This window comes from Phragmites australis, chromosome 16 (genome assembly GCF_958298935.1).
Source record: "Phragmites australis chromosome 16, lpPhrAust1.1, whole genome shotgun sequence".
Lineage (NCBI taxonomy): Eukaryota > Viridiplantae > Streptophyta > Magnoliopsida > Poales > Poaceae > Phragmites > Phragmites australis.
In genome coordinates this window covers 5276239-5343267 of record NC_084936.1, presented here as the reverse complement: position 1 = coordinate 5343267, position 67029 = coordinate 5276239, and the positions used below count along the sequence as shown (strand labels likewise).

The window sequence follows — 67029 nt, the reverse complement described above, 5'->3', positions numbered from 1 at the left end:
ATCAAGAGGGAGCATCTTCTGTATATTATGCATATTTGAGCTTTTATTGTGTTTTTGGCGCGTCTATGCTTTTCTTCAAGCTTTTGCAATCTTCTTATGCTAAGTGACATGTTTTTGCTCTTTTTCGAGTTTTTTTCACCTGGATAAGCTTCTTGTGCCTTCTTCAAACTAATTTATTTGTGCTTTGAGGGTTGTCAATGCAGTCATAAGGAGAAGATTGAGAAACTAAGTTGAAATATACTTTGATTTTATTTATGATGAGTGATTAATAAATTTGTTGTTTTGGTTTAATAATTTCTGGGTTTGCATAATAGTGTCTATGTATTGCAATTGTGATCTTGTCTAACTAAAGTTGGAGAGAAAATTGTATTTGAAGTTTTAGCTCTGATTTCAGGAAAATTGTACAAACCAGAAGTTCGGGTCCTCACCAGCAGGTCCGGTGCTGGGGTTTTGTGCTCGTCGGACCATTTTTTGCAGAGAAGAATTTTTTTTGAAAGGTTATATGCTGTATTGAACATTGGAAGTTTCGGTGTTGATACTGGAAGTTCCGGTGAGTACTCCAAAAGTTCCGGTGATGACGCCAGATCATTTCTTGCTGAGAAGAATTTTTTGAAGGGTTATGTGCTGTACTAAACATCAGAAGTTACGGTGAGTACTCTGGAAGTTACACTGGATGTTCCGGTGAAGAGCACAAACATCATAGGACGTTACACACACCGGATGTTTCGGTGTGTAGACCGGAACATCCGGTATTTATGATTTCTGCAGGTTGTATTGGCAACTAAAAATTCTTGAGTTAGATTAATTGGAGATGGTTTGGAGATATATGTTTGCTTGTCTTATGGTGTGCAGGTGATGGATATAACTTGACGATCGACGGCGGGATCGAGGCTAAGCGGGATGCTTGATACTGGACAATTAAGGAGGCCGAGCGAAGTCAAATGTGATACTAGCAGTACATGTGGAGGTCGAGCAAAGCATAGGAGATGGATGAAGTCGACGTGTTGACGATGTCAAGTGAAAGGGATGCCGGTGCAAGTAACAAGATGGCCCGGGAGATTAGGAGTGGGAGAGACTTGCCAACTGTTAATATCGTAATACAGGATCCACGTGGCATCATCGTGAAGCTTGCATCGAGGCGAAGCTAAATCGTGAAGGCGTCATGACCGTTCGATGGACGGAGCAAAAAATGAACTAAAATGCCCAGATGGTAAGTAGGAGGCTATTGTAAACAAGACGTATTTTTGGAACAAGAAAATTTGGCATCCAAGAAAGCTCCCAAGACATATAAATAGAGATGTAAGACTGTTGGAAGAGTGTGAGCTAGCTATTTGAGCCTTAAGATATAGTTTTTAGAGGAGCGGAAATGATAGTTTAGTCTAATAGATGAGAGTTTTTTGTGAGAAAATTATCTTGTAATCTACTGAAAAAATAGTTGTCCTCTGGATGAAATGAGTGTGAGCTAGCTATTTGAGCCTTAAGAGATAGTTTTAGAGGAGCGAAAATAATAGCTTAGTCTTTATTATAGGTGAGAGTTTTTTGTGAGAAAATTATCTTGTAATCTACTGAAAAAATAGTTGTCCTCTGGATGAAATGAGTGTGAGCTAGCTATTTGAGCCTTAAGAGATAGTTTTTAGAGGAGCGAAAATAATAGCTTAGTCTTTGTAATAGGTGAGAGTTTTTTTTAGAAAATTATCATGTAATCTATCGAAAAAATAGTTGTCCTCTGGATAAAATGAAGAGACTGTTTCCTTTCATGCTTGTATTCATCTTTTTTTTTAAGTCTTTTTCTATTGGTTACTTGTTTTGGTATGAGTTTTTTTCCTTTTAAATGCAATTTTTATTTTGGTTTTTTAGCTGATTTTTCAGCACTTAAGAAGTCAATCTTCTTATTGTTAGAGGTATAAAATTTATATACAAATGCATTTTAGAGAGGTCCTTTATACCGTGCTTTTTCTTTTTGGTTTGAAGGTTTCCTTCCTTAAAGTTGTAATTTTTTATGATAATGACTCGTGGGATGAGATCCAATAGAAACTAGTGTTCATATATATTCACAAGAGCTATATGTTTTTCTGTAGATTTCTTTAACAACTTGATTCCTTTCAGTTTTGCTTTCACTATTGATTTTTAATATGCGTTTGGTGATAAAAGAAAAAATCATCTGTTTAAATTTTTTTTGGTAAAACATATATTCATCTCTCTGGTTTGACATTTACGATCCTACAAATACCAGTAGAGGCAAAGCTCGCCAGTGACGAGCTCGTCAGGTGGGGATCCCTTCTCGCCGAAGCGGCCTTGCGGGAGAGGGCTACGGCGACGTCGCAAAAGGGTGCTGCGGCGGATGGCGGCGAACAGCGTAGGAGCGGGGCCAGGGGAGGGGAGAAGAGAAGAGAAGAGAAGGCGACGCTCAGCTCAGTGCGGCGGGCACACACAAGCAGAGGGCGGGGCGCGGCGCGGCGCGGCAGGGAATAAAAAGGAGCCACCAGTCCCAATCTGCTTCTCTCTCCTTGCTTCCTCAGCTGACCCTTCTCTCACTCTCTCCCGCCAATCTCATCTACTCAGCTGATTCCTTCCTTCTCTCTCTTGCTCTCCTACCGAAACTGAATGATTTCCAGGAGGCTCCTTTCGATATAGCTATCGCGTCTTGGCCCACCGCGGTCTGCACTGGAGCAACCTCATGCCGCCAACAAGCCATCTCTAGCGTTGGCGGAACATCTCGTTGGAAAAGGAGCACACCTCCGGCAAACCGGTCGGATTCGACTACGGTGACGTGCCCAACTCCGGTCATGCTCGACAGCTCTAGTCCACTCCATCCCCATCTCCATCTCGTGCAGGTACAAGGACAATGCTGGCTGACCATCAGCAGAACAAGACGACGTGCCTGCTTCATCACGAGTTCACAGGATCGCAATGTGACCTGAGACTTAACCATGTGTCCGTACCTGAGGTCCAGCTGATGTAATCATAAGGCATGTCAGAACTCAGAACCTGTCCTACTGCAGTAATTTTAATTTTATCCACTTCCTTCTGCATTCAAGTTTAAATGTGCACTTTAGCAGTTTAGTTCGCTGTTCTGAACGTTCTCTTCTCTTCTCTCTTTATTTTAGCGACATTCTAATGCTCTTTAAGTTCAGTATTCTGGAGCCGATTGTTAAGTTGTCAATTTTTTACCTCTGATTGTTCTATGATAGTGATGTGTGTACCTACTCTTTAGAACCACCTGTTTTATTTTATAACATCAAATTTTATAAGCGAGGAGGGCTCGCAAAACAGAAAACAAAATTATGCTTTACCTGAGAAGTCAACTTCTTTACTCTTAAAACACTTAAGATATTTTTTTTAATAGTAAGTAACATATCTGTGGATAGTAAGACGTATATAATAATTTTATTAATATTAAAGCTTCGCATTCTGATTCATGATAAGGAACTCTATTCTACATGAAAGTTCGATTTCATACATAGGAACGGGGAAAGATTTCTATTCTCTTACGTTGAGTGTTTGATATGTGAGAACGCGCGTCACACCAGGACTTAGCCATCAGCTCGTTATTCTTTTTTCTACCAAAAAGAAGTAGAATATGTTTGAGAAAACAATAAAAAAATATGCCAGCAGCTCTCCTGTTGGATCAATCTGAATATGCAAACATGGTATACCGAAATCTGAAGATGTCAATACGGTCCATAATTTATACTCTAGCAGTTGCACACGTGATTTACATATATAGAATCAATTTAATATATAGTAATCCGAAAAAGTAAAAAGATATAAGATAATAAAAGAGGGATTTGCATACATAATGATTGAATCTAGGTGGCTATGTGACGTGGAGAGGAATGATGTTGAGGAGATTGTTGTCATCAATCGGCGGAGGTGGCCGACGTTGATAAGGTGGGTGTGAGCCGATGAGCGTAGGTAGGCTAATCTTTTGCCCTTGTTAAGTCAAAGATGATGGTTCAAATTAGTCTTGCAGTTTATGAAAATATCTCTATTGTAATGAACACCAATAGAGAAATTTTCATCAAGAATAAAAGATAATAGAACCAAAATTGACGCTAAGCATCCTGACTGTGAAAGCGGGCATATGAACAACCACATCCTCTCAACTCTTGATAGAAGTGAACAAACACATATCCTATGTAGATCTGGGACGCACAACAACAACACTCAATACACAGAATCAAATCCTAACAAAACCGCGATGCAATTCAAACTCACATCAATTCAGGGAAGGGGATTCGTTACCCAGATCTCAAACCTCCCTCGCAAATTCAACTCCTAAAAAACCGTTCAGAAGGGGATCTGATGGCAACGAGGCGAGCAAGGGGGATGAAGTTCATCGCTTTAGTGAGGGGATGAGCGGTTTGTAAAAGGGGTAGTGAGAAGCGGAGAGCGAATGATCAAATTTAAATAGTACCTGGATCTTAACTATAGACAATTTATCATAGTAATTCATTTGTATCTATCATATAGACACATGCAAATATTACAATAAATCTTCTATGACAATATTACAGACGAATTTTTCTAAAATACGTTTACATCTGTATGATAAAAATTGATGGATTTGTAAAAATCGCATGCGAGTTCTGCCACACCTAGACATACATGTCTGCTTAGCAACCGTCTATGACTATTTTGTCAGTAACGGGTCCTAAAAAATTGTATCTACCATACTGTCTGCTTTTACTATTTTTATGGTAGTGTTCTATCCAACCCCATGTTGTTTCTATTTTGTTTTGGCTCTCTCTAGTTTATCCCTAACTTGTTGTAGCGAAAATGATCATATTAATTCATGATTGTGATTTTGGTGATTAATGATAATATAGTCATTGGACTAACATGTTTGTCAAGAATATATGTTAGTAGGTCTCATAGATGCAATACATCAAGAAGTCTTCGTAGCCAGGACAAAGTTTGATTAAATTGGAGAAGTCTCAGGAGAATTGACCTTACCGGATAGTCCGATGCAGTAGAGTTTGCACTTACCAGAGTATTATGTGCAGAGGCTGATAGCCTCACCTGATAGTTTAGTGCTCTGTGTGATGAACTCTTAAGCGGTAGAGTAGACACTCTAGATAAACCTAGAGCGTATTTAGATAGAAATTGAGATAAATTTATCTTGTGAAATTTTTAAAGCCAAATAATTTCTAAGTGTCATAATTCACCTCCCTCTTATGACGTCATCGTTCCTCACACTCCTCCTTGGCATACCCCCTCTTTCTTATATAGTCGGATCGAGAAAGTGTACCACACTTGGAGTCTTGAACGTAACTATCTCAGATTGTGTTATCTGGATGATTCTTTTCTAATTATGGTATAATTTTTGTGTGGAACATGAACTTCCTGTAATATCCATACCTGCCTGATTTACCTCATGACGGTTGTTACATATATCGTACAAGGAAATATATATATATATATATATATATGATGGTATTTTATCCTTAAAATATATTATATTTCTAGTAAATCTTAAATTATTAAATATCAAATCATCATCCACGACTGATTGGACTTTTAAAAGGTGGTACACTATATTTCTGAGCGTTCATTTTGAAATTATTACGCACCGAAAATACTGTAGTAGGAATATGGTTGATGAAATAACAATTTCACGCTATTCCCCAACATGGTAACAATCCTGACCAAATATAGAGTCGGGAAAGCTCTATTTTAACTCCCTTAAATCGACTTTGCTAAATGATCCAGAAAAACCACTACTTACAACCTAGAAAAACCTTAAATCGCCCTTCCTTGATTGTTTCCTCCGTAGACATCTAGCAGTCGTGCCACCACGTCCTTTGCTGCCCTTGGCCGCCGTCAATCCGTCATCGACCTAGACACGATAGGGGAGAGTGTTGTTAGGAATTAAACCAATATGGGTTGGATGAACTTCTTAAGCGGTAGAGTAGACACTCTAGATAAACCTAGAGCGTATTTAGATAAAAATTGAGATAAATTTATCTTGTGAAATTTTTAAAGCCAAATAATTTCTAAGTGTCATAATTCACCTCCCTCTTATGATGTCATCGTTCCTCACACTCCTCCTTGGCATACCCCCTCTTTCTTATATAGTCGGATCGAGAAAGTGTACCACACTTGGAGTCTTGAACGTAACTATCTCAGATTGTGTTATCTGGATGATTCTTTTTTAATTATGGTATAATTTTTGTGTGGAACATGAACTTCCTGTAATATCCATACCTGCCTGATTTACCTCATGACGGTTGTTACATATATCGTACAAGGAAATATATATATATATATATATATATGATGGTATTTTATCCTTAAAATATATTATATTTCTAGTAAATCTTAAATTATTAAATATCAAATCATCATCCACGACTGATTGGACTTTTAAAAGGTGGTACACTATATTTCTGAGCGTTCATTTTGAAATTATTACGCACCGAAAATACTGTAGTAGGAATATGGTTGATGAAATAACAATTTCACGCTATTCCCCAACATGGTAACAATCCTGACCAAATATAGAGTCGGGAAAGCTCTATTTTAACTCCCTTAAATCGACTTTGCTAAATGATCCAGAAAAACCACTACTTACAACCTAGAAAAACCTTAAATCGCCCTTCCTTGATTGTTTCCTCCGTAGACATCTAGCAGTCGTGCCACCACGTCCTTTGCTGCCCTTGGCCGCCGTCAATCCGTCATCGACCTAGACACGATAGGGGAGAGTGTTGTTAGGAATTAAACCAATATGGGTTGGATGAACTTCACTAATCATATGAACACTATCATAATTAATATGGAAATTAGATATTAGAATATGAATTTGGCAAAGCTATCCCCTTATAGTCGATGTAGATGCTTGATCACCGCCTGGGAGACCTCCGATGGCGTAGATCGGCCTTCAAATTAGCAAAGCACCCTCCAGATTGGATTTGGAGAAGGGTTTGAGGGGGCAGTTGCTTAGACTGTCCCCAACAATATTCCCTTCATTTCGTTCCCTTCTCGATTCCTTTCCCCATTTTCATTTCCTTTATTTCCTCTCATCTCCAACAGCTTCCCTTCGAAGGGAATCGTGAAGGAAAAGGAGAGAGAATCCCGGACTGGAGGGAATGACCCTAGGAATCCCTTCGCGACGGGAACCGTGAAGGGAATCTGTCGGAGCGCTGAAGGGAACGAAAATCCCGTCATGAAGGGATTTTGGCCCCTGAAGGGAAACCGTTGGACACAGTCTTACTACGAGTTGAGCTGCCCTCTTTATTTATAGCGCTAACTAACTATGGACCTAACCGTCTAGTGTTTAGACCCTCAATCAAATGTGTCCCGGTAGTTAACCATTAATTACAGTTTAATTATGCAATTAGTTATGATAGATGCACCTAAAGTTTGCGTTAACTTTAACTAAAGATCACATTATGATCTAACAAGCGTGGGCACATCAAGCCCTTGCCATCCAGTCGGCCCTCACCGCCCTTAATAATCACTAAAGCAAGTTTTGTGATGTGTTTGAGCACTATCCAGCTCTATGACTAATCTGCGCCCACCTTATCAGCTCATGTACCTGCAATGTAATTTATCTTTATTAATTATATTAAAATTTCTGTGATATTAATTACTATCGATTAAAAAAAATCCGAGGATTGCTTTAGAAGGTTCTTATCACATGCTGCTAAGCGCTGAGCAAAGCTTGAAAGGACGAACTTCTTTTAAAATAATATTATTTTATTAGAAAATTGTAAAAAAATATATTTAAATTCGATATTTGCACAAATAGTTACATATTATCACGTGGAGTGCCGACTAGAAATCTATCGGCACTTCGCGTGCCGACGTGCTATGTAGCAGTGAGCCTTAGGGTCTATCGGTACTCCACGTGCTACAGGTCATAGGTCCCGTAGACAATATTTAAAGAAAAATTTATATATTCTTTGTATGATCTCGTATGGACATGATTTTTATATTAACATTGTACCTATCGATGATATCTATAATGTTGTTTTGAACATTTTTCCATTTAAATTTGTTTATATACTTTAAAAGTGGCTAGAAATTACAGATCTAGTTTATCAGATCTGAAATTTATAACCATTTTTTGTGCATTTAATAGATTCAAATAGAAAAGTGTTCAACTACAAAGTTACACATATAATCGATAGGTATAATTTTCATATAAAAACTATCACCATCTAAGGTCATATGAAAAATTTATGAATTTTTTTTTAAACATCATCTGTAGAGCACATGACATATGGACATACAGAGTGCCGATAGGCCTGGGGCCTATTACCACGGAGCATTCCGACATGTACCTATTTATACAAATATCAAATTTGGAGTATTATTTTTATAATTTTCCAATAAAATAATATTATTTAAAAAAAATTCTGAAAGGTCAGCAAAGTGACAGTGCTTCTGAGAAAAGAAAGAATCATTCCTTGATAAAAACACAGACCCTTTTACGTACCTGGTGCTTTGTGCTGCGTCTACCTACTTTGGGCTTTGTCCTGCTAAAGCTAAGGTTTACCATTGCTTTCAGCTTGTTGAGCTTGAATCCAAAAGCAATTTATCTATACATAAACATAGGCGCACTAATCATTTAGCAATGTCATTTCTTGTTTTATTTAAACATTTCATGTTTTTCACACTGGACTACTGGAGTAATAATGCAGGTCTGTAGATGGAGTTCTAGTGTTCTACACTCTCTCTTCTACTTGTATGATCTGGACTGTCCATCTAACCAGTTGGCAGCATGCAACCTTTTGTTGATCAACATGTTTGCCGCCAAAGTGAGCCGGGCTAAGCTCGGTGCTGCACATGCAGGGCCACCCACAGTGGTATCAGAGTGGCCGGGCCTTAACGGGCTCAGGCTGGATTCGCCCGAATTTTCTTTATTATTATATTCTAATATTTGTAAAAACACACGATTAGTTAAAAATATCACATTTTCAATAGATGACAACTTTAAAAAAATAAAGATGTCACCCATTCAACGGTCATAGGTTATTATGTTTTTCAAACTCCATGTCATAGCCAAAAACCCAATATTCATGCAAAAATGCCGAGCCGGGCCAAATTTGCTCAGGTCTACTGTCTTTTTTAAAAAAAGTATTTTTGAGAAAAAGAGGCACATTAAAAAATGCAAAAAAGAACAGGCATCTAAACACTTAAAAACGAGCTTTTGTGGCAGCGCCTACGCTGGAATCTGACAAATGGCACGATCTCAGCTCACAAACTAAGCTCCTGGTGCTAATACTAAACTAATCATCCGTTTATCATTCGACCCCAGGTCCAAAACAAAGTAAGTACATATAATCTCCCATGCAATTTCATAATGCAAAGCCTGCTTAAACGACTAAACTAATCCTGGATTACGTTAATTAATCCCAGTCCTGCACCCAAGTTGCGCGCCCTCATATATTCTTCTATTATTATTTTACGATGTGATGGCGCGAATAATCCACAGTGCCTTTGAACCCGGAAAAGAGAAGAAAAGAGGGGATAAAAGAGGCATCCCCTTTGGCCTTTGTCCTGCCTTTTTTTTCTCGAAATCACAAGAGATACCATATTCGATCAAGTCAGAGCTAGTTAGTAGCAAAGATATTTTGGAGAACATTTCCAGTTTAAGTCATAGTAAGTAATATGCATTTGTAGATACCATCTTTAGTTATGAACTTAAACACATTTTGTGAAGCCATGACCATGAGCCCCCCCCCCCCCCCCCGTTTGGTAAAAAGTTTGTGGCGCATCTGTTCCACTAATGTGATGCCTTGCCATTGGTCTAGGAACATCAAAACCTTTGTAGATACCGTTTCTTGAGGTGGCATGGTTAGTGGCCAGCCTGTGGAGTATGCCATGCTATCCCATGGAATATTTTGGCCTTCAAGTTCCAGAGCTCCAAATATATTAGGGTCGATCAGCTCTCCTAGTATCCATTTTCAGTTCAGGTTGTAGAAATTTTAGAAACAAGGGTACTAGCTCGACTTTATACAGAAAGCCAAAGTTTTACAGGAAAGAGAGAAAATTTTACAGCACAACAGATAAAGCAGACCACCACCGGAGAGACTATACCCCAACCAGGCTACCACTCCGGACAAGAGAGCCTAATGCCATGCAATCAAACCAACAAACCATCAGCACCAAGCTGTGAACAAAACACACCTAGCAAACAAAGCTCCCTATTAACAGACCAAGGGAATAACAAAAGGCATCATTACAAAGTCAAAAAGCCAGGCGCACTCCGATTTCTTCAGAGCATCAGACTCCTTGCATGCACTCCCATTTCACGTTGTAGAAATAGAGGATGCATGCACACACTTTGCTTAACTGAGAATGATTCATGTTACATTGGCATAAGCGATTTATGAGCATTTCAACTAGACTTGCAAAATGGGTATAAATCCTTCAAATGACTGAAGACATAAAACTCTATACTTCACTAATTATCTCGACAAAAAAAGCTACATCCCTCCCTAAAACTGAAATCCGTTGTTAGTAATCTTGAGTTCCTCGCTTGAAAAGCGGGGATTCCTTTCTGAATCCTCCCGAAATTGATTTTTTCGTGTGAAATTCCTGTCAAATCCCCACCAAAATGTATGTGTTTCGAACAAGGCCTTAGCTCCCGAGTATCACGCATAGTATTTGACTTCACCATAAGCAATCGAGTCTTTTTTATTTTCTAACCCCTTATAAACTAATATTTTCAATATAGGTCTCTACCAACTTTTTTTTTAACTAATCATTTTTACTACACCAATATAAATAGCATGATAAGACAATACTACCACACCACATAGTAAAAAAAAGTTAGATTCACGCTGCTTGCAATGAAGTGACAAAAGGTTAGATTTTATAAATTTAGTTAGTAAAAGGTTGTTTTTTAAAATATTAATTTATAACGGTTAAAAATAAAAAAATCTCGCGAGCGGAGCAATAATTTTGCAATGCCTGCTATTTATAATAATCTTGTGAGTTAATTTCACAAACCTACCACTTTTTTTATCTAATAGTCACAAAACCACCACTTTTTATGACTATTTCACAAAACTACCACTATGTTTGGGTTTCTTCTCACAAAACTATCACTTTTGTGATTCCGTTAGTCTGCCGCTCAAAATTTACTATTCACCAATAGTACTATTTATAGACATGGTGGTCTTCTGTTTCTTCGAAAATCAATAGTCTTCTATCTTTCAAAAAATCCTATAATTTTTTTACGTGTTCCATAATCTATGTGCAAACCATTTTAATTGGATTCATATAAAAATCCTATGTAGAATTTAAATTAAAATTCTCCAAAAATTGCTACCTTTATAACCTCTAACAATTGTTAGGGCCTTAAATAAAATCCCAAAAATCTGAGAAAATTCACTAATATTCTTATTATGTTATGTACTAATTTTTAAAATTATTTTCAGACCTAAATTATATGGTGAAAAAATGAGTTTCTTTGTAATGCTCTATTTCCATCCATTTTATTACGATGCATATAAATGGAGCATTCCAAAGGAACTGTTTTTTACCATTTAACTTAGGGCTGTAAATAATTTTAAAAATTATTACATAATATAATAAAAATATTAGTGATTGTTTCCAGATTTTTGGGATTTTATTTAAGACCCTAACAATTGTTAGAAGTTATAAAGGTAATATTTTTTTGAAGAATTTTAATTTAAATTCTACACATGATTTTTGTGTGTATACAATTAAAATGAGTTACACATAGATTATTGAACACGTATAAAAGTTATAGGATTTTTTTAAAGATAGAAGACTATTGATTTTTAGAGAAATAGAAGACCGCCGTAGCCATAAACAGTACTGTTGGTGAACAGTAAAATTTCGAGCAGATGTAGTTTTGTGAAATAAAAAAAGTAGTTTTATGATTATTAGACAAAAAATAGTGTATTTGTAAAATTAACTCTAATCTTATGTTTGCTTTGTGTCAGCATAATACCGTCCTCCCACTCTCATCTCTCCTGCTCCCTCCTTTCCAACTTTATAAAAGGAGACGATCTCTTGCACCACTCATCCATCCCCCAGCTCCCACAAGGCCATAGACCTCTCTCTCTCTCTCCCTACAGCTACTGTACTGGACATGAAGAGCAGGAAGGGCTATGGGCAGCAGGGCCATCTGCTGAGCCCGGTGGGCAATCCACCATCGGACAACGAGTCCGGAGCCGCCGCGGCAGCAGCGGCTTCCGGGTGCGGGAGCAGCGCGGGGTATGGCTGCGGCGGTGGCGGCGACTCGCCGGCCAAGGAGCAAGACCGGTTCCTGCCCATCGCGAACGTGTCGCGCATCATGAAGCGGTCGCTGCCGGCCAACGCCAAGATCTCCAAGGAGGCCAAGGAGACGGTGCAGGAGTGCGTCTCCGAGTTCATCAGCTTCGTCACGGGCGAGGCCTCCGACAAGTGCCAGCGCGAGAAGCGCAAGACCGTCAACGGCGACGACCTGCTCTGGGCCATGACCACGCTGGGTTTCGAGGCCTACGTCGGCCCGCTCAAGTCCTACCTCAACCGGTTCCGCGAGGCCGAGGGCGAGAAGGCCGCCGTCCTCGGTGCTGGCGGGCGCCATGGCGATGGCGCCGCGGACGACGTCGTCGCGCACGGTGGCGGTCCGCTCCCTGCAGGCGCCCTCGCGCCGCCTGGGGCCGGTGACCGCGTTGGCAGCGCGGTCCACGACGGCGGCGACGCCGGTGGCCACGACGCGCACGTCGGGCTCATGATGGGGGTCAGCGTCGGGTTCAGCGCGGGGGGCGGGACGTCGTACTACACGGCAGCGGCGGGAGGCGGGAAGGCGTACGGCGGGGAGGGGTCGAAGGTGGTGGAGTTCGATGCCATCGGCGGCGAGGAGGAGAACGGCCACGGCGGCGTGCAGAGGGGGTTCGGCGGCCACCTCCACGGCGCCGTGCAATGGTGAAAGGACTTAACTAGGTGTAGGGCGGAGGCATGTGCATGGTGCTGCTGCACCTGTGCACTGATTCCTAATTAATTTGCGTGTTCTTGCTGTTGTTAATCAGCAGTAATACTTTGACACGTCTCCTAAATTTCAGTCACGGGGATTGATGTCTTAGTCGATGAAGAACGGTTGCCGCCGGCGTGGTTAGGGGAAGGATTCTATTTCTGATGGGATGCAGGCTTAGAGGGAGGTCGTGAGGGTAAGCTGGTCCAGTGGAAGATGCAGGTGCATGGGCGGAGCGGCGGAAACCCCGTCGATCGTGGTTGGCAGAGGACTGCTAGTGGGTGGTGTTACGGTGAGAGAGAGTAGAGATGGTCTAACTAAGTCATGTTAGTACAGTGATAGATCAGAAGCGTCATCGGAGATGGGTGAAGGCAGAGGAAAGTGGGGAAGCGAGTCGGCATCAAAAGAGAGCACGAGAGCAAGAGTAGGAGATTGAAGATGGTTGTGAGTCGTTGAATATGTCATAGCCGTGAATTGAATTTTTTTTTTGAAAAACAATATTCTCACCCATAATTTGAGTCTGCTTTTGCATCAAATGTTTCATGAGTTAAATTTGAATTTGAACTAGAAAGATTTCTCTTGGCCTGGGATAAACTTAACGGCAAATCGCATTGAATTGTGACATGTCAACTGCATACTCTGCTGCCCGGGATTAATTTGTCAATAGTAAGAGCACAGTGAAAAAAGTAGAACTAATCCACACGATGCTGCACTAGTTAGTGTAAGTCAAACTATGACATTCAAGAAATTAATCCGATGCGGCACCCTTTACTGGATTATGAACGATATAATTGCCAATTGCCACCTCCAAATTACACTTGAGCTACAGAATCTTAGAGACTCGTACTACACATTTCCTAAGGGATAATGCTCGATTTTTTTTAAGGAACCAACAGAAGAACAGTCTGTTATATTGATCAGACAAAAGAGTACGACGGGCTAAACAAAAAGTTTTAGTGGAGGAACCAAAAAATTTTAGGGGAGGGTTCCAGGACAACAAAAGCCTACTCTCATAAAATAAGACATCGAAGGTGGCCCAGGTTAAGCTAATAAATAGCTTTAGTAGCAGCTGCTATAGCGCCTGCTATTACAGTCACAGATATCTGCCACTACCGTGTTAAGGTAGCATATTAAATATAGCGGTTTGTAACTTAGCGACACTAATAATAGTTAGTGGACGTTATTGCGAGCTGTAATAGCAATTAGCAGCCTACTATTGCATGCTACAATAGCAATTATCCTTGCTCATATGGTTAGCTCTAGCCTCGGGATGCCGTTGATTTATTTTGTCTTTACATCTTTAAATTTAGGATTTAGCATTTCTATTATTCAGACTGACGAGGGAAACTTGATGCTTGTTTCTTCTTTTTAAGTTATATACTTAAATATTTGCAACTTCATATGGATTTATCATTTATTTGTTATCTAGTTACTAATTGTTATTTTATCATATTATTAAATCAAATATCATGATCTATGCTCAAAACAGTAAGTATTTTTAAAATTCTGCTATTGAAACTTAGCATATGTAATATCGTCTACTATTCGCAATCCGTTACCTGACACCAATTCGCTAACATACCGTTATCTGCTATTTATTAGCTTGATCCACGTGGAGACCTCATCCTTAATTGCTTGTGATAATTACTCGAAACTAACATGATAACTCGAGATCGATGTTCATCCTCTTAGGAACATGGAAAGTTAATTTGCAGCCTCTTCATCGTTACGATGTACGCAGCCTGGTGTGATCGATGTTCATCGAAGAACAATGTTTATGGATCCAATTATCAAATTGGGCAGGCGTTGATCTGCACAGGAAGGAATCAAGTGAGGTAGCTCAGGAAGTGCGACTTGTACGCGTCCATGTGCGCCGGATGCAGCGACATGGACGCCTGGACGCCGCCGGCGCCGGAGCCGTCGCCGCCCTTCTTTCCGGCGACGAGCACCATCTGCCCCGTCGTTGTTCATGGAGACCAGCTCCGTCCTGCCGAGCGGGCCCCACCCGAAGTCGGCCGCGTCGTACGCCGGGAACCTCGTGGACCCGGCCACGTTCACCAAACGGTCCATGTCCACCCGCCGAGACACTGTGCCCATCCAGTCCCACCCGGCCAGCGGTTCCTCCGCCGCGCGCCGGACCTTCTCCGCCACCCCCTGCGCAGCGCGCGCGAGCCCGCCCTCTCCCGCGAGGAGGTCCCGCGCGGTCGCCGTGGCCAGGCACCCGGTGGTGCATGTCCCGAAGTAGCGGTCCCCCGGCGGCGGGTCCAGGCGGGCGCGGCAGTCGGCGAAGAAGAAGAGGTAGACCTCGTCGTCCGGGGAGATGATGTCCTGGTGCTTGGCGCGGACGAAGGACACCCACGCGAGCGCCGGGACAGCGACAAAGCCGGACGGCGGGGCAGTGAGGTCGGAGATGCGCTGCTTCAGGCGGTGCACCTCAGCACCTGCTGCGCGGAGACGGTGAACGTCCGGCGGGAGAGGTTCGAGCGGATGAGGAACCCCGCCACGGTGGTCTGCATGCGGGGGTGGCGCCAAAAATCTTACTCCATCCCAAAATATAGGATATTAGTATTTAGAAAAATCAAATTTTATGAATTTTAATCAATAATTAGTCAAATTATACACATATTTTAATATACAAAAGGTATATCAACATATCCGTATTTTATATATCTTTTAATATGATATTAATTTTTAGTAATTAATAATATATTATAAAATAAATTAATGGTTAAATATATTTTATTTTATTTTAAATTTTAATACACCCTATATTTTAGTATAAAAGAAGTGTTACAACTTGTAGAACCAAAAGGGAAAAGAGAGCGAGCGAGAGAGCATTGCGCAACTTGGTCCTTGGTGTCCGGATTAATGGCCATCTCCAAGCTCTGATATGAGCTGGGCCCTTTTTGTCTAAAAGAAAAAACTGGCCCCATTTGAACAATGAACCGATGATCTTGGACCTTTTACTTTTTAAAAAAATTGTAAGTATATATGTTTAATTCTGAAAAATTGCAGACCTACCTTTCAATGGACGACAAGTATGCTTTTGCGCTTTCAACGGGCGACAAATAGTCTGTCGCTCTTCCAACGAGCAATAAAAATTTAGATATGTAATTTTTTATATATATTTGCAAAAAAATTATTTAAAAAATAAAAAATTCGGGGATCTTGCGCACTTTTTTTGAGGAATTTTTGCAGTTTTTTTGCAAGTATGTATTCTATGTTTGATGAGGGATATATTATTGAAAAAAACACCAAAAATGAATTATGTAGTTTTATATTAGCACTCAAATTTAGATCAATCAATAATAAATCTTACATGCAACTAAACTTTACCTTTCCACAGGAGATATAATTGTATAAGCAAACTCTATTTGCTTCATGGATTCTAGTGAGAAAGCCTTGTGGCAACGGAAGTCAAAGTCACACAAGGATTTTAGCAACAAAAAAAAAAAAACTTTAGTTGAACTGCGGTGTGCGGCAGTGCGCCGCTTGGCTTTGTGCAGCACACCTAGGCGCAAGCGCGACACGCGAACGGCGGGATGCTTCCAGCTCTGGCTCCGTCGCCGTCGCCGTCGACGAAGATGAACACGCGCTGGATGAGCGGGAACGTTACCCACTGCGCGTCCAGTGCGGACAGCCGAAGCGGGTCTCCTCGAGGATCTTGGCGAACGACGACATGGCGAACTGGGACTAGTTTGTTGGTGGCGGGCGCCTGCCGGGGCGGGAGTGGCGGCTTAGATTTTTCTCTGACGCTGAGATTTCGTCTTGCACTGACGCCGTCGCTGTCGAGGGAAGGAGAAAAAGATGGCTGCTTGCTCTGAAGTCTGAATGGTGGCTATGTGTTTGTCTGCTTTTGTAGTGCGGTGCCAGCGATGTTTGGGCGCTAAATCAGTTACTATTCCAATAATACCACACGGCCTACTAGAGCTCATCCTAAGACTATTCCAAAGAGTTTCTTTTCGGGGGCGAAAATTCTGTTGTGAAGAGATTTTTTTTTCTTCAGCGTTCCAACGGTTTTCCTTTACGGTTTCTGTCACGAAGGGATTCACAGGGTCATTCCTTTCAAGACGGGATTCTCTCTCATTTCTCTTCACGATTTCCTTCAATTCCGTCGTGAAGTGATTTTTTTTTTCTTCAGCGTTCCAACAGTTTTCCTTCACGATTTCCGTCACGAAGGGATTCACAGGGTCATTCCTTTTAAGACGGGATTATCTCTCATTTCTCTTCGCGATTTTTTTCGAAGGAAAGATGTTAGAGATGAGAAAAAATAAAAGAAAGAGAAATAAGAAAAGGAATCGAAAAAGAAACAAAATAAAGAGAATATGGTCGAAGGAGATCTAATGTTCAGAGTAGAATTCATTTGACCTCGAGCATCATTCCTTGCCCTTGACTCCAACTTCCAATTATACTATATAGAATCGTGGCCAGAGCCTCCCACTGAGCTAGCAGTATTGACTAATTGTATTATATCTACCACTGCAAAACTACTATTCTGCCAACCCACTTAGATTATACCTTAAATGTGATGATTATTTTTACTAACATATATAATCATCATGATTATATCTACTAACTAACCATCTAGTTATGAATTAGACAAAGAATAAAACATATAATCACTATCATAGCATACATTGATGGTTGTAGATCCAATTTGAACCTCGATCTAGTTAGAACACATGAAGGTCTAACTAGATCGCTTAGACTATTCTAAATTAGCTTAGACAACTAAAATTAAGGTTGGACAAGTTTCACTAAGATTGATTTTGGACTTGAGACCTATGACTTTGACGCCTGAGACGTCGAGGGGGGTTTCCTATTTATAGTGCAAGGAGGCGGTGGTGACCGCTAGGGGCAAACGCTAGCTGTGTCATGTGAAAGGATTGAATGGTCCAAGAGAAGGATGAATTGAGCTCTAATTAAAAATTAATTCTACTAAATTTTAAAACAAGTAGCAACCTTAATCGAGGAATTTTCACTCCCCTTAATCCTCGTTGGAGCATCCACCAAGACTCAAGTGCTCCCTCATGATTATCACTTCTCTATCTCCGGATTGGCGGGTATCAAACCAAATATATTACTTTTCTCGAGCCCCCCACAAGAACTCCAAGAGCTCACCAAGATACCTTCAATCACAAAAGATCGACTAGGTATTGCCAACCACTAAAAGTAACAAGCCAATAGCTTCACTTGATTAAGATCAAGCTTAAACTATAGCTAGATGTATACTTGATACTCTCTATATACTAATGATATCCTTAATATTCAATTAAGAACTTTGCATCACTCTAGTGCACTCTCTAGCTTTTTGAGGACACACAATGTATAGGCTCCTCTGGGTAAGCAAGAATACTTAGTGAGACGAAATGATGGGGTATTTATAGGTTAGAGGTCTAAATCTAGAGAAAATCTACGATTTGCCATCGAATAACTACTGATTCTACAATCCGCCATCGAATAAATTTTGTTTACTTCTATACCATCGAATAAATGTTTCAGTTCCTTATATGCCATCGGCTTCCGATACTACTCCCCACTGCACTGTTCATGAACAGTATCCGTGAATAAAAAAAGTCACAAAAAATATGTCAATTTTGTGCACGCTCTATAATTCATAATCAATCCGTTTTAACTGTATTCACCTAAAAATACTGTATAAAATTCAAACTAAAATTCTTCAAAATGTACTACTTTTGTAACTTCTTGCAATTTTTAAGCCTCATAAAAATTTACAAAAAATCTGAGAAAATTTACTAATATTCCTCTAATGTGATGTAATAATTTCTAAAATTATCTCCCGCGGTGAAAAAATTAGTTCTTTGTAATGCACAGTATTACAAAAGTAGCTCATTTTGAGAAATTTTAGTTTGAATTTTACACAGTATTTTTAGGTGAATACAGTTAAAATGGGTTGATTATGAATTATAGAGCGTGCACAAAAATCGACATATTTTTTTGTGACTTTTTTTATTCTCGGGGTACTGTTCATGAACAGTATAGCGGATGGCAGTATCGGAAGCCGATGGCATATAAGGAACTGAAACATTTATTCGATGGTATAGAAGTAAACAGAATTTATTCGATGGCGGATTGTAGAATCAGTAGTTATTCAATGGCGAATTGTAGATTTTCTCCTAAATCTAACCGTTACCCAACTACCCATTTTTTCTGTGAACACTGGATGATTCGGTGTACATCATCTTATACACTGGACCATCCGGTGTGTACAATTTTTAATGCTCACACTATGTCAGTTGTCATTAATCGTTACTGCTGAGAAATACTTTGGTACTCCTGCTGTCCACACACCAGACCATCCGGTGAGTAGTATCTCCACTATGCCAAAAATCAATTCTCCTAGAAAATGCTCTGGTGTTGCATCTCATTGAACACTGGACCATCCGGTGTATTCAACTCCATCTTCTGTGAATTTGCACAAGTCCTGTAAAATGCTCCGATGTTCTCTTCACTTTAATATCAGACCATCTGATGTTGACTTGTATTTTTTCCAGCCAAAAATGCTCCGGTGAAAATAACTTGTTGATCGTCGGACCATCCGATGTACTTATCATCTCTCTGACCTAAGCCAAGAATGCTCAGTGAGTTTAACTCATCGATCGTTGGGCCATCCGGTGAGAACATATTTTTCTGAGCTCGTCCAATTCAAACTTTCTTGAGCTCTAACTTCTCGACATCCCAACCATGGTCGTCTCTGAGCTACCTAGTGATAAAATTTTATAAGTGTGCATCTAACTAAGTCTAGACTCAATTAGATCAAACTACTACTCTTGGCCACTCTTTACAGTACGGTCAAAAGATTAAGAAAAGAGACATATACTACTCTAAGTGTTATTCATCTCCTTATGACACTTAGAACTAGAAGATTCTTAATCTTTATGCTCATATCCTTTGGTTGTCCATAGAATCAACTTAAGGACTGAGAATACCCTATCATTATGAACTAAAATTTTGATACCCTTCAAAACAAACTTGTTAGTCACGATGATACGTTTATCATTAATCACCAAAACACTTACCACTTACCTAGGGGCCTAGATGCTACAATATCTCTTTTTTTGGTGATTGATGACAACACAAATTAGAAGATTAAGATATGAATTGAAGTACACCCTATCAAACTAGGCAATTGACAGCATAAAACAATTAAACAAGAGAAAGCCTAATACTAGGACAACCTATCATGCTATTACAATAAGAAATAAATCGAGGACGAAAAGAAACATAATATGATGACAAGCGAAGCACGTCAATAGAGAGAGCTAAATAGTCTGTCATTACATCAAAATCCATAAACATCCAACAAGCAGAACCTAACTACCGAAGCGCCTAAGCTATGCTCCCCCTGCAACTAAGAAACTCTATATACACTTTCAACTCCCTTAACACCAGACTATCTCCCCTTTTGGAATCTAAGCACAAAAAAGAGAACACATCTTAACACCTGGGGCCGGAGGAGAAAGAGGAGCTAACACTACTGAAGAAGGGTGCACCACAAACTAAGAGCCGGTATATGACTCAAAGTCAGACATGAAAGAATCGAGCTCGGTGGCAGCAGCATCGACGATAGGTGAGAGCGATCATGCTGAAGGCTGACCAGAACCTGAAGGAGCAGGAACCTCTAACAACACTGCGTCGGGACAAGGGACGGAGCTGGAAGTACCATGACCCTGAGCTGCCAAATCCTGAAGTGTGACATCGAGCAAATCAAACATTGGCTGCACAATTAGAGGAGGCTCAACTGGCAGCTGTTGAATAGGGATGGTAGGCTACGGTGAGTCCTCAAAACTGAGACGTCCAGTAGTCAAAGGTGTCATCAACAGAGTAAACACTGACCTTTGAGAAGTCCCGATAGGCTGAGAAAAGACTTCGATAGAGAAAAGTAGTGAAAGCGGGAAGCCTAGCACCAGAGTACCTAAAAGACCGCTTACACTGCTTGGGAGAGGACTCAAGGCTGAAGCATGTGCTTGAGGTGTTGTTGAGAATTGTAGACTAGAAGCTTGAAATAGAGAGCTGAAACAACCTGAGGTGAAGCTGAACATCCTGTTGTTGTTCTCTCTATCAGCCTAAAGTGCTGCAAACATAGCATGATGCAGCTGCTGGAGTGACTGCATAGGCACTAACTGTTGCTCCTGCTAGCGGAACATATCTGCATGTAGCTTCGCCTGCATCTCTGCTTATATTGTCTGCTGCTACTGCATTTGTTGAAGGATGAGAGCGAGCTCAGATAGCTGAGCAGCATGAGTCATGGGAAGTGTTGTCTCAGGTGTTGAAGAGGGGGGCACTGAGGTCTATGGTGCAGCTTGGGAGGAACCTCCTGCCTCGACATCGTGTGACCGGGTGACTAGAGGAAAGTACTCAACATCATCAGAGTCTGACTCGTTAGAGCATCTCCAACCAAGCCCTCATATTTGACCCCATATTCCTCTTATTTAGGGGCTCCTCATCCAGATTTCATCCACTATTTCTCAACATGTTCTAACCGACCCCTCATATTTGACCCCCTATATTCGAATCACCTCTATTTTATTAATATCAGGTAACTCTCTCTCCTCTCTCTCCCCTCTCTTCCTCTCTCTCTCCCCTCTCTCCCAAATGAGGGGTTGGATGAGGAACTCCTAAATGTAGGGGGTGAGGGAGGAGATTTGAGGGCTCCTCAAATAAAGGGGGTCGGATAAGGGGTCGGTTGGAGATCAATTTTCATCGTTTTTTCCTCAAATATAGGATAGGGGGTGAGAAGAGGACTTGGTTGGAGATGCTCTTATCACTGTTAATGTCGAAGATAACATGTGGAAGCTCTGCCTCGACCTCAGTCAGGGCTTGGTTCTCAATAGTTGCCTTGAACATAAAACATAGCACGCTGACCATAGCGTTTGTCTGAAGGTGCAGTAGGTGAGTACTGCCTGAAGTACGTCGTTGAAAACTCGTAGGTCTGAAGATACTCAGGGAACCTGGCCGAGTGAGCTAGCATATATGAAATCATATGTGTATAGAGCTATTGTCTGGCCATCATCATCCCATCAGCTACCGCATCCTCTATCTCACACACAATCAAATCCACGATATCAAACTGCTGGTGAGTGAGGATGGAGAGAATTAGCTATTGCTATAAACTAGTGATGGCCTTTGCATATCCAACTCTCGGCAACAAGATGCGTCTCATGGCCATGTGATAAAGTTCGCCTCAGGTGTCAACATATATGTTAGTCTCGGTAAACCTGGGGCGAAAGGTTGCATGAACAAAGGTCGGATTCTCATCATCTGTAAGGAAAACACAACCAACTAGAGAACGGCGAGGGGGTTTGGCGTTTGGATGAACGATCTCGTGCAGATACTTAGAACTCACCTGAACCTCCAAAGCCTCGAGAATGTTGTTCCTATAAAGCCTGATCTGCTTGCCCTAGAACATAAACTGAATGTAGTTCCTCTATGGTGCAATCCATACTATAGCGTAGAACACTCTAATCCACTCCTTAACATTTTTGTTCACATCTTTGAGCAGATCTGAAAGACCTGGGAAGGCATCAAATGTTGCTTCATATCTACTCCACCTGACGCCAACTGCAAGTAGTGCCAGTTAAGCGTCTTATGCTCACTAAAATTGACATTCCTTCTGAGATAAGACACTTAGAAGCTCTCCTGCAGCACTGTCCAAAACCCGGGATTTACCCCTTCATCTCTGTTTGGGGGTAAACCACTCACTGATCGATACAAACCTCAGCTTCTTACTCCTCGGAGATTTGTAAGCTGTCAAGTCAAGCAGGCGAATCTCTACCTCAGGCGTCTGCTCTGACTACTGCTAAGTCTACTCCTCCTCCTCTTGATGCTCTAGCTCTTGACGAGCCCTCTTCTGGCTGCCTGACTAGCTGGAAGGCATTGAGCCTAACACCATGGTAGAACAAGTGTGGGTGGACCGACGTGGCGGAGAAGCAACATCTCTGATCTGAAAGCCTCGTTGAACATCTGACGCATCTGCTGCTGCAAAGGCTTGATCCCACTCTTTCTGAGCCTTTGTCTTCTTCTTTTTTGGCTACTCAATGGCCTTGCCCTTGTCGCAGTGCTCATGACCCATCTAATAGATCAAACATGAATAGCATGATGAGCGTACGCGCTGGGTTTAAGAAATTTGAATGAATTCAACTCGAATTTGAATCCTAAGCATGCATTTGATGTGAATTTGGATGAAAATGCTATGAATTCAAGTTTGCAACACTAGACATTGATCAACTGGAAAGGATTTTACTCTAATTGCAACAAACTGATCCAATTTGAGTGAAATTTGGGCAAATTTCATGAAATTGGCACAAGATCAAACTAGGGCTTGCACAAATTGAGGAATTAGCTGAATTGAGTGCTCACCTCAAGATTTAGAGAGGTCGGCAACGGTGACAGAGCTAGGGCTATGGCGGCTCTAGCACGCGAGCGGCATAGTGGCACAACTGCTGGAGGCTCTAGGCGCGTGAGCAATAGGGTGACGATGCTGGACAACTACGACTGAGCGACGAGCCTATGGCGGTGACGCGAGTCGTTGAATTAGCACGGGAACTCGGGCGGCGATGCGACAGCAGATCAAAACAGAGAGAAAACTGTCGAGCCCAGGAAGAAATATGACAGGTGGGTCCCATGAAAACTGTGAGCATCGTAAGGTCTGGTGATCATCTGACTGAACACTGGACCAATTTCCAGGTGAATATGCAAATCTAAGTCAAACTCAAACTTTTGAGCACCAGATAAGCTGTTGTCCACATCGTTGGTACACCGAACCTTTTACGAAGGAAATTCCAATATGAACACTGGAAGGTCCGGTGATAGAAAAATTGAACTCGCCGAACTATTTCTCAGACCTTCTGATTTTGCTGCCACTGACTGAACACTAGAAGGTCCTGTGATTAACATACAACACACGACATACCTTTTTTCATGGATTTTGCAAAGCTGATAGAACAAAACGCCGGATGATCCGTTGAGAAGAAAGAAAGGAACATTGAACCATCTGGTGAGAAGAAAAACTCTCTACTAAACTAAAAACTCTCACCGAACCCAAACTTTAAATAACCACTCAACAAAAACACATGTTTGGGCCAGTTTGAGTGAAGGCCTTACCCTCTTAAACACTCATTTACAAATATTTTCCCAAAGAGGCTATACTGTACATAATTTTCGCAATAGGCAATAAGAACCAATAAAGAAAGAAGGGAGAAAACTACAAGAAAATATATGAACCATATTGCTTATGAATTCAAAGATTAAGACATTAAATTCACTAGGACATGACTCAATAGGTACTAAGCACAAACATCTATTTAATCACACTTATAGAAGTGTATGTCCACTTTGAAAGTGAATAACAATCTTAAAGAGTGATATTCTCATTTGTGATCTCTCTACTGCCAATGCACATACAATGCAAAACATGTGCAAGTAAACATGAGTGCAAGCTTTATGACATGTGAATGCATGACATAAAATAAATCTATCTTGTCATATTACTTCCCTTCTCAATCTTCTTCATGGTGAACCCAACAACATATCATGAGTGAAACTAGGGGGCCACCAACTCAAACAAAACTCATATTTACCAATATATTGAGAAGGTTAGACAAGCATATATCTTGAATGCATCTATATGACAAGGCATCACATGACGTTTGAAGTATTTATCACATTCAACTCACTTCGTAATCTATAAAAAGTAGCTTCATCTAAAGGTTTTGTGAAGATATCCGTCAATTGATCTTCCGACCTTACACTACTAAGAGAAATACTCCCTCTGGTTGTAAATATAGGTCGTTTTAGCCTCATCAACTATTCTCTAAATATAAGTCATTCTCGAATTTCTATGTATTTTTTCTCTTTTGTTCCCGTCTTGCCCTTGTTTAATAAATACTATCACTCTCACAAATGAATGAATTATCTTTTTCAATGCAGAATAAATGAAGGACAACAAGATCATTTGATCTACTTTCTTAATCCTTGTACACAAGTCTAAAACGAACTACATTTGCAATCGGAGGGAGTATCATTTTTAGGCGCATGATCTATAAGGAAGTGATAGCGGATATCAATATGCTTTTGTGCGAGAGTGTTGAACGGCATTGTTTGCAAGTTTTATGACACTCTCGTTGTCACAAAGGAGTAGAAACTTATCTAAACGAGCACCAAAGTCTAACAAGGTTTTCTTCATATAGAGGATTTGATCGCAACATGCTCTGGCGGCTATGTATTCGACTTATACGGTGGACAAGGCTACGGAGTTTTGCTTCTTAGAACACCATGAAACTAGGGACTACCATAGCAAATGACACCCACCCGAAGTACTCTTACGATCCACACAGCATCCGACAAAGTTTGAATCCGAGCAACCTAAGAGTAAGAAACTAGCGTCTTTGGGGCACCACAATCCTATGCTAGGTATATGCTTTAGGTATCTAAGGATCCTCTTAACCGCGCTAAGATGCGACTCCTTATGATTAGCTTGAAAATGAGCGCACATGCATACACTAAATATAATATCGGGCCTAGATACAGTAAGGTAAAGAAGTGACCCAATAATAGAGCGATAAAGATTTTGGTCAACCGGTTTACCCATTTCATCCATACCGAGATGTCCATTGGTAAGCATTGGAGTTTGGATTAGCTTGCTATCATCCATCTTGAACTTTTTAAGGATATCTTTCGTGTACTTCTCTTGATGATTGAATGTCACTTCCTTCAATTGCTTGATTTGAAATCTAAAGAAGTAGTTGAGCTCACCAATCATCAACATCTCAAACTCTCTAGACATCATGTCACCAAATTCTTTGCAAAACTCTTTATTAGTTAAATCAAATATTATATCATCAACATAGATTTGATATAAAAAAAAACTCATTGTCGATGATCTTTATAAACAATATAGTGTCTGCCCTCCCAATCTTGAATTCTTGGTTGATGAAGAAATCACGTAGGCATTCATACTAAATTCTTGGGTCTTGCTTGAGTCTGTAAAGCGTCTTGTGCAACCTATAAACATGATTAGAATATCTAGGATCATCAAAACTGGAGGTTTTTCAACATAAACGAGTTCGTTAATGAAGCCATATAAGAAAGCACTTTTCGCATCCATTTGATAAAGCTTAATATTATAGTTTGAAGCTAATGCAAGAAGGATATAGATGACTTCAAACTTTGCCACGTGAGCAAATATTTTACCAAAATCTAACCCTTCAACTTGTGCAAATCCTTGTGTGACAAGTCTTGCCTTATTGCTACCACTACACCATGTTCATCTTACTTGTTGTGGAATACCCACTTGGTTCCAATCATATTCTTGTCTTGAAGCATCTCTTCTAGTATCTATACTTCATTGCGGGTGAAGTTGTTGAGTTTTTCTTGCATAGCAATCACCCAATCTAGATCTTTAAAAGACTCATCTACATGTGTGAGTTCTAAACAAGAGATAAAAGAGTAATGTTAACAAAATAAAGTATATTGATGAGAGCGAGTTCTTACTCCGCTAGATGGAGTCCCAATGATAAAGTCAATAGGGTGATCCTTAGAAATATGCGATTGTTTCACTTGTGGTTCTTAAGGTGTATTTTGAGGTGGTATAACATCTTGAGTTTGAGCTTGAGCTTCCTCTAAAGAGATATGGACATCTTGTGTTGGAAGTGATTGATCACCTTGTTCATCATCTTGATCAACTTGAGGTGCCATGGATGTATGTAGAGTGAAAGTAGAAGGTACATCTTCATCATCATCCTTTGGCTTGATATCCTCAATTGCCATCTTCTTTATTGCTTCTCTCAAAGGTTCATCACCTACATTATCAAATGAAACACCTTCTCCTTCAGAGCTATTAGATTCATCAAACTTCACATCACATTTTTTTTTCAACAAAATCAGTGGCATTATTGAATACTCGATATGCTTTGGAGTTAGATGCATAACCAACAAGAAAACCAATATCACAATAATACTCAAACTTCCCTAGACACTCTCTTTCCTTGAAGATGAAACACTTACACCCAAACACCAGGAAGTAGAAGATATTGAGTTTCCTCCTAATGAGAACCTCGTTTGGCGTCTTCTTCAAGACTCGGTGGAGGTACACTCGGTTGGATGTATGACACGTCGTGTTGATTGCTTTCACTCAAAACTTCTCCGGTGCACCATACTCATCCAATACTCCTTTTGTAAGAGTGATCAATATCTTATTCTTCCTCTCTATCACGCCATTTTATTGAGGGTGTAGGTTGATGAGAACTCATGCTTGACGCCTCTATCATCACAAAATTCTTCAATTTTTTTGTTTTTGAACTCCATCCCGTTGTCACTCTGGATCTTCACAAGTGTGGCCTCAAATTCATTTTGAGCTCTTTTAGTGAACTTCTTGAAGATACTAATGTCTTGCTCTTGTCATTAAAAAGAAAGTCCAAGTGTATCTTGTATAATCATCAACAATAACAAGACAGTATAGATTACTACCAAGACTTTTGTAGGTAGTTATTCCGAAGAGTTTCATATGTATAAGCTATGGGGGTCTTGTTGTAGACCTCATGGGATTGTATGGGTAAGAGCTTGCAACTTGCTTTCCCGCTTGGCAAGTACTACACAACTTGTCCTTCTCGAATACCACATTCTTCAAACCAATCACCATTCTATTTTTGAATACCTTCTTGAGTTGGCTCATTCCAATTTGTGCAAGCCGACGATACCAAAGCCAACCCATTAAAGTCTTTGTAAAGAGGTATGTTGTCAAGCTAGCTTCATTAGAGGAAAATCCACAAGATAGATATACCCATGTATAAAACCTTTAAAGATTAGATCATTGTGCTTCTTTCTAGTTATGATAACATCAATATCATTAAATAAGCATGTGAAGTCTAAATTACATAGTTAAGCTATGAAAAGCAAATTAAATTAATAGACTCTACTAAAAGAATATTGGAGATTGCAACCTTACCCAAACATACCATATTTGCCTTAAAATTATCACCACATGTGACTTTGTCATGAAAACCTACTTCATCTTTTTAGTGAGGTGAATATCTTTACATTACCGGTTATATGTTATGTACATTCACTTTCAAGCACATAATGCTTACTATCGACTTTATAGTTCACCTACACATAAGAGATCAAACTTATTGTTTAGGTACCAAACAAGTTTGGTACCCTTGACGTGAGACACAAGAGATTTAGGTATCCAAAGTTGCCTAGGAAACTTGTCCTTAGCTTGAGTTACAATAAATTTGGCTATAACTTTTCTATTTTTAAGCTTATGCAATAGGAAATGATGATCATTAAAAGTGTACTTATATTTAGAAGGCAAAGTAGGGAGGGGTTTAGTAGGAATTAGATATTCCATTGTGTGATGGCCGGTGACTTCACAATATGGGAAATATGAACCAACTTACTGGATGAGGCAACTCTTGATTTCCGGTGACTTGGTGATCTTCTCCACCGGGTTGGGGAAGCACCTAAGACATCTCTTGTTATATTATATTGCATTCTTCATGAGGATTTTTTTTGCTTGTACTCCCCCTTAGTCAATCAGGCCACACACAAATTGAGACTTGCAATCTTATCTTTGAGCTCTTGCTTCCTTGCATGGTTAGTCTCAGAAAATAATATATTATCACATGAAGATGAGTAAGGTATATCAAGAAGATCATCATAATAAGTAGATGTATTAACCTTAACAATATCAATAGTAAGCAATTTATTAATGCTAGGATCAATGACATCATAAGCTAACTCAAGTTCTTGATATTTGTTTTTAAGTCTACATGATCAAGTTTTAGCTTCTTATTGCTCTCTTCAAGAGACTTACTAGACGCAACAACTTCATCATATTTTTAAGCATATTGTTGTATTTAGCAAATAACTTATCATGACTAGAGCTAAGCTTAGCATTAATATTTTCAAGAGACTTGATTTAGCTTTTTGCTTCTTGATGATAATAGCGTAGTCTTTGAAAAGCTTAGATAGATCATTAGGAGAAAGACTATCATCATCACTACTACTATCATCTTCCTCACTACTCACCTTGTTGTTACCTTTTGTCATGAGGCACATAGGCGGTGGAGGAAGTGGTGGATCATTGATGGTGCGAGACACGTAAAGTTGTTGTCTTCATTATCACTTAAATCATCACTTGAGCTCTCGTCAGAGATCCATTCACCAACAATGTAAGCCTTTCGACCTTCACCACTTGCATAATTTTGCTTGCTCTTGGTTTTGTTTCTCTTATCAGGATGAGGACAATCATATGACATGCGTCTATAGTCACCACAATTATAGCACTTATTCTTGTCTCCATAACCGGTCTTGTCAAATTTTCTTAGGTGAAATTTGTTCTTCTTGGGATCATAGTTGTAACCCTTCTTGCCCAACTTGGATATCATCCTTGTGGTTCTTCTCATGAGGAGGGAAAACTCGGTGTCGGATTTGTCATCATCATCATCTTCATCACTTTCACTTGATGATGAAAGCTTCATCTTTTTCTTCTTCTTGTCACCCATCTTGGCTTTGAGAGCAAGATTATTCTTAGATGAAGAGTGATCACCTTGATCTTCAAATAAGAACATCTCATGAACACAAATCTTCCTAACTGTATCGGTGACGATCATGTCATTGATGTCCCTTTCATGAAGAAGATAGATGATGATGTTGTATTGCAACTTAGGAAGCACCATCAAGATCCTACGAATAATGTCTTATTTAGAAAATTGAGTAAGTTTAAGAGAATTAATTTCCTCAATAAGCATATTAATACTAGAATACATATCATTGCATAACTCGTTGAGAAACATCTTAAATTGATTAAGATTGTTCATTAGCACATGATATCTTTTCTCTTGGATTTTCCTAGAACTCTCGTGAATTTCATAAAGAATGGTCCAAAAATCATAAGCTAATTCCTTGCTCCCTACTTAGAAAAGACCTCTTTACTAATTCTCTCAAATATAGCATTTCTAGCATTAGGATTTCATCTAACTTGTTTGGTAAAAGGTTGATAAAACCCAATAGAATTGGCTAGCCAAACTTCAAGAAAAATAGCCTTAAGATAGCTTGCCATGTGAACTTTACAATAAGTGAAGTTATTTCCCTCAAACCTTTGCACACTACTTCCATCTCTGGGGGCCATTGCTCTAGGATGTTAAGTCTATCAAGAGATGATACCAATTGAAAGGATCGAATAACCCAAGGAGGGTGAATTAGGCTCTAATTAAAAACTAATTTTACCAAATTCTAAAACAAGTAGCAATCTTAGCCTAGATAGAAAGAGATGCAACTACACGAACAAGCAAACAATTAAACAAGGTAGAACACAAAGTAAATGTGGAATTAGAAGCTTACAAGAATGTAAATGATCAAATTAAATACGGAAAAGTAAAGAGATGAATAAGAAGACACCAATTTTTTCCCTGAGGTATCGAGGATTTGCCACTCTCCCTGGTCCCCATTGGAACATCCACTAAGGATATCGCTCTTGTTTGAGCCACCAAGACTCAAGTGCTCTCTTATGATTGCCACTTCTCTATCTTTAGATTGGCGGGCATTAAACCAAATACATCGCTCTTCTCAAGGCTCCCATAAGAACTTCAAAAACTCACCAAGACACCCCAATCACTAAAGACCGGTTAAGTGTTGCCAACCACTAAGAGTAACAAGCCAATAACTTCACTTGATCAAGATCAAACCTAAACTACAGCTAGATGCACATTTGCTACTCTCTATTTACTAATAATATTCTTAATCTTCAATTAAGAACTTTCAAATCACTCTAGTGCACTCTCTTGCTTCTTGATGATATACACAGTGTATAGGCTCATCTGGGTAAGCAAGAGTACTTAGTGAGACAAAATGAGAGCGTTTAGGCTAGAGTTCTAAATCTAGCTATTACCCAACCAACAACTTTTTCTGTGAACACCGAATTATTTGGTGTACATCATCTAACACACACTGGATCATTCGGTGTGTATAAGTTTTCAAAGCTCACATTATGCCAACTGTCATTAGTCGTTATTGCTGAGAAATGCTCTGGCGCTCCTACTGTCCACACACCAGACCATCTAATGAGTAGCATCTCCACTGTATCGAAAAGCAATTCTCCTGGAAAATGCTTCGGTGTTGCATCCCATTGAACACCGGACCCTCCGGTGTATTCAACTCCATATTCTAAAAATTTGCACAAGTCCTGTAAAATGCTCGAGCGTTCTCTTCACTTTAACACTAGACCATCCTATATTGACTTGTATTTTTTCTTGCCAAAAATGCTCCGATGAGAGTAAGTTGTTGATCGTCGGACCATCTGGTGTACTTATTATCTCTCTGACCCGAGCCCAGAATGCTCCGGTGAGTTTAATTCATTGAGCGCAGGACCATCCGGTGAGAATAAACTTTTCTAAGCTTGTTCAATTCAAACTTTCTTGATATTTAACTTCTCTACATCTTAATCATGGACTTCTTTAAGCTACTTAGCTAGAATTTTGTAAGTGTGCATCTAGTCAAGTCTAGACTCAACTGGATCAAACTATTTCTCATAACTTCTCTTTATAGTACGGTTAAAAGACTAACAAAAAGACATAAACTACTTTAAGTATCCTTCATCTTTTTTTTGACACTTAGAACTAGAAGATCTTTAATTCTGATGCTTATATCCTTTGATCGTCCATAGAATCAACTTAGAGATCAAGAATTCTCAATCATCATTGTAAACTAAATTTTTAATATCTTTAAAAAATAAATTTGTTAGTCAAAATAATACATTTGCCATTAATCACCGAAACACTTATTATTTATCTAGTACCTAAATGCTACAGTCGTGTGAATAGAGGAGGGGGTGTTGCCATGCGGCACACACCAGCCCCTGTGCTGGCGGCCGTCGTCTTCTGTATATCGATTTTCCTCTTTCTAGAAAATGTCCAGAGTTTTCATGTGATCTCAATCCATATAGATTTTCTAAGATATATATTTTAAGAATAAGTCCAAATCTTCGGAGATTCTAAGTACTTTTAAAATATTTCCAGCTGCGGATAGACAGTTTGTAATTTATCCCTTTCTATGATGTGCTTTTCAACCCATTAGAGGATCTAGAACATGTAAGCTCACATAGTGGGCCATGCATATTTCCTTGAGAAGAAGAGTTCGCAGGTTGACTCCCCAGCTATTGTCCAGCTCGACGTCATCTCTTACTCAAGCATTAGGCAGTCAATCGCAGCACCTATGCTGTGGAGCCACGCCAACTCTTTTTTTCGAGTGTACGAATCCGATACAGTACTTATGCAACATACCATAATCACACATACGCATATATACTCTCGAGATTTAATTTAAAAAAAAATACAAACACTAGTACCAAATCTAGAATTCAAACCTAATAGATATATTTCACCATAAATGTCCCGACTAATTAAGCTATCTTCAGATCGCAAATCCACGTCAACTCGATCATGATTCCTCACCTGTTTCAACACTAGCGAAAGTTTTGTAAACACAGCGGGTATTATGAACCGGTGGCCTCAACACAATTTACCCCCAAGGTTCAGCAGCAAAAAGATCAGATAGTCAAATCCTTAAAAGTTCATAAATAAACCCAGAAAACATATAGTATAGCAATCCGTAAGATTTGAATCGTTGCACTGGAAAAATAAAAAATAAAAGAGTCGAATTGTGTCAAATGGCGTAATTCTTTAGAGAAACGTTTAGAGAAGGTGCGATTTGACTCCCTTTTTTCTTGTCTTTTTAGCAGCTAGTAGCTAGTCTGCCTTTCCCTGTGGCAGTTTCTGACTTCGCCATTGATAATGGCGTTGCGTGCTAGTACGTAGCTTCCAAATTAGCAGCCAACAAAATGCTGCGCCTCTCTTACGTGGCGCTGGCAGGAAGGACCCTCGAAGTACACGGGTTAAGCACGAAAATTACACGGACATGCCGACTTGCTGGAAGGGAAATAATAAGATACGAAAGAGAATTAATATATATATATATATAGAAAAACTAGTCTGTACTTCGGATAAAGGAGTATATCCAGTTTATTGATATATATATATTTTAGAATAAGTATAAAAAAATATATCTAATTTATTTATATGATATATCATAATATAGAGTATATACTTCTAAGAAAAATACTAGTGTGTGTGTGTATATATATATATATATATATATATATATATATATATATATATATAAGTATTATGTGAGATAATTTACATGTGGAACTGCTTTTCCGGTTCGGAAGCGGTTGGCCACGGCCACTGCCTACCAAGAGACGTATCACAACAGCTCGCGGTTCACTCTCGACTTGCTCGAATCGAACAAACAACGTACGTGTTCATGTGCCATGTCGATCAAGACACGAACGGCGAGCGGAGCGGCAGCGTCGGCGCGCCGGGTGAAGCGGTGCGTGACCTATCGCACAAGAAGCTGTGCACGCCACGCCACGGCCCGGCCGGCTATAAATGGGACTCGAGGGAAGTGCCATTTCTTCTCTCCTCGCAAACACCTCCGGCCGGCCCGCACACTCAATTCGTTGCACTCCAAGAATCGGACACTCCTAGGCGCCAGCCAGCTACTAATAGCTGTTTGCTGTACGAGGCCGATGGGCGAGGCCGACGTCTCCGGCGCCGCCGCGGTGCTCGTGCTCGCCGTGTCGCGCGTCGTGCCAACGCCGGCGCCGGCGGAGCGGGAAGGGCGCGTGAAGCTGTCCTTCTTCGACACGCCGTGGGTCGTGCTCCCGCCCATCCAGCGGGTGTTCCTGTACGAGCTGCCCGGCGCCGACGAGTTCCCGGCGGTGGCCAAGCGGCTCAAGGAGTCCCTCGCCGCAACGCTCGCGCAGTACCTCCCGCTGGCCGGGAAGCTGACGTACGTAGCGGAGACCGGGGACGTCTTCGTGGACTGCGCCGACGACCCCGGGGTGGCCTTCGTCGAGGCCGAGGGAGACATGGACGTGCGCCGGCTCGCCGGCGACGAGGCACACGACCTCCCTGCGTTCCTCGCTCTGGTGCCGGAGCTCGACGTCAAAGTGCTCCCGGCGCCCGTGCTGTCCGTGCAGGCCACGCAGCTCCGGGACGGTCTGGCCCTCGGCCTGTCCGTGCACCACGCCGTCGCAGACGGGCAGGCGGTGTGGCGGTTCATGCGTGCGTGGGCGTCTGCCTCCCGCGAGGGCTCGCCTGTGACCAAGACCCTCGGCCCGCCGCACTACAGCCGGGACGCCATCCACGTCCCCGGCGGCGACGAGTTTGCGCGCGAGATGCTCAAGGTGGTCGCGCCCAATCTACCCGTGGTACGTAATTTTTTTGTTGCGAAAATAAATTGAGTTCCTTCGTTCGTTGCACCATGCCTGCCGTATACGTACGCCGCGCAGGAGTTGCACTGCTCTGCACGAAACAATTTTTTGTACAACTTCTAGTCATCTAGTGTGTACACCGACGTGAGCAAGCGATTAATGGCATGCGTCGTGTGTGTGTTGGGTGCCGCGACTGACTTGCACACGGAACCGCATGGCATGCAGGCCAACGCGATGAACTACGACTTCGGCCATCGCTTCCGCCTGGCGCGCCGAACATTCTACCTAGCCGCCGACGACATCCGGTCACTGAAGCGGCGCATCGACGCCCTCGCATCGGCCGAGAACGCCGGGGGCAGTGAGACCGCCAGCAGCTGGAAGCCGGTGTCGACGTTCGTGGCGCTGTCGGCGCTGGGCTGGACGGCGTTCGTGCTGTCCAAGGGCCTCGCCGCGGGGGACGACACGTACCTCGTATTCCTGGCCGACCTGCGCGAGCGCCTGGACCCGCCCGTCGGCGATGGGTACCTCGGCAACTGCATCAAGGGCTGCATGGCGACCGCGGACGCCGGGGAGCTCCTCGGCGAGCGCGGGCTCCTGCGCGCGGCGCGAGCAATCCAGGCGGCAGTGGCAGAGATGGAGGCGGCGCCGCTGGCCGGCACGGATCGGTGGATGGAGCGGATGATGAAGCTGCCGTTCGCGCGGGTGGCGAACGTGGCGGCGAGCCCGCGGTTCCGGGTGTACGAGGCTGCAGATCTCGGGTTCGGCCGGCCCGCGCGCGTGGAGCTGGTGTCCATGAACCACGACGGGGAGATGGTGCTTGTCGGCGGCAGGCGCAACGGCGAGGTGCAGCTGTCTGTGTCGCTCGACCCGGCCCGCATGGACGCCTTCAAGGCGCACGTCCTCGCCATCGATTGATCCATCCATATCCCCGCTGCATACTGTGACGCACGTGAAACAGGATCGAGATCCAGATGCTACTGTAGCTACAGTAGAATGCATTTAGGTCTGGTCCGGACCGTTGATTTCACTGGGGGTGCATCAAATTCATATGCTACAGTATATCTACAGTACCTCGCACAGTACCGGAACGCCGAGCATGGAACCAGATTACTGTTGTTATAGTAATATATGATTAACTAATACATATCACTGTAGCACCAGGCTCATTTTACTGTATAACAGTGATCCTCTGCAGAGAATCCGGGTCCCGTGAAACAAGAACGCCATGGGCACATCCATATCATGCTCCTACTAGTGTCATCAACTATTAATTTTGCCGTTTATTTGTTTATTTTTTTCGATCATTTGATTGATTAATAAACTACTTGGTATTTTGGTAATCGATCGGAAGGGATGCATGCAGTGATTTGTGACGCAAGAACGCCATTAATTAAGCTATCCTCTTGGTTAATTTGGGAAAAAAGGATTGTGCCAGCACTTTTTTTTTCAAAAACCCCAGTACACACGCATACACATCTATACACTCACATTATCACGTGCATATACTCATACAATACATTCTAACAGCTAAAGATTTAGAACTTAAAGATTAACATTATCACTATAAACATATTGTTATCGACAGATGTGTACGAAGGAAAGCTTGTGTTGTACCATGCATGTACTGGCTTGATCGATCAGCCGGCACAATCATGCTCATGTATCGACGGCGATGCTTGGCAGGTTCCAACAAGGTGTCGGTGGTTCCTAGCTCCCAAAAACTTTAGATCGGTCAGCCCAGTAGCCCGATTGTAGGTTTGTGAAGTGGTCTCGCTTGTAGTCCATGAGGTAGGCGGATCAACTCTCGTAGGCCGAATTGCTTCTTTTTTTCTTTCAGACTTTTCTTTTCCTATTATTTTCAGTTACATGTAAAATTAGAACATGTGATTTAGATTATAATTTTGTCCTTCATATGCATTGAATAATTTAAGAGCCTGATTTAATAATTTTCAAAAGTTAATTCAACAATCGTGAAGCACAAATTCAACCTCTTGTAAAAACTACAGGCAACACTTTGTAATACTTATTTGAACAATTTGTGATATCATGTTCAACGTTTTGTACTACATATTTCAACAATTTTAATAACATTTTAACACTTTAAGGTACCTATTTCAAAAATTAGTGATAACATGGTCAACGTATTGTGAGACATATTTCAACAATTTATGATATATGTTCAACATTTTATATGTGATTTGTTGAAATAATACATTTGAATTGTTAAAATAGTGCACTCCAATTTTTGATTTTTTAAAATAGTAAAAATATATTTATGTTGGGTCTCATTTTGTTGCATTAATTATGAATAGCACCACGATTCAAACGGTTTTCAAAATGGTCATCCGGTGTGCGAGAAAAATGTATTTTAAGTTTCAGAAATTGCAAAACTACACGCCACCCAACCATCCTGACCCAATACACGCACGATTGGAGAGCAACACATGTCCTAACCCGATACACGCATGATTATGAGAGCCCCTATCCATCGGACGACTAAGTGGAAGCATCAACTCGGTCAATCCAATATGGCCCACTGATACTTCACCATGATTATAGATTACTATCATTAATATTGACGACTTTGCAATATAATACATTTGAATTGGTTTTGTAGAAATTCCCTATAAAATGGCTCAAAACGATGAAATGCGACAAGTACTGACATTAGGCTTAGTTTTCTGTCCTAAAATGGGCCGGCCACAACCCATCAAGTCTAAAAGCATCCTGTGGCAACCCACATGACTCTAGGCGCAAGACCCAAGCCCATGACTTGGCACACAGGTCTTTGTAGAAGGTCTATCCAAAATCATCCCAAAATCTAAAATTATTCGCAAAGTCTAGGATAGCAAAATCTTACAACACAAATTCGGAGTTCAAGATGTCATAAAATGGAAAACTTGATAATATGTAAGTTATAAATCTAGTCGAGGGCTTTGGTTTGCATATGTGGAAGACATATTTTGGACTTTAGAGCTAGGATATAACCCCCCCCCCCCCCAATGAGTGTTGCACATATTAGTCCGAAATAGAACATATTATCCCACGGCTTGTTTTTGGCAATCAAGATGGTGTTTCCAGGGAAAGAATAATTGATAAATTTGTAGATCTTTTTGAGAGTTATAATTTAAGTACAAATTCATATAGTTTGGAGCCTGGGCATAGGAGATATCAACCTTACAAGGTAGAGCTGCGAAAAAGAAAAATCCTGCCTTGGAGATGTGGAGAATAAGTTGTATTTTACTTCCTTCAATAGACATCATGTATAATATAGTGGAGCATGCCCCAAGACACCTTTAGATTATAAATAGGACCCTAGGAGTGTCCCCAATTATACCCAATCTCATAATTTCAAATTAACACCTACAAACGACTGAGTTTCACTATCAACTTAAGTCATGTAGTCTAGTTGACTAATTAACCTCTAATTGGAGTAGCCCTTGAATTAGGAATACTTTAATTAGGATCTAGTTAACCAAGGTTCTTATTAGAATAAAGTTCAAGAGTCAGAGTGGATCGACGTCAGGTATGCCTATGATGGTATTTGTATCAACTATCTTATAAAGATTGATTTGTTGAGGATCTTGTCATGCTATTCTTAGAGGACTATTTTTTATTAATATATCATGATTATTTTGTTCAATATGATGTATGCTTCTTTTTCGTACATTAAGATCTGCATATGTTTCTTAATGATATAGATGTAAACATGGTGTTTAGATTTATTTTTGCCAATATCATCGTTATGGTGTGTTTGTAGATGATCTTAGCACAAGGAACTAGGTAGACATCTTCATATGTAGTGTAGCCACCGAGTAATTATACAATAGAATCTTTGTATGCATGTGAACCATGTGTCTAATTAATCTTTTGGATAGAACTACAACTGGCGCTACCTAGATTAAACTTAACTCTTATCTGGCTAAGACTCATAATTTCGATTGTTGCCTTTTTGTGCTAATTTTATGTATATACATTATATATGCAATCATGCTTTTGCGGAAGATTAACATGTTAGATTAAGGATCTATTTGCTTGGGTTTCTGCTTTTGAGCTTTTCTAAAAAACTATACTTTTGGCTTGTTTGAAAAGCTACTTTTAGAAATAGGCTGTTAGCTTCTACAACAAATTTTGATTTCTTAGCACATAGCTTCTCAGAAAAGCATTTCTCAGTAAGTTTATCAGTTTTAGTTCATTTTCCTCAGAAGCAGAGTTCTAGTTTCTCCAGAAATCACTTCTTCAGAACCTCATTTGTTCTGGCTTCTGGCAGCAACAGAAGCAGAACTAGAAGCACGAAACAAATAAGGTCTAAATAGAATGCCTTATTGGTTTGCTTGCTGATCCTTGTGGATATTGTAACCTTGGAATATTCTAGTGATAAACTACAGACAACTCATGCACTTGTTATTATAATATTATGCACGCAACTAGCGTCAATAGACCAAGTGATCCTTGTGGATTCTATAACCTTGGAATATTCCAATGATAAACTACAGACGACTCATGCACTTGTTATAGTAATATTATGCATGCAACTAGCGTCAATAGACATGTTTCAATAATTTATGGTAACATGTTCAATAGTTTTCTTTGATTTATTGAAACATTGTATTCGAATTAGGAATGACAATCTTGCTTGTGGGTTCAGTAGTCGCAGGTAAATCACCCGATGGAACCGGGTATGGGTCTGTGTCTTTGTCCACGGGTACAACAGGTCGGATACCTACGAAGTATTGGTTCGGGTATGGGTTTTGTATAATGTCCACCGGTGCCCATGGGTCTATTCGATAAATTACTATGTTGATCCAATGCCCCAATACTCCCCAACATATTGTGATTTGTGAATCTATTAGTTTATTATAGGATAAAGTATTTATCGGTGCATTGAACTAAATATATTCTTATTAATATTATTATCTTGAGTTATGATATATTTATCTTGAAATGATCTTAAAAAGGGTTTTTGAGACTGGATAGAAAACCTGCCGGCGACCCATGTGTTTCGAGTACCGGGTGGGTAATGATATAAAACAGTGAGATAGGATTAATGATCAATGTTCCTGACTTGAGATAGGACAAGCATCTTAAAACATATAAGCAAATAGGCAAATTTCAGGAAACGGGGGCTGCTGACTTGGGAAACGCTGTCAAGCGTGGTCAGTGGGGAGCAGCACCCAGACTAGCGAAGATTTATATAAGCCAAAAGCGGACGGCAATCTATACTTGTGATCGACACTGGAGCAGAGATGCTGCATGCATATGTCCGCCATCATATAGCTAGTTAGCCGAGCCATTAAAACCTAATTATTTGAGCTTCAAATGGCGATGCGACTTGAGTGCGCTTGAGCTACTGTGATTACTCGTCCAAACTGCAAAAGAATCAGAGGACACCAGCCTCTGTTTCGTTAGAAGTAGTAGGATCCTGAAGAAAAGCTAACGGAGAGGAGAGTACCACTAGCAGGTGAGCAGGGTTCAGAGATATAACGAAAGTGATTAAGGCCTTAATCAAAAGGCAAAAGGGCCAATCGCAGAGGCAAGGCTTGCTTTGTGAAAGTCTGTCTCACCGTCGTTCTGTCCTCCAAGGCCAGGTCAGAACTGAATAATCGCCAGCTTAACAAATTAAAGGGGAGTTGTTCTCTCTCGAATCGCCTTTAATTAGCCAGCTCAAACAAATTTCTCGACAAAAAAAAAATCATATGATACGATTATTAGAAAAAAAGAAAGAACCATGAAGGACATGCACATCACTAGTGCATCAGTACACTGAGATGTAAGCAAGCTAGTCACTGTTTAAAGAAATGCAACTTTACATATTTTTACACACACAGTCTATTTTAGATATACAAATCTCAACATAAATTAACGATAATACTTAAGTTATGTATCTATATGAGATAGTAAAATTAACCAAAAAGCTAGCTGCAAGTACAAAACGGTGCGGTGATGCCTGACCCCGTCGCGCTCGCACACCGCGCAGCGAAACGCGGGCGCGGCGGCGTCATCTTTGTCCAATCATGTCGAGGAAAACGAGGAGCAAAGCGCCCTCGCCGCGCGCGCTTTGCTCCACGCTGCCACCGGCCCGCCATGCATCCCACGACGACCCAACTTGATCCACCGCGCGGCGCGCGCAACGCCTCAGCTATAAATCGATGGCAGGACAGCTAATCCGCTCGTCGCCGCGCCGTTTGCTCACTGGTCTGCCGCTGACCCAAGCCGAGCTAACTACCAATGGCGGGACACGAGGAGCGTCACCAGGCGCCAGCGGCGGCGGATACGGTGTGCGTGCCGAGGCGCCGCGCGCGGGCGTCGAGCGAGTACCTGGGCGTGCGGCGGCGGCCGTGGGGCCGGTACGCGGCGGAGATCCGCAACCCCGTCACCAAGGAGCGCCACTGGCTCGGCACCTTCGACACTGCCGAGGAGGCCGCCATCGCCTACGACCTCTCCGCCATCTCCATCTGCGGCCCCGCCGTAGCGCGCACCAACTTCTACTACCCGTGCGGCGGCGTCAGCGCCAGCGCGGCATCCACCCTGCAGCAGCAGCCTCCGCCGTATGGTCCGCTGCCAGTCGCGCCGCCTCCGTCGCCGTTGTCCGAGGGGAGTGGCAGCACTGCTGATGATGACTGTCAGCTCTCGGCGGAGGAGGCCGACGACGACGAGTCGCTGACGATCGCCGCCATACTGCAGAGCTTCCAGCATCAGAGCGCTCCATCCGCATCCTCTGCTTCTCTGTACTAGCTGATCAATCCCATGCAAGAAGAGAATATAATCGTGATCGCTTAATTTGATCAGGAATTTGTGAATGTCTGACAGCATATGGATCATGCAAGAGTTTGTCACAGAACTGAACATGGCGTGTAGTCTATACAATTCATGGAGAGGAGAGGAAAATCGCTTGCATCGTCTCCCTTGATTGTTCGGAAACTGAACTAGTAATTACTTCACTCTAACTATTTTTCAGGACCCTCTCTGAGTGCTCCTTTTTTCTATTTTTTTTTTCAATTTCCTCGAGCCGCGCGCGACCTGCTTCCGAGAGAGAAAATATGGTAGCCTTGCCTTTCTAATTTTTTTTTTCAAGAAAATTTTATAGGTGGAAAAATGAATTGAAACTTTTGGGAAGCGAAACACTGATTTGAAACTTTGCCAAACAGAGAATCTGTATCTCAAACTTCTTTTTGAATTGAAACATTTGATTTAGAAACTTTTTTACTTGAAACATTTCACTGACTCAGGAAGTTTGGATTCAAGCTATGCGGGGAAGGGGGTCGATCGTGTCGAATGCCAGAAAAAGGAAAGGTTTTTGTCAGGACCCTTGTCAGAATTTGATTTCTGATTCGCGTACTTGCCCGCGCTGACACGGTGCGAGTTGTTGACAACCGGCAGCGACATCTTATTTTTCGTTTTCAATATTCAGATCACGTATTTTATTATATTGAGTTATACGATTAACTCATCTAAAAGTTTAAGATGGTAGAGAAAGACTGTTATGATAGAGCATGATTAGTTTTCATATACTCTAATACATTAAGAGATTTGGATCACCAACCAAGAAAATCTCTTTTTTTTGGAATTAATATCCTCTGCCATTGCAATCCTGCCTTTTTTTTACATCCTAATATAACAACATAAATCCCATACAAATACGATCTTTAATTTACGTATCCTCATGAATCGCACACAAGACAGCATAAGCGGTGTCATTATTTTCTATTGAAAGATATGAACCACAACTGTATGATATAAGCAAATCCAACTGTAATCAACTGTAGTTTTGGTCTTGTTCTTATTCGCACCTGATATTTTGACTCTGATTATAGTGTTAAAGAAAGATATACTACTCCAGATAGCACCGTTTGGGACCTAAAAAAAAGGAGAATCTTTTGAGATGCTGTAAAATCACGAACTTGGCCAGTCTGTTGCCTCCTAAGAAATACAAGCAGCTCCACATTTTTTTTATCCTAAATCTACAAATTGAAAAATCCACCCTGTATAAAGGGCCCTCAATACTTAGCTTCACCATAAAAAGAAAAGAGAAGAGAAGAGAAGGAATAGTTGCCAAGGAGAAGCATGAAGAGAGCAGAGCCATGACGTGCTTGGTCTTTGCAATACTGGTCTGCCTCACCGCCTTGTTCATCGCCGGCGACGCCTGCAACCAAGTCCCCTCCATGAGATGGGACGACGCATGCCTCAAGGCGTGCGACACGGCACCGCTATACAACCTCTGCCAGGAGACGCTGCAGCGCGGGCCGGACATCGCCGAGGCGACTGCCTACGCGATCCTGGCGACGAGGCTCGCCAGGATGTCGTACGACGACACGGTGGCCCAGGTGGACGGGATGCTTTCGAGCGGGACGCTCCCCGGCGACGAGCGATCGGCTTACTTGCACTGCACTGACAGGTACGCCACGGCGCGCGTCCAAATGGAGAGCTTGGAGGCCGAGTTGGTCGGCTGCGACTTCACGCGCGCCAGGCAGCAGTACGTCGACGCGGTGGCCGCCGTGAAGTCCTGCGGGGACGGGCTGTCGGCGTTCAAGGGCACGGCGCTGGCCGCCAAGAACGCGGCCGACCGTGATTTGACCACGGTCGCGTATGATTTGGGCACCTTGATCGTTGGCAAGTAGTTAGAGGTGCTAGTTGTTATTAGCATCTTCCGGACAGGGGCGGATGGAGTGCAGACGGCCCGCTCTAGATGAAATATTTCGCACGACAAAATCAAAGAAATACAGCCTGAACTTCTCCACACATTCTAAAAATCGATTCAAACCAACTCCAACTCTCATGGCACCTAGGGACATGTAGATCTAGGCCTGGACAGGAGAACCTATTCCAAAAAGAATCAAGCCAATATCATTATAGACACTATCTACCACATAACAATAGAATATATGTTTGATTATGTTTGTTGGATCTCTTTCGCCTATCTGGTGAACTGTAGCTATGTGGTAGATAGTGCCTATGTCATAGCGAAAATTTTGTAAAAAGTAACTGCTTTGTACATCTATAGATGTAAGGGCTGGGATATTGTTTTTCCATTATCTAAAAATAGTTGGCTAGGTGCAAAAAGAGTGGTGAGGAGCTGAGGACAAGGAGCCATCATTCGCATTGGCCTAGCCGTCTCGGCGCCTCGCAGCCTGCAGTCATCGGAGATGGAGAGGAAGCGTGTAAGTACCGCTGCTGCCGTGGAATTTGGTGGCACTGCTGGGTGAGAGGGTGCACGCAGGAATGCTTGCGAGACGCCGTTTTATCAGGCCTGTCGCGTGTACACCCAACACACATTTTTCAAGCGATCACCGTTCAGTGTCGATCTCTGTCAGTGCCGGGCAAACCAGCAGGGCAGAGTCGTGTGTACGCATGTTCCAACCTACTCCAATATAATGATTCGATCCGGTGAGCCACAGGGCACGGACGGTGCGCTGGGCCTTGGTGGACACACGGATTGCACTCTCCACGGCTCGATCGAGCTACGTTCCGCACCATATATTGCACATGTGTGTGCGGTAGCCTGGCCCTCGGCACGTCTGTATCACCCCTCGCCGTAGCTCCCTCGATCGCAATCCGTCTGGCCCACGCGAACCACGCAACCCCCCCCCCGATCGGCAGATCTCGTGCAAGGCAGGGGAGTTGCCGACTCGCCTTTGGCGGGCTACCTTGGCAACCTCGCCCTCCGAATTGGCTCGAAATCGAATGATGGGCCTAGGCCACCCGCCACCATGATGAGGACAATATCCCCAAACGAAACGAAGCAAGAGCTCTCTTCAGCTGGTCATCCCACCTCAACGTCGGTCACCGGTCACCCACACCGACCACATAGCATACAGGACCCAAGATGATCCATCATGTAATGTCTCGTTTGGCAGCCCGTGGATCAGCGTGGATTGAGGTCCGATCCCGGCCTCCCCAAGCCGGCGGCTCACTGCTCGACTCCAGCGTTGCTTGACGCCGACGACCGCCGCTCACCAACTCATGCTCTGATCTGGCTGGTACTTGCATCTTCTTTTTCTCTTCCCATCGTCCTCCTCACTTGTGGAGTGCAATTTGCTCATGGTTTTACCAGTAACAAGTTATGCCTAGTTCTGGAGGGGTAGCTTAATATTCCTGTATACTACTATGTTGGTAATGGCTTTATCAGTAATTAGCACTATCATAAAAAGTCATCCGCACCCCTTTTCACCGCCCATTCTTAAGCTCCGGGCGTAAAAAAAATCGTGCCAGTAAGAACCGACAGAGATAGTGGTTATTACTGCCGGTTTATATTACGAACCGGCAGCAATGTTCAAATTATCATTGCTGGTTCTTAAAAAGACGTGCCTTTAATAACCGGCAATGATAATATTTATCTCAACCAGTTCGTATTCCAAACCGGCAGTGATAAATATTTATCACTGTCAGTTCTTAAAAAGACGTGCATAAAAAGAAGTATCTTTAATAACAGGCAATGTTAATATTAATCACTACCGGTTCGTATTCCCAACTGACAGTAATAATTCTTCTATAAATTGAACTTGTCTCCCTCACCTGCGCCCATCTCATTTCGCTCTCCCCGAACCCACTCTCGAGGGGTAGTGGCGGTCGAAGTGGAGCGATGGTCACCGGCTATCTCCATTGCGGCCGCCTTTACCCCTCGAGCTCGGCTTCAACATCACTCACATGAGCTCCTCGTCATAGCCACCGTTCGCAAAGCTCGACGTCCGCCGTGCCCGCCGTTTTCCGAGCCAATATGCACCTTCCCCATCTCCTCATTCCTCTCCCCGCGGTCTCCTCTCACTGTCTCCTCATCTCTTCTCACCGTTCTCCGAGCAGGTAGCCACCTCGCGTACGTTCACCGAGCCCACTGTCTCTCGAGCCAACGAACGGCCGCGTGCCTTCCCTGTATCCTCATCTCCTCTCTCCACGTCTCTATTGTGCGCGCTAATGTTGTGTGAAGATAGTTGTGACAATAGATAGATATAAAGGAATGGAAAAGGCATATTCGCTTCAAACTAAGTTTGAGGTTAAAGATTGTGCTTTTGTCATTAGTTTAGATTTACTATTGTCACTCTCTCGGATAGTAAATTCAGTCGGCTAGCGCGCAAGATGTATAACAGATGGCGCAGGGCTGCTGTATCAGGAGTTCTTTGACATCTTAAGAGCTCCTGGTACAGCAGCTTCACAACATCCGTTTCTATTTTTAGATTTAGGTATAAAATACTTTGCCATGAATATTTCGGCATGAGATTTCTGTCTTAAATTTGACATCAAACTTAAGACAAATCCTCATGCTAAAGAGTTCGCGGTAGATTATTTTTACAAATCTAAAAGGATTATCATTGTCGGTTCATATCTTGAACCGATAATGATAGTTGTTATCACTGTCGGTTCATATTATGAACCAGCATTGATAGTAGAGTTATCACTGTCGGTTCAAGACTTGAACCGGTAATGATAACCCTATTATCAATGCCAGTTCATAAGTCGATAGTGATAACCATGGACCATCACTGCTGCTTATTCACTACCGGTTCAAAAACCGACAGTGATGATTTTTTCTGTAATAGTGTAGTATTGCCTAGTCTCATCTAAAGCCACAACCAAAATGCCTCAACCCCTCATCAATATAGAAACAAATAAAATGACCCGTGCAATAAAATTTTAATAAACCACAACCTGTTTGCATCAGAGCCTTTTTTTTCCTTTTTTCTCTCTGTATGCATAGAGCTCCCAAATAAATATGCTGGTGTTGGCACAAAATCAGAGAGAGAAAGAGAGCATTTCGTTGTCGGAGCTCTCGTGGCGGCAATTTCTGTAGCTGAGTGCATGGCAAGCTCATCGTTGCGCGTGGCTAAAACCACGACCCAGCTCAGATCCAGATCTCCACCTTGCACTCCCACTGTAGCGGGCGCTGACGATCTTGGTTTCTATTCAAGATCTAGTCATGTATTTCAAGAAGAAAATTACACTGTATTTACAGTATAGTTAGTACCCACATGTATTTATAATGTGCAGTTTATCACATTTTTTTACATCCAGTAAGTGTTCCACATGGTTCCCTGATCTCAGACGATACATTGTACATAATGCTTATAGTTTGAATTTGGAAACTGCAAGTGTTGTTCCTATAGACTTTCGTGTTCTGGGCCCCATTTTGTTGTTTCTCTTGTTGGTTGTTGCCTGGTGTAACATGTGGATCCAGATTAGTGTTTGATGGTCTATGGTTCTACCTTTGATGTGTTTACCAGTATGTTTGAATACTTTGGTATCGAGCATGTCGGTTCTACTAGGTACGTTTCAGAAACCACATGCATGAAAATCATTTTTTAAGGTCATGAATAGGAAAAGAAAGGTTGTTTCTCTAGGAACAAAAACTGAACATTTACCTCTTCATGTATAGCCTTTTAGTTATCATATGTTTTGCATTTGCTCTAGCATTACCTCAGAATGTGTTATCACAGATAGATTTTAAACTCTATCACAGATGGTTACGGGTTTCGTCTCTGCAAAGGTGTATGTGATATCGAGCTTGTTATAGACGGTTACAACTCCGTCTGTAACAGAGCTACACACAGACAGGTCTAAATAAGACATGCATCTGTAATAAAGCTGCACACATGTCAGTTTCTCAATACACATAGACGGATTTTTCTGAAAAACCATCTGTGCGTATTAAGGGTCACAAACGATTTTTGTTGAAACCCCTATGTATAAAGTATTACATACGGATTTTTTTTAAAACCATCCGTGTGACCCTTTATCCTTGAGAAACCATTTTGCTTCATGGATGCCTTCATGATATGACATATATCACACAGAAATATATATCACTTAAATGAAAATATCACATGCATATACATAAGAACATCACACATATATATAACATATAAGAACATATTATTCTATATACACGATCTTAGCATGACACATTGTTCAGAACATAAACCTATACACAATCCCTAATTGTATCATCTGGTCTTCCAGAAGGATAAGATGATTGACACCATTGATGTCGTCTTCCAGAAGGATGAGATAATTGCCATCATTTCGGCCGCTTGCATTTCACCATAATCTCAAGAAAAGTATTATCTTCAATCATCATCTCGTTGTTATCTGGATCAGACTCCATCCTGACTAACTCAATAATCATGCGCTAGAACCAAACTACATTGCTTACAAATCTCTTTCCCTTGTTAAGTAAGAGATGACAGTTCAAAGTAGTCTTACAGTTCATAAAAATATCTCTATTATGACGAACACCAATAGAGAAATTTCTAACATGAATAAAAGATAATAGAATGTGATTCACAGCATAAACCGGATCCACGGTGGTGCCCTTCACAACAGCGAAAAACACATGTTCCACAGGACCGAAATCAACACCAAGCATCCGGACCGTGAAAGCAGCCATAGGAATAACCCATCCTTCCGGCGCTTGATAGCAGTGAACAAAGCCATTCTATTGCAGATTTGGGACACACAGACACAACATTACACTCAGTGCACAAATCGAATCAAACTCTAACAAAACTGTGATGCAAACCCTACTCACCTCAGTGCAGGGAAGGGGATTCGAAGTCTAGATCTCAAACCTCCCTCGTGAAAATAAACCCTAAAAAACCGTTGTGGGAGGGGATCGGATGGCAACGAGGAGAGCGAGGGAGATGGACTTCTTGTTGCTTTAGTGAGGGAGACGAGCGGTTTGTATCTATGGGAGTAGTGGGAAGCGAAGAGCAAGTGGTCAAATTTAAAACAATACCCGAGTCTTTAACTACAGACGGTTTTTCAAAAAATCCATTTGTGTCTATCATATAGACACAGACGGATCTTAAAAAAAACCGTCTATGACCATATCACAGACGTGTTTTTTTAAATTCCATCTGCGTCTGTATGATAGAAACAGACGGATTTGTAAAAACCGTCTGTGAGTTCTAGCACACCCAGATGGTGATCATGTTACAAACATGTCTGTCTTAGTAACCGTCTGTGGATATTTTGTCAATCACGGGTCCTAAGAAACCTCCTGTGATACTTCGTCTGCTTTCATTGATTATGTGGTAGTGTAATGGATATATATAAATTGTCTGTAGAAATATCCACTTTTTTGGTGAAGTTGAATAAGCTGACATCCACAAAGACACCAGTGCCCTACTCCTATTACTCTCTTCTTTTCTGTAAGCCAAATACGATAGTTTACAGTGTAGAAAAAACAGGGTGGACTCCATGCAGGTGTCAAGGGCCAATATGCTGGAGTAAGAGCGTGTTTGGTTTGTGACCTCCGTGAGCCAAGCCAAAATTTGGTCCTGCCTCGAAAATTTGGCCTCCGTTTGGTTCGATGTCAAAATTTGGCCAACCAAAATTTTTCTATAGCGTTTTTGGGCAAAACTCGGGCGGCCAAAACATGCGCCCCAATTTTGGCCGGCCAAAATTTTAGTTTGGCCTCAAACCAAATACCATTTTGCCAGCCTCGATTTTGGCACTGCCCCGACTTTGACCATGACCAAATTTTGGCTTGCCTCATGGAAGCCACCAACCAAACACCCCCTTAGCCTGCTAAGCTGACCTTTTTAGGCTGGATGCATGTATATTTATTTTATGAGAAAATATATATGTTGCGGAGAAAGGATGAGAACTACTTTATCTATAACTTAACCATTCGACATTTTTAGTAAATTATCACAAGGATAAAATTTCAGACCTCTCTATAATTGTTTGGATTTGAGGTCAAACCATCCAGGTTTGTTTCAAATGGTGCTTATCATATTATATTTATATAAATCTTTTACATAGTAACACTGCCCTTGCATGTCTTGCTTTTATATTCTGTAAGAGTTCACTGGTCCCAAGTTTGTATCTGTTTGATAGATAGATTTTTTGTATTTTGTTTCTTGTTGGAATGTATGGTTTCAAGTTTACATCATCATGATAATTGTGAGTTATATCTACTGAAATTGTTATTAGAATAATTATGCAATTTTAATGCTTTGATATCTGTCATTTTATTTAATTTTTAAACACACCATTTCTTTTCAAATCTGTTTTTTTTTCGTCTAACATAACTAGTGTTCTTTTGTATTTTGATGGGTTCAATTAAGTGAAACTTGTTTATGTTCTTCCGATAGAATTTTTTGTTTTCTATTATTTGTAGGGATATGTGGTTCCAAGTTCAATTTCTCATGATGACTGCAAATTTATTGCGATGAAATTGTTTTACTATAATTATGCAGTTTATATTAAATAAAAATTAGTTCCTTTTAGTTATTCACATGATATGGTAATTGCATTTCAGAACTGCATCAATTGCACAACTTGTTTAGTGCAATTTTAACTACCATGTTTTGCAATTACAATTTCGCCTCCAATAAAAAAAATGCTTACCTCTTCATCTCTCTCTTGTTTTCTTTGCACCCTGAATATGTTGCAAAAACATAAAAAAATAGTTAAATTGCTCACATTTCAGGTAAACTTTGTCCTAGTTTTTATCATATAGATTCAGTACCTTTCGAGTTCGTAAGAGCAGGTCCTGGCACCATGTCGGTGGGAAAGCTTGGTTCGAAGCGATGGCCGATGAGCTCCATCCCGTTGGCGAGGTGCTCGATCCACACTGCGAGTCGCTCAATTGCGGAGGAGAGGGTGTCAATTTAGACAGGGGAGATTGATCCCAGCACCAAGAGGTTGATTCCTACGATGAGGAGCTCCATTTGCGCTGCAAGTCGATCGATCCAGAGAGGAGGGCGTCGATTCGACGGGGACATCAATCCGGCGGGGCGTGGAGTTCATCTCAGAGGGGAATAGTGAGAGCTAGTTGCTTCCCCCTCCTCATCTTTTTGTTTGAAAACTGTGCATTTGATTGATTGTACCTGTTGCTTCAGCATATCCTTGTTCTTGATTAGGTATGACACACATGTATCATTTGTGTATTTGTTATTTGTAAGGGTAAATTTGCCATAACTTTGTATTTGTCAAACAATAGAACTTTTTGTTTTCTGTGACTTGTATCTATGCTGTCGTCATCTTTTACATTCTTATATTTTTTTGAAAATTTTATGCAATGTAATCACTGTAGGATTTACTTTTCAAGCATTTTCATCTGAATTTAGTATGCTAACCATTCTATTTTGTTAGGATTGAAATGGCTACAAAATTATCATTGTTTTTCCATTGAAATTATTTGTTTAAATTAATCTATATTAGTATTATAATACTCTGTGTCTATCAAATTCTCACTCAATTGCAATACATTTTTTTCAGTTGATTATTGCAGTTGTCTATGAACTTGACACTCATGCTAATTGCAAATTTTGCCCTACGAAATTGCTATTAAATAGCTGTGCAACCTTTATATTTTGATATCTGCTATGTTTTATTTAAATATTTGCCATAACTTTAACAGGTGTTTTACTGGCAAGTTATAGATAATCCGATTATCTTTCCATGGATGGCTACGTCAAATTTGGACGAATATATCAAACACTATGGTGGTGTTAGTTTGTGGCAAATTTGGAAATTTAGACAACATACGCGATCGTATTTGCGAAATTAGACAACATGTCGACGTATTTGCAAATCTAGCACTCGTATTCGGTAGTTCAAATTTCGAAATTTGGATTTCGGTAACTCAAATTCCGAAAAACACCCCAGGCCCATTGAATTCAGCAACTGAGCTACCGAATACGGCACTGTAGGCCGTATTCGACACCTTAGTTGCCGAATACAGCCGATCATGTCACTTTCACGTCGTGTCGATGCTTTCGGTGTGTGCGTGCCAGCGGGATGCTACTTTTACGCTTAATAAAAAGCCCTGGCTCGCAGAAGAGAGAAGGGAGAAGGGAGAAGAGAGCAGCAAAGGAGAGAAGGGAGAAAAGAAGAGAGCAGCAAAGGAGAGAAGGGAGAAGAGAAGAGAGCAGCAGTGGAGAGAAGAGGGCAGCAGCGGAGCAACGCTAGGAGAAGCAGCTCGAGCAGAGAGGGCAGCTGGAGAGGATCAACGCGAGCAGCAGCCGCGCTCAAGTTCCTTAAGGTAAGTTCTTAGATTACGTAGTTAATTAGTAATTGTAATTAGATTTTTCTTAGTTCGTTCAGAAGTATATTAGTCCTTTCGTCAGTATATTGTTAAATTCATTCAAGTACATTTGATTAATTATATTATTTTGATAAATTAGAGTATTTAAATTATGGATTTAGTTGGGTTATATAATTTTTATTAGTAAGTGTGATTAGATTCTTTACTTAATATAGTAATATGAATTTACGTGATTTAATCTAGGTAATTAGTTTTATTAAAGTAATATAATTAATAAATTAACTTGATTAATTAGTGTAATCACTTAGGTTTGGTAGAACCGTAGAAGATAGTGTCCAGTAGCAACAAAGATGCATATTAGTTGTGTATTGCACTATTTAATTAGTATTATTTTTGTACTTATTATTTATTACATGTATATTTATTTAGGAGATACGGTATGATTTTCCATATTTATTATGGAGAACGTCCCACAGTTTTGCACGGGAGACTTGTAACAATTCAGAACTGCCAGCACATAGAGAGTTCGGTTGAGGTACCTATTGATCTAGATGGCCTGGAATCACATATTATGTGCCTTTTGCGTGTGAACCAGCAGTCCCATACTGTTGTCCTAGAGGGTGTACGGCCGCGGCTTGTTCCAAATAGCTCGGTCGTTGTCCATACGTTGTTCGAGATGAGTAGGAACAACGCATGGGCTTTGTACTCACACAAGGCATTGGAGGAGAACTTTGATATGGCGGTGTACGTAAATATAGTGTCACGACTGGTGCAAGGTGATGGAGTGACCACTGTGGAAGGCTCAGGCCAGCAGGTGATGCATGAAGAGGATGGAGGGCATGTCGGGGAGGGCAGTTCCAGTAGAGAGGGAGGTAGAGTGGACCCTTGTGAGGTCGATGCAGGATGCATGGATAATGAAGATGGTGGTAGCGGGGATGAAGAAGCTGCTGACAATGATGACCCGGTCCCGGCGATCCAGTACTTTCGTGGTACTGGGCTCCTGGAGTGTGTCGTCGTTGAGTATAACACCTTATCTAACTGGGGATACCAGAATAACGACATTCAGGTCGGGCAACAGTTTCGTAACAGAGGGGAGGTCATCCACTTTATTAGCAACTATGCTGTAATAACAAGAAGGGACCACAAGTGCGCCCGGTCTAACCCTACGGAGTATGAGGTCAGGTGTACCAAGCACCCGAATTGCCCTTACTTCGTATGAGCACATCAGCCGAAATATGAGAACTATTTTGTGATAAGTAGACACACCCCACATACATGCAGCGAAGAGGCTATTAGGAATGTGAGCCACGCCGTTGATGCGAGGTTCGTAGCCCAACTCCTCATCACGCTTATTGGCACGGAAATTTGTTTGTCACCAAAATCGATTATGGGGGAGGTGCACACTAAGACTGGCATGCTTATCAATTACCACACCGCGTGGCGAGCGAAGCAGAAGGCGTTGAAGATGTTGTTTGGAAGCTTCGAAGAGTCATACAACAATGCTCCGAGACTGCTGCAGAAGATTGCCATGACGAATCCAGGGACTCAGTGGGCCATGGCGGATGAGCCGATCAGGCTAGATGATGGGTCATATAGCACCACTGACCGATACCTCATTAGGTTATTCTGGTCCTTTGGACAATGCATCGAAGCATTCAGGCATTGCAGGCCGGTTGTATGCGTGGATGCCACATTTCTGAGCGGCAAGTTCCATGGTACCCTTATGACAGCAATGGCGGCGGATGCAAATAATCAGATCATTCCTCTCGCCTTTGCAATGGTTGAGAGTGAAAACAATGATAGTTGGTTGTGGTTCCTCACCTTGGTGAGGACACGTGTCGTGGGAAATAGGGAACGAGTTTGCGTCATCTCAGACCGCAACAAGGGTCTTCTGCATGCGTTGGACGTGCTGCATGATAGCACAAACTGCTCCATTGCATGGCCTGATGTGGAGAGAAGATGGTGCATGCGACACTTGGGCGCGAACCTGTACACAAGGTACCGCAGCAAGTCGCTTGTAAAGAGATTCAAAGGGCTATGTCTTCAGAACCAGCAGGCGAAGTTCAACGAGATATGGAGAGAGTTAAATGAGACCACTCGCAAGATGATGGCAGACCAGCAAGCAGGGGAGGATCAACTGCGGGCGCAAATGGTTGGGGGCCAAACTATCGTTAGTCGTTCACGTGGTACGTTTAGCCAGTGGATAGCGGGGAAGCCGGCAGAGCGTTGGGCCCTTATCCATGACACTCATGGTGCCAGGTTAGCGCATAAAATTGTAATGATCATATTGTACCGATTCTTATGCAAATAGCCATTCTAAAATTATTGTATCCTATGTTAGGTACTCCATCATGACAACGAACATAGCGGAGGCGTTCAACAATGTCCTAAAGTGAGTACGGGGCCTCCCGTTGTGTGCCATTATTGAGCTCACATTCTACAGAACGGCGGACTACTTTCGAGACCGTGGTAATGCTGCTATGAAGTGCAGCACACGGTTTGTACATAAGGTGGAGCAAATCATATCAAGAAGGAGGAGCAAGGCACACTTTCATCGGTCGAGGATCTACGACTTGGCCAACAATGACTTTGAGGTCATGTGCCACCGTAGGTATGCTTCAGGGTATAGCGCCGGGGACACCGTGCAGCTATGTCAACTTGGACCTAACGAGGTGAAGTGCACATGCAATAAGCCAAAACTGCACCATATCCCGTGCTCGCATGTCTTAGCCGCTTGCAGGGACATAGGTGGCAATGACGGATCACAGTACGTATCACCGTACTTCACGATCGATGCATTGAGGAGCCATGGCTTCCAAAGATGCGGTCCTTTAACATCGGAACCAACTACAAATCGATCGAGGGCCCTAAGTGGGTACCTTATCCACGAGCACGACGCACAGATCCTGGAAAGTCTAGATCTACGAGGCTGCAAGGTGACATGGATGAAGCAGATGCTGTTGATGGCCTACGCAGGTGCAAACTTTGTAAACAACCTGGCCATGACAGGAGGACTTGCCCGACCCGTCAGTAAACTATAAGCCCACTGTCGAACTGAACTGTCTTAGAGACTTTGTATTGTAAAATGTTATTCACCTGTTAGTTGTAGTACTTATTGTGCATTATATGGTTTGCACTGTACCCCTTTAGACAAGAAGTGACCATTGTATTGTAAATGTAATTTTATTTATTTATTTCGTGTTTCTTAAATATTCATGGATCCGTGTTTTGATGCAGAGACAGAGCGTAGGTAGTCAGTGAGCAAGAAATCTATGGCGGGATCCTCTAGAACAGGCTTTCCATGGACACCTTCAACGATCGCTATAGCACTTAATGCCTCCTTACAGGTTGTGCGTGAAGGAAACGATGATCCCTTAAAGGAGAACAACATAATCCAAGCCGTGGCGAAATTGCATGCAAGACCCATATGTTCTAGGTTAACCGCGCCGCTCCAATGTGTAACCACCGAGGACCTTAGGGCCCTCTTGTATCACCGGCGTCAAATGTATCTGAGGGTCCGCGAACTGGCCGACCATCCTTCTGTGATAGGTTTCTCTAGGAGGCAAAGAACGATAGTAATGTCGCCGGACCAATATGCATCCCATATTCAGGTATGTCATATAGACACTTGGTCACCCTACTTATCTTATTTCCATTGATTCGAACGGTCCTCTTCTGCGTCAGGCTTTCCCGGAAGACGAACAGTTGATCAACAAAGAAATCTCACACTTCTTGGTGATGTATATGCTCTTCGGCGGGGGTGTGATGCCTGGTTCGCGTAGAAGACGATGACAGTCAGCGAATCAAAGGGGTACAGAGGCGACCTCTACGAATCAACCAGATAATGACGAGGACGAAGACGATGATGATTTCGTGCCCCCCCCCCATGCCTAGACGTTCGAACAGAAATACAGGAGAATGTTCTAGGAACACTGCAAGAGGACGTTCACGTACAACATCGAGATACCATACAACTGATAGGGAAATAGGATGTGGTACCACCTCGGAGAAACCTCAAGATGATGACGACGACGACGATTTCATGCCACAAAGACCCCGCCCTCCGAGGCTTCCATCTCCGGAGGACACCGATGACCCTGAAAATGATGATGGATTTGGTCGTACTTATTTTTACAACTTCCCAGAACCACCTCGGAGACGACAACCATCTTACCCGGATAGCTTTGACCATCGCACCTGGAATTCTTACGCTAATTTGCATCGCCACTTTCCTTCGCCCTAAGCATCTATTGTAACCCTATATATTTTATTCCCTTAAGGCATGTTATTATGTTCTTTAGACGTATCGTACATGCTAATGTTTGTTGTTGTCCGCTCTTTATGTGTAACCTCTGTACCGGGTTCCATGCTACTTATGCTTTACAACTACTATTGTTTCCTTTGTACTGAGAATTTTTTAAATTAACAATACAGTGAATAAGACATAATAGGGATGACCTCGACATTAAAATCAATAATACATGTGTCATGACAAATTGTCCTGGCTACTCAACGGCGACGATACCTCACACAATCCCTAGGAGTGTAAGCGTCTGGCGGGTGTGTGGCTCTCATCCCAGCAGCCTGCGCAGGCCCCTGCCTTGCATGCCCTTGGTCGTCTTCATCATCATCTGCCTGCCCTGTGGGAACCCCACCGAATGTGTATCCCGCCCCGCTTACTCGGCCCTGCATGTACCATGCCGAAGGATCCTCGTGCGGAAGTGTGGACGGCCCTAGAACATGCTCCGATGGAGTCCAGTGTGCCGAAGGCTCGCCATGCTGATACCAATGTGAACTTCCAGGTTCATTGAGATCATGGGAGGACTGTCCGCCGAGTAGATCAGTGAAGGTGGCGATCGCATGCATTGCAGCAGCCCAGTCAAAAGCATTAGGGTCGCTCCAGCAAGGGGTCTGCTGCGTGTAGTCAACGACATCCTCCTGATGAGTAGATGCTGCAGTCGGAGGTGTCATCGTAGCCGGAGGTGCTAGTGAACCCAGCGTAACCTGCTCGGGCGCAGGAGGCTGCGTGCACTCCTCGGCCTCAGCACCGGAACATGAGACATGACGAGCCGAAGCTGAAGATGTATGTCGTGATTCTGACCGGACAGGTTCCTCACGAGCACTGGATGACCACCTGCTATGGGAGGCACGAGACGGGTCCATGGCATGTTGGTCGTACCCCCTCCATTGCGGGGCACACCCACCTAGACCACGTATAGCGTTTAGGAAGCGGGATCCTCTTGTCCTCATGTACTCCCGGAGAGGGTTACGATCCCTCTGTGATGATGACCTGCTTGGTTCCCCACAAGCTTGATCCGCTTGCGTATGCATCTCATACGCCTCTTCAGTCTGTATAAGATGAGGGACATGTCAGTAATACAGAGATTTTCCAAAGAAAGCCATTATAAGTAACGCATCACTTACCACAACATGAAGTAGGCGGGCACGATCCTCGGGGAAGGGTCTCGGGCCCGACTGTACAGGTCCGCTGAGTAAGGTGGCACGCGTACGCGGACGGTACCAAGCAAGGTAGTCCCAGTACGTGGCCTCGTCGTATTGTCCAGCAGTAATGATGACATCCACCGCAGCTGACTCTGTCCACCTTCGTATGTACTTGGCATTCTTGGATGCCCAGTCCTGCGTGCCTCCGCCCCCCTGTGAGCTCCTCCTGTACGTGACATAAACAATTATAATTTGTTAACATGGATAACCAATGTACTAAGGCAACATACAATAACACACTTACTCCTGCGCCTGTCCGACGTCTCGTGGTGCTGGAACAGGCACCACCTGTCGGTACCCGAACTGCATCTGTACACGTTTTGGAGAATATACTTCCACGCAGTTCATGTACAACAAGAAGCATGTGGTCAACCATAAGTCTGCGTCACGGCTACAAGAGGATGTCAGGAGTCCACCATCTGCAATTTCTTTTACTCGTGCCATACGCCATGGATCCCAATCCACTAGATCAGCGCTAAGGATGTCCGGGTCACTTATCACCCTGGAGTAGTTACCATGGTCTTGCTGCTGACTCCATCTTAGCCTGGCATGAATCCACCGATACCCCATCGTTGGCCTTATGTCATCTGCAATGCCATCAGAGATGTGAACTGGGTAGTAGCACTTGAGCACCCAAGGTCTGGAAACCGGGAGGTACTCCCAACTCCATAGCTGTAAGAGATGTAAGCACCCTGTAATAGTTACCTTCCTCTTTGTTCGCTGGGTTGCATCACACAATCCTCTGTAGGTTGCAGCCAACACTGCAGATCCCCAACTGTAAGATGTAGGCTCATAAGGATGTGACGCGAGGTGGGCTGCTAACCATACAATATGTGGGACGACATAATCGCCTGCCGTGTTGCAGAACATGATGCCTCCGAGCAGGACGTATAAGTACACCTCATAGTGTTGCATAAGTGTATTCTCGTCCGCATCCAGTGGGCATGGACCGAACTGTGTCAGCCCATGAACCCAAGACATGGAGAGGCTAGCATCCTTCCTGTCGTATTGCACACCAAACCTATAAGATGCAGATGGTCAATGACGCTTTAATAGCACTGTAATATTTTAAGTGCATTACATAACAAATAATTACCTATCTGCAACATAACCCTTCCACTGCTCCCTTGCGGGTCGCGAAACTATTAACGGGGCACCCCTGATTGGCAGCCCGGTCAGCATGGCCACGTCCCGCAGTGTTACTGCCATCTCACCAAAAGGAAAGTGGAAAGTGTGCGTCTCAGGACACCAGCAGTCGACGAGACCTGCGAGTAGTGCCTCATCAATTGCCGGGAGAGGTGTCCTACCACCGACCTCCATGGGAGCTCCGTCCATCATGAGAGCGAAAGGTAGTAGTCCCGCCCGTGCGAGTGGCTCGTGGAATCGAGGGTCCAACTCTTTAATCTTGTGCACACTCCAGGCTCGTAACGGACCCAACTGCATGAGTTATCCAATACATGTACAGCGTTAGTTCACAATTATCGTACCAATGAAATAGCACATATAAACGTGGTACCTGTTGTCCCGTGAATATCATCCTTCCCCTATGGTTCTCGTCGTACCGCTGCTGAAGAAGCTCGGGAAGACCACCATGAGCCATGATAATGATTTAAGGCTTCATGGTTCAACAAATAGGTGAACAACAGATTAGAATAATCTAAGTACTCTAATTAAATAAAGTAAGTACTCTAATTAAATAATCTAAATAATATAATAACGTAATTAAATAATCTAATTTGTATAATCTCAGTACTCTAATTAAATAAACTAAGTACCCTAATTAAATAATCTAAGTAATATAATAACGTAATTAAATAATCTAATGAGAATAATCTAAGTACTCTAATTAAATAATGTAAGTACTCTAATTAAATAATCTAATAACATAATTAAATAATCTAATTTGTATAACCTAAGTACTCTAATTAAATAAACTAAGTACTCTAATTAAATAATCTAAGTAATCTAATAACGTAATTAAATAATCTAATTTGTGTAACCTAAGTACTCTAATTAAATAAACTAAGTACTCTAATTAAATAATCTAAGTAATATAATAACATAATTAAATAATCTAATTTGTATATTCTAAGTACTCTAATTAAATAAACTAATATAATTAAATAAATGTAATTGAACGGATTAAACAATCTACTTCTGAAAGAACTAATCTACTTCGAAACAGACTAACCAAATAAGCTAATTACTCTAAATACTATTACTAACCTAAGTATTAAATAGGTAATCTAATAACTAACCGGTACGAAAGTGAGTGCTCTCGAAGTATTAAACTGCCGTTGGTGCTGATCGCGTTGCTCCTCTTCTGCTGCTTTCTATACTCGAGCTGCTGCTACTCCCTTCTCTACTCTGCTGCTACTCTCTTCTCTGACGAACTCCATTTATTCACCTCTCCCCGGGCCGTGCCAAACATCACGGGTTGCCAAAATCATGCATGCATCCGGCCACGGGTTGCAAAAAATGGTGAAAATAATTGATGTGACGCGAAAATGATTGATGGGACGCGGAAAAAAGGAGGATGGGATGGGTGGCCAGCTGTATACAGGGTGTATTCGGCAACTGAGGTGCCGAATACGGCCCACAGTGCCGTATTCGGCAGCTCAGTTGCCGAATTCAGTGGGCCCGGGGTGTTTTCGGAATTTGAGTTACCAAAATCCAAATTTCAGAATTTGAGCTACCGAATACGAGTGCTAGATTTGCAAATACGTCGACATATTGTCTAATTTCGCAAATACGGTCACGTATGTTGTCTAAATTTCCAAATTAGCCGTTAGTTTGTCTGTTGTGCAACGCAACAGGGAAGCTGTGAGATCAACTTAGGGCTCAAATTATGCATGTTAATCAATGTAATTAAATCTTATGGACAACACAAAAGATGTGGGGCATGTTGTGCATATTATCATATCCGGTTTCGTTTTTGGGTTATAATTGATGGCCCGTTTCTCTTGCGTGCCCAATAGCGAAAAGAAACAGAGAAACGAGTTTGTTTCACGGGCCCATTATCAACTGCAACAGACAACCGGGTTTCCTTTGCGGACCCAGTAAGTGAGCTGAGCTAAAGAAAAACAACTACAAGCGATACTAGGTACTAAATCTTCATCCGAGGGTTAGTATAGTTGATTGAGAAATCATCTGTTTTCAGTCACCTCCGCAATATTCTCTCTCTAATACATGATCCACGTTAGATTTGGACGAAGTCCAAACAAAGAGAGATATTCATTACCTTGCCCACTCCTGAGATGCCAAGATATTCGATGGAGAAGCAAAAATGATTGCTGTAGCTACTATGGTGCTTCACAATTTCGTATGTGATAATGAGAGTGTGGACTTGGACTTTGCTAACCGTGATCGAGATCCAAACTATATTCCTACCATTCCGGAAAGATATAACAAATATTTTATTTCTCAAATAGCATCCGATATATCAACTTCTTAATTAAGTATAATGTCCGTAGATATATTTCGTGATAAGATGGCCACCGCTATTGCTCTTACTTGAGACTAGTATATTTGTGATGTAATACGAATCAATTGCTAGCTATTCAATTGTAATATTTTGGTCTCGACACAGTGTTGTATTCAAAACTTGTTTTTTAACCTCTAAAACGTTTCATATTCATTATGCATTGCAATAATATCTAAAAATAGTAATATTTCTTGCGGGAATAGAATCAAACACTCACAAACACAATAGTGCACAAGTGAAAACATAAAGAGTGGCATGGATAATTCACTCTAAACCTCCTCATTCAAGGATCTCAAGCTAATCTGCTAGCCAAAACTAAACTGACGATCTGGACCATGCGATCCGCATCCAACGTAGTACCGCGAGCCCACCACCCCGCTGGGCTTTTTTTGCAGATAACCCCCGCGCCCACGCGATTTGGTGCCGAGTTTGCCCGTCTACAATCGATCTGCGTGGGCACCGAAACATCACGCGATCGGTCGATGGCCTCGACGTAGACGGCAATGGATTGAACGACAGATCCCTGGATGGTGAAGGGCTCGGCGTCGACAGGCTCCGCTGGTCGGGCTCGGCGGCGACGCGACGGCGACGCCCTGGACTGAGAAGGGCACGATCGTGACATGAATGTTCTGATATGAATCCTTTTGTAAGACATGAATCATTTTGTAAGACATGAATGTTCAGAAATGAATCATGGGTATTGGTTACTAGTCAGAGTACAACATTATAGCTTTATGTTTCACTTTACAACATGAAAGATTTCTATTTCAGTTTACAACATAACAGCTTCCTGTTTCACTTTACAATACGACAATCATCAGTTAAGCACATTACTGATGGTCGAGCTGCCTATTCTCCTACACCTTGCTTCTCCACTTCACAAATCAAGGTTGTTTCAAACATACAGACATGCCCCTTGGAGTTCAGTCCCTTTGCCCTGGGTACATGTACTCAGGAGGAGGCGGCTTGGTCTTTCTTTGGTTCCCAAGACTGGTACCGAGTCCAGTCCCTTTGCCCTTTCCTCACCAGAGAAATTCTGCTTGTGTTCCACAAGGTACCTAGCAGTCTTCTGATTCAGCAGCTGCCACACAGGGAAAAGAAAACCAAACCATATCAGTTAACCTGTTTCCACTTCCAAATTGTTTGTTGAGCAACAAGGATGCTGCATACCTGACAGATGAATATAAATCAAACCTCTCTGCAACTTGCAACAAAAAAGAATGAATGGATCATTGTTCTTTCTTCTCCACTTGATCATCATCTGAAGTATTCAGAGCTACTGCCAACACTGCCAAATATTAAAGCTAACTGAACATGAATTAAAACAACACCGAGCATTAAAATGGAGAGAAGACACCAAAAAATACACCATTAAGCAACAAATGTGTCATCAATTCAGAAGTATGACAAAGAAGAAATGCCCTCACATGGTGCATAGGATAAATTTGAACAAATTGATCACATTGGCAGTTTGGCACACAACACATACTTTGATAGTACGAATGTCGAATAAGCCATTTTCTGACCATAATTAATTTACCAGAACAAAGAGTCAATCCACAAAGACATGCAGATTTCAGTCAAGCCACAATTATCATGAAAGAACAATGTTACATATCTCACTGGCCTCCTCGGCTTCACCGGAACTAGCTGTAGCCGACCACCGAGCACTCTGAAGATGGAGCACCGGGAGCGGCTATGTCCAGAGGCCGAACGTCTCGAAGACGTGCACGGCGAAGAAGCAGAGGTAGATGGCGATGAGTCCCAGCCCGTACATGCGGTCGATGCGCATCCCCCTCACGGGCACCACTAACAGTGCCCACACCAGCACTGCACCCAAGAACCCCATCGCTTCGTATGCCGCCCCATCCATGGGCACCACAAATGGCGCCGGGTGCTGTGGAGGAGGAGGCCGATGGCAGAGCCACGCCACGCCGCGGAGGAGGAAACCGATGGCGGAGGCCCCTCGCTCGAACCCTAACACAAATTGGGAAATTTGGGTGCGGGGGCCGGCAAGAGAGGGACCAAATTGCGACACATTGAAAAGGCTGGGGGGGTGGGTATGAGAATCCGGCGGGGTGAAATTTGGGTGCGGGGGCCAGGAAGAGAGGGACCAAATTGCGACACATTGAAAAGGCTCAGGGGGGGTGGGGTTTATGAGAATCCGACGGGGTGGGATAGTGGGCTCGTAGTACTCCGTTGGATGCGGATCGTATGGTACAGATCGTTGGTTTGCATGATTGCACAAAGACAACAGTTTGCATCAAAAATTTCGTCGAAACGTCTAAACTGATAACTCCAGCTCCATTGATAGATCTGTTCTACCGTAGATTTGTGAGTAAATATAAAGCTAGAGTCATACCAAACGGCAATGTCTGGTAGAACTCCAGCTCTAAAAAATTCTTAAACGTATTTAGTTTAGATATCTTATTATTATTTTAAACTAAAAATAGATATTTAAATCACTTTATTTTATCTTATAAACTTCAAATCCTGCATTGATCTCGGAGTGGAATCTTAGTGGTGTGCTCCACCATTTTCACCTTTCCCTCCTTTGAGGCCGCCGCCAGGCTGTTGAGGATGCGCCCCTTTCGACCGCACCCAAACCCCCATCATGCAGTCTTCGTCCTGTTCACAAGCCCAAAGGATATCACTTGATCAGACTTGATTTTTCTTTTTTGAGCGGACAAACTCAGATCAACAACAAGATGCTTGCAGATCAATGACGGTGGCCATGTCGCCTCCCAGTTCGGCCTCTTCTTGCTGGCAAGCAGTTGCAGGCTGCAGCTGCAATACAGTGACGGTGCCGAGTGAAGGGCGCAGGAGCGAGAGGCCCTCTACAGGTAGCCGGCGCAGCCATCAGCCATGTGGTGTAGCAGCGACAGGGTCCTCGCGAGGAAGGAGAAGATGGTTGGTGGAGAGGCCTTCGCCATGGCTTTCTCTTTCTCCTCCTCGAAGGAGGTAATTGCTTTTCTACCACCTTACCGGATGGCACCCTCCAAAATGCCATCCTACCGAAACTTCACTCCTAAATTCCACCCGGTCCTGCATGTCAGTGACCAGCATATGAACAGTAATATCCAGAACAGTACCTTTGTATTACAAAATTCCTGTAAAGTGTTATTTTTGCAGCTTCTAGAAAATTTTAAGGTCTCACAAAAATTTCTAAAAAATTTGAAAAAATTCACTAATATTCCTCTAATGTGATGTACTAATTTCTAAAATTATTTTCAACCTTAAGTTATAAGTGAAAAAGTAAGTTTATTTGTAATCTCTAAAATTATCTCTCACCCTAAGTTATAAGGTGAAAAAGTAAGTTTTTTTTAATACATCATATTAGAAAAATATTAGTGAATTTTCTTAGATTTTTTGGAATTTTTGTGAGACTAGAAGTTACAAAAATAGCACCTTTTTAAGAATTTTAGTTTGAATTCTACATAAAATTTTAGGTGAATTCAGTTAAAATAGGTTGCTTATGAATTATAGAGCATGTACAAAAATCGACATATTTTTTTGACATTTTTTATTTGAATTACACAAGTTTTTTGCTCTCGGTACTGTTGTGGAGGTTACTGTTCACGCTGGTCACTGACATGCCAGACCGGATGGCATTTGGGAGTGAAGTTTTGGTAGGATGGCATTTTGGAAGGTGCCATCCTGTAGGGTGGTAAAAAATCAATTGCCCCCTCGAGCGAGTGAACCTCTTCTTCTCCCCCTGCAACGACGACCCTGCTGCTCCCTTGCGCTCCATCGACTCCTCTCTTCACACTAGCCCTCAGTTCCTCACTGATTAGAGTTTAGACTTATTTTTCTTGACCTCTTGGGCATTGCAGTGCTTGAGGTTCTCTGTGAATAATGGCATTGCATGTCTGAAGTCTTGAGTCGTCTCTTGTTCTTTATTATAGAGCTCATTTACAGTGGAAAATGATATCTATATCTTAAAGTATCATAGGTTAAATCTAACCGTCTATTGATCTAGATATTTTCGTAATTGTTTCATTAAATGATTAAATTGCAACCAGTGCCCTTAAGGGCTAATCTCATCATTTTCTTAATCCCAAATTACCGCAGCCTCTCCCGATCCTGTACTTACAGCCTCTCCGTTCCTCGAACTTCTGCAGCCGCCGCGACCAAGCTCTGTCATCCCCTCCCTGTCTTGAGGCGCGAACCACCGAGGGAGTTTGAGCGAGGGTGCTGTTGGGGCCAGAGGCAGACCCGGTGCCCCCTCTCTGTCCCCGCGACGCCTCGGCCTCCCGCTCCACGGCTTGCGCGCCGCCACCGCTCGTGAGGGGACACGAAGCGGAGATCGGCCCCCACACGTACGCCTCCCCACTCGGTTCGGCTCGTCATTCCGCCGTCCAGTTTGTTTCGGTTGTTTTTGTTTCCGATCTGATCTGGTTGCTGTTGCTGTTGGTAGTGGTGTTGCTAGGGATTGGGCTCGGGCCGACTACGACTACCTCATCAAGCTGCCCCTTATCGGAGACAGCGGTGAGTTCCCCGAACATCTCAGTCCCTTTCTCTCTGTCGTCTCTCGATCTGCGCGATATCTAATTGCGTCGGGGTCATATTTCATGTTTCATGTAATTTGGAGTGTTGGTGGGGATCTGGTACCCAGATCAGTCTGTCTAGATGGTTGTGTAAATGTGAATGGGTGAATCAATCTAACGACTTTCTAGCTTTCTCTGCTTGTTAGGTTCGGTGGTCTGTTAGCATATCTCTCTCTATGGTTTAGCCCACGAGGCTTTGATAGTTACTTTGCTATTTGTTTTTCTGTGTCAAATTGACAGTTTAACTGCTGCAATTTAATAACTGCATCAAAGATAGGGCATTGAAGCAATCCAGCTATTCATGATCAGAGGGCTGTGTTTGTCTGAGATTAGAGTTGTCGAGCTTCAAATGCATCAAGATAATCTTAGCCACCAAGCACTTTCCGTCTGGATGTGCTGTCATCTCTTACATTTGCCTTCTCTTTGATATTTTTAATCAATCTGCTGCCCGGTCTCATTGATCCAGGTATGATGTTAGTTCTGAACAGTTTCTGTTGTTCCACTGAATGGATGGTGGTAAAAAAGTTCTGAGTTGAAGTGAGTTTGTAACTAACGTTAAATCCTACTTTCAGGGATTGCTGGCCTTGCTGTCACATTTGGGCTTAACCTGAACATGCTACAAGCATGGGTTGTCTGGAGCATGTGCAATTTAGAGAACAAGATTATATCAGTAGAAAGAATTTTGCAATATATTAGCATTCCCGCAGAGCCCCCTCTTTCCACGTCAGAAGATAAGTTGGCTCATAACTGGCCATCTGAAGGAGAAATTCAGCTCGACAACCTCCATATAAATCCCCTCATCCTTTTTGTCGTCATGTGTTCATTTCTGTTTTCCCCCTTTTGTGCATTACGAAATGTTATAGTTGCGGCGGTGGTCAAAGTGTTCTTACAGTTGCGGCGGCCTCGTCGTCTCCCAGTTGAACCTCTTTTTGTTGACAAGCAGCTGCAGGCAGTGGCGGTGCTGAGTGAAGGGCGCAGTCGGTGATATGGGATCGGGGTCTCCGAGTCCCGAGGCCAGGATAGCGTAGTGCCACGTGGCGCCTTCCCAGTTCCGGGAGGGGGTGCTCGGGGCCAAGTACAGGTAGTCCCCGAGGACCCCAAGTTCCCCGAGGACGTGAGAAGACACAGTTCCGGGAGGAAGCGCTTGGGGCCGGCAACAGCTAGCCCCCGAGTTCCCCGAGGACCCAAAGGAAGCCAGTTCCGGGAGGTGGCGCTTGGGGTCGGCAACAGCTAGTCCCCGAGTACCCGAAGTTCCCTGAGGACCCGAGAAGACCAAGTCCCGGGAGGGGGCGCTCGGGGCCGACGACAGCTGGCCCCCCGAGCACCCGTAGTTCCCCGAGGACCCGAGAAGACAATTCGGGGAGAGGGTGCTCGGGGCCATGAATAGTTGGCCCCCAAGTACCCATAGTTCCCCAAGGACCCGAAGAGACACAGTTCCGAGAGAGGGTGCTCGGGGCCGGGAACAGCTGGCCCCCGAGCACCCATAGTTCCCCGAGGACCCGAGGAGACCCAGTTCCGGGGGAGGGGGGGTGCTCGGGGCCATGTACAGCTGGCCCTCGAGTACCCAGAGTTCCCCGAGGACCTAAGAAGCCCCTTGCCGGTGGACCCCGCAGGGGCTTATCGGTGAGGTGTCAATCGGTGGGAGGCCCGATGATGCATTTAACAAGGGGCGTGTACGGTCATATCCAACCACTCCCCCCACGCCTGTCGTCAGTACCTACCACCACCTGGCAGGAAGGCGTGGGCACATTTAATGCGTCGGGTACCATCGCGTGTCCCCACACGGGGCCCATAAAGGAAGTCGGCATGAAGATATCTACGATGGGTTCGAGGTTTATCGCTTGCCGCCCTGCCGTGTCAGGCCTGCTCTGACTAGGTGGGCACGCGGGGTTGCTCGGTGGCTGCCCGGTGGCCCCCCTGCTGCACCCGCTAAAAAAGCGACATGATGATGATAGGACCGGACGGGGGTGCATTTTCAACCCCCTCGTAACATCAAGCTGCGGCCCATGATGGTTGCTTTCCATTTATGGCGCCTGGGACTCGCGCCATCCTTTTTGGGCACGACAGGTCGCCTCGACGAGATATAAGAAGGGGTGGGCGCCCCGAAGAAGAGGCAGAGTCCAAGGTCGACCAAGGTTGAATAAGTTCTTCAGGACCAAGTCTTACAGATCGACACAAGTTCAAGAATCTCAACAGACGCAGACAAGCTAACGAAGATCGAAGCTCTAGACTTAGACAGAAATCCTTGTAACACAAGAAATCCTCAGAAAGGCATTCCTAGAG

At 42.6% G+C, this 67029-nt stretch overlaps 3 protein-coding genes and 1 pseudogene across 3 annotated transcripts; 3 read left to right on the top strand and 1 right to left on the bottom strand.

Annotated features, from left to right (window-relative positions):
• Positions 1-12016: 12016 nt before the first annotated feature.
• LOC133894873 (nuclear transcription factor Y subunit B-11-like) lies at positions 12017-13891 on the top strand. Its single transcript, XM_062335055.1, has one exon. It carries the CDS (start codon positions 12071-12073, stop codon positions 12890-12892), a length of 822 nt encoding a protein of 273 aa, XP_062191039.1. The 5' UTR covers positions 12017-12070; the 3' UTR covers positions 12893-13891.
• A 704-nt stretch (positions 13892-14595) lies between these two features.
• On the bottom strand, positions 14596-15450 carry LOC133894998 (anthocyanin 5-aromatic acyltransferase-like; annotated as a pseudogene).
• A 17807-nt stretch (positions 15451-33257) lies between these two features.
• Positions 33258-35569, top strand: LOC133896277 (phenolic glucoside malonyltransferase 2-like). The gene is made up of 2 exons (XM_062336850.1): positions 33258-34226; positions 34455-35569. The coding sequence occupies exons 1-2, from the start codon at positions 33285-33287 to the stop codon at positions 35142-35144; spliced, it is 1632 nt and encodes a 543-aa protein (XP_062192834.1). The 5' UTR covers positions 33258-33284; the 3' UTR covers positions 35145-35569.
• A 4876-nt stretch (positions 35570-40445) lies between these two features.
• Positions 40446-40964, top strand: LOC133894940 (ethylene-responsive transcription factor LEP-like). The gene has a single exon (XM_062335138.1). It carries the CDS (start codon positions 40458-40460, stop codon positions 40962-40964), a length of 507 nt encoding a protein of 168 aa, XP_062191122.1. The 5' UTR covers positions 40446-40457.
• Positions 40965-67029: the final 26065 nt, after the last annotated feature.

Bases quoted from the DNA above. Each gene is read 5' to 3' on its own strand.
- LOC133894873 (XM_062335055.1), top strand. From the start codon at position 12,071: ATGAAGAGCAGGAAGGGCTATGGGCAGCAGGGCCATCTGCTGAGCCCG.
- LOC133896277 (XM_062336850.1), top strand. From the start codon at position 33,285: ATGTCGATCAAGACACGAACGGCGAGCGGAGCGGCAGCGTCGGCGCGC. The intron at 34,227-34,454 runs GTACGTAATTTT...CATGGCATGCAG, and splicing joins TCGCGCCCAATCTACCCGTG to GCCAACGCGATGAACTACGA.
- LOC133894940 (XM_062335138.1), top strand. From the start codon at position 40,458: ATGGCGGGACACGAGGAGCGTCACCAGGCGCCAGCGGCGGCGGATACG.